General features: G+C 38.7%; 1 protein-coding gene and 2 pseudogenes across 5 annotated transcripts; 2 read left to right on the top strand and 1 right to left on the bottom strand.

Annotated features, from left to right (window-relative positions):
* Positions 1-19401: 19401 nt before the first annotated feature.
* On the top strand, positions 19402-55438 carry LOC122750363 (zinc finger protein 260-like). Of its 5 annotated transcripts, none has more exons than XM_043997080.1 (5): positions 19402-19470; positions 20904-21133; positions 25343-25469; positions 30350-32401; positions 41236-43546. In XM_043997080.1, exons 2-5 carry the CDS (start codon positions 21101-21103, stop codon positions 42072-42074), a joined length of 3051 nt encoding a protein of 1016 aa, XP_043853015.1. In that variant the 5' UTR covers positions 19402-19470; positions 20904-21100; the 3' UTR covers positions 42075-43546. The 5 variants fall into 5 exon arrangements, 4 of the variants coding, with proteins under 4 accessions (XP_043853015.1, XP_043853014.1, XP_043853017.1 ...); XR_006355738.1 differs by lacking the exons at positions 19402-19470; positions 41236-43546 and adding exons at positions 34616-34708; positions 55314-55438 and having other exon boundaries at positions 20662-21133; XM_043997079.1 differs by lacking the exon at positions 19402-19470 and having other exon boundaries at positions 20662-21133.
* LOC122750367 lies at positions 21547-28885 on the bottom strand (annotated as a pseudogene).
* Positions 52511-53106, top strand: LOC122750364 (annotated as a pseudogene).
* Positions 55439-57310: the final 1872 nt, after the last annotated feature.

Below are 57310 nucleotides of genomic sequence, written 5' to 3'. Positions count from 1 at the left end.
ACTGGAGAGAATCTCAAGGCAGTCTGAAAGGCCTAAACTTTGGCAACTCAGAGAATGATTGAGGGGGTGGAAATGCAGGCTACCATGGACTCTTCATTGGTTGGACCCATTTGGCGGTGCGATTGCTGGGTGTTTGCAGTTACACTCGGCCAGCTTCTCTAATCATTTTTTCCTCTCTGGAGTCTGCAGCTGCTTCCTCCATACCTGGGGACTTCTTTCTGCTTCCTTTGCCCCTCTTGGGGAGTCTTAAGCCAGTTTGCAGAGTCTAAGACTAGCCCTTCCTAAGTCATGGCATCTGCCTCCTCTTGTAGCAGCTGATAGGCCTTCCAGGGTCCCTGGATTTTTTCCAAACCCTCTACCTGGCTGGATCCCAAGCTTTGGATTACTGGACATAGAATAAACTAATCACAAAAGGATTCATTTTTGCTAACATAGTCATTTATAGGGAGGAAAAAGCTCAAATTATAAGTATTTTCTGAAGCTCATGAGATATAGAAAAATGCTTTCCCCTGCTTGACAACTTATAAGCCTTGTTCATGAAAGATATTTTGAAAAATCTTTCAATTTACATAAAAGATGAAAATTAAAGGATGGAATATGATCACGGAGCATGAAAAATATTATTACCTTCTTAGGTTGTGTGGTTCATGCTTTAAAAGGTTTTCTACTTTTTGTCACAATAGCAAATACTCTGTGATGCAATAGCATTTAAGGAGCTATCAAGATCACAATAATGGTGCATTTACTCCATCTTGATGTAGTTTGTGTCAGTTTGACATGGCTTAAGGACTGTTTGCTCATGTCATTAGTCTCAGCAAATACAACATTACACACATGATATTCTTTTTTTTCGATAGCTATCTATGACAAACTTTGTATTAAAATCATCAAATAACAGTTCGCTATACTTTTATATTGAGGGCACTACATTGAATCCTAAATAATTTTAGATTGACAGTGTAAAGGCTACCAAAAATAAAACAAAAAACTTTATCGAAAGGTAGATTCCGTTATTGTGCAAATGCTAATTTTTATAAATATTTATTACTATAACTAGGTAAGCAGAAAACCACTACTTTTTATCCATTTTAAATGTGAGATAAGGTTAGATATTTATTATTTGCATTCTGAAAATAGATAATTCTAACACAGTTATGTTCTTTTTTTCATTAAGTATCCCATTCCTTGAGTATTTTTCTAATCAAGAAACAGAATTTCCAGCAATAAATTATTTTCTAATTTAGCACATGCAAAAATTATACACAATTTCATCAAGCTCCCATAGACAAAGAGTTTTTGTTGATTAAATGTTGTATTATGAAGACAAAGACAAGAGGTAAAAAGCAAACGGGGACTCTAAAGAATAACAAGACAACTTGACTTTTTAGTGAGAAATGTCTTTGTCCAATAAAGATATAATTTACTAGTCCATTATTTATTAAAGGTAGGTGATAAGAAAGACAGAATGTTATAGGCAGTAGAGAGCCAGTCTCAAAGTCAGGAAGACGGGGTTCAAGTCCTACTTTAGACACTCAGTGTGTGACCCTGGACAACTCATTTAACTTTTCAATGTCCTTGGCTACTCTTTCAGACTCTTAATGCTGATGAGAATTAGTAAATGCAGTTTTCTCCCTTGGGGTTTCGTACACTACTCCAATGAACTCACAGGTCTGGCCAAAAGAAAAGGTGGGGGTGAGCGGCGGCGATGTTTGTAACAAACATTTCTTCTTTACAATGGAATTTACTGGACAGTGATGTTAGTTTTTTCTGTGAAAATTTCATTTTTGGTGATTGACAAAGACTTTCTAGATAAAGTTTTTCTGTAAAGATTTCTCTTGCTTGTTGGTACTCATTGCTGCTTTTACACTGGGTGTGAGAGTATGAATGAATGCAGGTGCCAAAGCCATTTGTATCCATTGTCTTATGTATATCACCTGTTGTGTTAAAGTTACTTTGTGTCGTGTTGAAGAGTCATGCTTTGCTGAAGTGCTACATTCAGTCATGTGGGAACTTTAGATTGCCACAGAAATTAAATCACTTAACCTTTGGGCAGCATAGAGTCATGTTGGAGGGGGTATAATAGTGATGAGAGCCCAGGTCCTAGTCCTGGCATTTACTGGGTGTATGATTTGGGCCAAGTCACTTTACCTCTCTAGATTCCAGTTTTCTCATCAGGAAAGTGATGGGGTTGGACCTAAGAACCTCTTAAGGTTTTCTCCAGACTGATTATTGTGTCTCAATCCTTTAGAGTATTGCCTCATTCTGGATGAGTGGTGATTCACATAAGTATTTAGGTTTGGGGAATTCAAGAAACAGAAAAGCCCTCACTCTGACTTGATTTAACTATGATGTTTACTGATAGTTTTACAAATCAGCCTAGTACATGTACTCATACTCAAAGACCTATATGCCTTCTGTTTAAATTCTTAGTTTCCTACTTTGTCCAAGTTTGGGGAATGAAGCCCAGATAGGTAGGTGAGTAAACCACAGGTAGAAGGCAGTATCCGGTAGCTATCTCTATACCCCAGTATAAAATCCAGTAAGGTGAGCAAACTTTCTAGGCTGCCTTTGAATACTCCAAACATAAGTAGGTCAAACAAGCTAAAATCCAGGGGTTGAAATAATAATCCCTTTAGAGTCAGGACCTACACTCAGTTATTCATCATTCACTCAAGCTGACTGTAACTGCATGTCCTCCCTTCCCCTTCTGGGTAAAAGAGCTAATCTAATTCTGCACATTCATATAAGTATCACTGATTTCCAAATTAAGCCTTTTGTAAGATTGCATTTAATTTAAAACTGTATCTCAAATGGTTTTACTCAGAGGCTTTACCTTTTCTTCCTATATTCTTATCATTCCTGACTTCTGAAAGGGGAAGAAAAAAGTTAACCAGGATTCTCCATTATTAAAATTATGGAAATTAGGAATATTATGGCTTGATATCAACTTGGTCTTATGATCACAAACAGAAGTATTAGTAAATTCAGGTCTCAGGATCATCTGCACAATTATTTTCTCATGGAAGTCTCTATCTTTTCTAGAGCCATTACTTACTTCCTCTAAAGACATTGTACTTAAATTTCCTTGGTCTGTGAGATTTGTACAAATTATAACAGGAGCCCAGCCTTAATCGGTATTTTCAAGCATAGTTCTCTTTTTAAACTAATAGATTGGGGCAGCTAGGTGGTGCAGTGGATAGAACATCGGCCCTGGAATCAGGAGACCCTCAGTTCAAATCCGGCCTCAGACAATTAACACTTAACTAGCTGTGTGACTCGGGGCAAGTCACTTAACCAACCACTTGCCTCACCAAACAAACAAACAAAAAAACTAATAGATTATTGTCCCTCACAATAAAACTACAAGCATAACTTTAATTTATGAATTTGCAAAATTATTCCATTAGTCAACAAATAGCCCAAGTTAGATCATGTGTAACAGTTCTGACTTTCTTTTGACCTCTTAGAAGAGGAAACACTAATGGGAAGAGCTGGGACATTATAAATAAAATATGCTATAAATGAAAAACAAAGCAGCATAGTGATATAGATAAATTGGATCAGGAGATGTTAACTATTGAAAAACTAAGTTGGAAAAGTAAAGAACAGAGATCAAAGCATAGAGTAAAAGATGTTGAGCTGTGCAGCTCCTGTCTCCATAATCTCTTTGGAATTTCCCTACATCTCAGTTTCAGAAACACTTTTTTTTTTTTTTTTTTTGGTGAGGCAATTGGGGTTAAGTGACTTTCCCAGGGTCACACAGCTGGTAAGTGTTAAGTGTCCAAGGCCGGATTTGAACTCAGGTACTCCTGACTCCAGGGCTGGTGCGCTATCCACTGCGCCACCTAGCTGCCCCCAGAAACACTTTTTAAAGGTGTCTAACATGAAAGTGATGAGTATGCAAAGGTTTTAGTATCATAATTGTTATCTTGTCATAGAACATGTGATCTACTTGGCATATGCCACTGAGCTTTTCCCAAGTCACTGAAAATAAATGTATGAATATGTTTGGTCTCTAGATGAGGCAGTGTAAAAGAAAACCATGCCAAAGAAATGATAGGGAATGCTGTTCCAAACCTCTCTGATAAATGAAATGACAACTAATTCTGATTTTTAAGAGACCCTGCCAAAATTAGCCAGTTTCTGAGCATACAATGTATACTTTACAGATTTTATTATTTTAGATGAGTATTATAAGGATTGATTGTAAACTAATAACCAAAAATTGTTGTCAAGTTCTTAAATAAAAAATGGAAAAATGCCGCTTTATCAAATTTTAAAGAAATTAATCAATTGAGAATTTGTTAATGGTTCTAGGTCAAATCATTTCTCTGAAGTCAATGCTTTTTTCCCTTACATTTCTCCATAGTCAGTGGTTGGATGTGAAGAGAATTTATGTGTGTTCTGTAACTTAAGTTTTTGGAATTTCAATAAAGATAACATCGTTATTTGCTGAGTAATGTACAATTTATTGTCTCATCTTTTGATTAAAGGACATTGCTAAATAACATGCCTGAAAATGACAGTAATATAAGACTCAGTGGACATCTTAGATTTAAAAACTGACTTTATTTAAAAGGGAAGGTAAGGATAGCTAGGTGGCTTAATGGATAGAGTACTGGGCCCTGGAGTCAGGAGGACCTGAGTTCAAATCCAGCCTCAGACACTTGACACTTACTAGCCCTGTGACCCTGGGCAAGTTACTTAACCTCAATTGCCTCATAAAAAGAAAAAAAGAAAGTGAAGGGAACATATATTTAAAACCACTTCCTATTTTGTGTCTGCTGCTTTTTACTGGTGAATGCCTAATGAACATTATCTACACAGGTTTTGGGGCTGCAGAAATGATTTGTTCAAATGGCCCCCTTTTTCCCACAAATGTTTCCACTTTGCTTTAGAATAGGGTCAGCTGTTGTTGGTCCTTAAGGAATTTTTAAAAATACAGAAACTTGTTTTGAACATGATTTAATTGGACAAGGCAAGTCACCTGACTAGTTAAGACTTTCTTAATTCTACCCCAGAAATTTTTGCTTTGCTTCTGCTATATTTTGAAACCAGAAATATTCTAAGGGTCCTCAAGAGCAAATGATGATTTCTCAACTTCTACAAAGGGGAACTTGCTTCAGAAGGTACAGGAGAAAAAGGAAACCAGGACTGGGAAAGAGGAACTTGTGGTTGGTGGTTGAAAAACTAGCGGTCAACCCCCATCCTCCCAGCTGTCAGAAGGGGAAACTGCAACTTTGGGAGATCAGATTACTTAATTTATACCTCCTGGAAAGAGGAATTTAACCTTTGTTCAACCGCTCCTTCTGCTAGAAAGGGGAACTTAATAGCAGTCTTCAATTAGAGAGTGTTTCCTCACGAGATATGTTTCCTAGACCAATGAAATTTAGGTCCAGTCCCTGTGCCTATGAAGAATAAGTATTAGAGCAAAACCACAACCTACAAAAGACATTAAAATGGAGATGTGGTTCTTGTGTCAAGTTGCATGGAGCCAAATGCACTTTTTTTTTGGTTTGAGCCCCAAACCAGAGATCTTGAAAAAAATCTTTCCAAAGGGAATTACAATTAATTGTCACCAATTCCCCACTGCCCCCCCCCCCCCCCGCAAATGTATTGGGAGAAAGTTTTAGTAAAAAGAATCTGTTCTTCCTCCCAATATATACTAAAAAATAGGGGCAGCTAGGTGGCGCAGTGAATAAAGCACTGGCCCTGGACTCAGGAGGACATGAGTTCAAATCTGGCCTCAGACACTTGACACTGTGTGACCTTGGGCAAGTCACTTAACCCTCCTTGCCCTGCAAAAATAAAAATAAAAAATAAATAAAAATAAACAAGTACTTAGTATGTGTCAGGCACTATCCTTGGTGCCAGAAATACAAAACTAAAACTAAACTTCCTGTCAAGGAATTTCCATGGGGAGGGAGCAGGGAAAAAGATGACATGGAAATATGTCATTACGATATAAAGTAATAGGTAAAGAAGAAATCCAAGAGTTCTAAGAATATTTGAGGAGAAACAGCATGAATAGTTGGGAAATCAGGAAAGGCTTTCTAGAGGAAGTTATGCATGGGCTGAGCTTTGAACAAGGTAAGGATTCAGATGAGTTGGGGATCAAAAAAGAAATATTTAGAAATGGGGAATGGTTTACTCAACTGCAGAGACACAGTCGTACAATGAATAAGGTGACCTTGATTAACATTTTTTGTCATTTATTACCCTTTTCAGCAGCATCTCTGCTAATCATCATCATCATCTCCGGCCTTCAGATCTCTGCTACACGTTTTGTCTGCTCACTGCTATCATTAATAAGATTCTTCTCTCTGGTGCATTTCTTAGCTGTTATGAGTACCTACAGCTGTTCCTAATAAGAGAAACCTAGGAAAGAGGTGGAACTGAGGTGGCAGATTAGAGGCAGCAACCCAGCTGAACTCCAAATAATTTTAAAACAATGCCTTAAATCAAATTTTGGAGCAGTTGAGCCAAGAAAAGTTCAGAGGGAGATATTTTTCTAACTTAAGAAAACTTAGGAGGTGAGCAGGAGAGGTCTGTGACACTGGTGGAAGCCTGTCTGGAATACAGCACATGGTTTGCCAGCACCAGTGGTGGCATCTGTGGCAGCCCCAGCGGCCTTAGGAGCTTGAAGTCCAGAGAAGTTAAGGGGTTTGGACAACTGATCAGAAAAAGATTACAGGGGGTCTTTTGCATGCATTGGGTACAGCTGGTGCTGGTTGGCAATCCTACTGAGTAGAGTGTTTGTGGGCAGTCACAAGGGAGCAGGGCCCCTGGTCATAGTTCCAAGATAGTCCCTGTTTTGGGAAATAGATTTAGAATATGGGAGTCCTGCCAGTGGAGAACTTTTGGGTGGGGATGAAGATCCACAGCTCTCTATTTTACTCCTCAGAGGCCATATGGACCATAAATTCTTTTACGTAGCTGCTAAACATACTCATCAACATAGCAAAAATTATCTTGACAAAATGGTTATTAATGGCAATACTCAAACCATCATCTGAAGTAAAATGAATATCACCATTAAAGTTATAGGATACAACCTGTCCTGTAGAGCCCAAGGGTCCCTCTGATGCTCCTTTTACCCCTTTCTTGATTTCATATTTCATAAATTTCTCCAAGTGGAAGGTCAGATGCACAACAAATACATTGGGAGTAGGAACATGAAAGTTTCCCATTCAGCTCAGGGATGATCTCAACCTAGTGAAAGCAGGGATAATACTTGGGCCAGCACCATGCCCATCCCACCACAATTTGCCAGAGGGACCATCTGTTTTCTGGGTAACAATAATGGTTTGGACTGTGATTATAAGTCCTTCCATAAAGTCAAAGTTGTCATGGATGACCTTGGCTGGAAGAGGAAGGGACAAGTAGTTGGTAGGCATTACTGGAAATCTTATGGGAATTATATTTTTTCCTGGTTCACTCCCTTAACAAACATAGGGACATAAACAGAAGGGGCAGAGATGATAACACACCTACCTCCACTCTACAAGTGATCTCTAGTTATATAAACTGGTAAAGGTATCAGTGGACATGCAATGTGCTTGGCCCCAGCATCTATTTATTTATTGTCATCAGATGAAGTGGTGTTAATCTCTTTTAGTGAGTCATCAAAATTATATTCTTCAATTAAACAGTAGATATGGACAGATATGTGACTCAGTGGATAGAGTGCCAAGCCTGGAGGCAGGAAGACTCATCTTCCTCTGTTCAAATTGGGTCTTAGACACATTAACTGGATGATCCTGGGAAATTCATTTAACCCTATTTCCCTCAGTTTCCTCATCTGTAAAATGAGCTAAAGAAGGAAATGGCAAACCACTCTAATTAATATCTTTGCCAAGAAAACCCCAAATAGGGTCATTAAAGAATCAGACAAGACTGAAATGACTAAAAACAAAACATGAGATAAAAGCCTAGGGTCTGGAATTTTCCCGGTTTCTCTCTCCCTCCCACTCTCCTTTCTTTCTTTCCCCCCTTCTTTCCACTCCCTTTCCAACCCTGGTCACCACATTTTAGGAAAGATGTTGAAATCCTGGGGAGTGTCCAACAGGATTACAGTAAAGTTGCTGAAGGATCCCTAATTCATGTCATGTGCTCATGGGTTGAAGGAATTATGGTTGCTTAGCTTGGAAAAGACAAGGGAAGAAGATATGATAAATATCTTTATTTCTTATTGTGTAGACCAGAAGTCTGCATGTTGCTTCATTTCCACCATGTGACCTTTGAATTCACATGAAATTGATAGTTTGGTGTATTTTCCTTTAGTAATCAAAGATAAACAGAGTGAAAAAGAATTAACTGTGTCATATGTCCCCCATTGGGAACATTTATATCTTTACATTATTCTGTTTTCTACATAAGAAAAAGTTATTGCATTTATTATTAAACAGAAAACAACTGATTTCTATCCATATAACTCATGAAAAAAGCCTTACATAAGCTGAAATACCAAGCTGGTTTTGAAAATTAAATGTGATCAATCTTAGTGTTGAAACATGCATGGCAACTATTCTGCCACTTGGCCTCTTAGAGAATTTCTTTTGCCTGAGGTCAAGTGGAGGCTGGGGGACAACTACTGAAGTTTAAGTGACTAGCCCATGTTCAGACTGCTAAGCAAAAACAACAACAACAACAACAACAAAGACACTAGAATCCAGATTTTCCTGACTCAAAGATCAGTCTTCTGCCTACTAGACTAATTACTGCCTCTTTGTAGTTAGAATTGTATAAATGTATGAATATTAATTTATTTTGTTCATGAGTTTTAGAAAAACAGGAAGATGGAAATCTTCACTGGAATACTTGTCTCCAAATAAATGAAGAATTGACATGTAGAAAGCAGATTAAACTGATTCTGCTTGACTCCAGAAGGAAGAAATACAACCAACTGATGGAAGCTTCAAGGAGGCAGATTTTGGTCTGCCACGATTAAAATTCCATAAGAATTACAGTTGTCTCCAGATGGAATGGGTTACACATTTAACACAGCAAACACAGTAGCTTGTGAGTTCCTCACCACTGAGGTTGGACAATTGTATATTGTGGATATTATATAGAGGTTAGTCCCACTTTAGGTAGGGGGCTAGATTAAACAACCTTCAAGGTCCCTCCAATATTGTTTATTCTAATCTGTGAGGTTTTTTTAAAACTTTAGGAAGTGTGTGGCGATGGAACCCTGAAACAAAAATTCCTCACATTTAAAGTTTTTTGAGGATGAATTGATATTCAGCATTATAAGAAAGCCATTACTTAAGACACTTTCCTTTTCTGACCCTGTTTCCCCATTTGTAAAAATGAAAGATTTGGACTAGAATGATCTCTGAGACCTTTTTCAGCTCTAACACTCTGTCACTCTGTGACTGTAAGGAAAGTATAATATTAACAAAAGGTACATCCACAATGCCTCAAATGTAGGCAATGTGGTATAGCAGATAGAAGACTGGCCTTGAAGTTAGGAATACCTGGGTTTAAAATCCCACCTTTGATACATGCTGTCACCCTAGACAAGTCACTTGACCTCTAAGTTGCCTCAGGCAACTCTTTAAGACTGAAAAAGATGTGGGAGAAAGCACTAGTAGAGGCAGCTCTCTACACTGGTTAAATCGCAGATTTACACTCCTCCCCCCAGCCCCCATCTTCAAAGCCGCAAGGAATTTTGTAGCTCAAGTCAACACTATTCATCTGAACACTTAGTTTATGAAGGCTCAGAATTCTACCCAGGTGGTGCCTCATACGATTTCTAATCTGTTACTTTATTTTGTTTTTGTAGTATTTCCCCTCCCTTCCTTTTTTTTAAGGTAGCTGTGAGGGAAAAATCCATCCTCTTCTCAATAATTCTCAAGAACTCAGCAGCGAAGTGACAAAGGCTCTTTATTTCATTCTCATGAGAAGGAGGCACCCCAGTGTGCAGCTAATGGGTGCCCAGAAAGGGGGCTCACAGGCCCTGTTTTATACCCTAGTCCCTAACGCGAATGGACCCTCCCCTTTTTCATCACTGGTGGCGTTACAATCTACGTGCAAAAACTAGCTAATCAGAATGCAGTATCCCCACCCCTCTTCCTTGTATGGGCATAACTCAGGAGAGAACCTTATACTTCCTTATATGGACACAACTCTGGAGCAGACCTTATTGACACCAGGGCTCCTTGAACCATGTGACCTTGCTAACCTGAGGGGGAGGAGGGGATCTGAGACCTTTGTCCTAAAAACAGGTCAGGGGGAGTATGTCTGACTGTTATATCCACATTGAGAGGAGACAACTACCCATTTCTCATAGTAGCATTCTCCACAACTGTTAGGAAAAGTATATATTTTAAGTACCTTAAATGGCAGGAACTGTCTATTTAATATTCCTTACATTTGTCATAGTATGGATGCATATTTTCAGGTAGCTTGTCTCCAGATTTGACACGTGAATTTCCACCTTACTTTGTTAGGAATCAGGGCTCTGGATAATTCCCCAGAGACTTCCAAACCTCATTTCCTGAATTCTTGTTCTTATTCATTCATGTTTTTGTTAACTCTTTGTGGGGTTTTTTTGGGAAAGATATTGGAGCGGTTTTCCATTTCCTTCTCCAGCTCATTTTAAAGATAAGGAAAATGAGGCAAATGGGGTTAACTGACTTGCCCTGAGTCATACAGCTAATAAGTGTCTGAGGCTGAATCTGAACTCGCGAAGATATCTTCCTGATTTCAAGCCCAAAGCTCTTTCCACTACATCACCAACTGCCCCAACTTAAGCTATCCTCCTAAGCCCTCTTACACCTTGGGAACCTGGGCTCCCCCCATATCTCTGCTTCTCTCATCACTCCCCTTCCGAATCTTCCAAGCAAGCAGGCTGGAACCATTTCACTTCCTGGCCATTTCCAGATCTGGTTCCTCTTCTCCTTATGGCTCTCCTTTACATTGTCTTCCCCCATTAGAATTTTAGCTACTTGAAGACAAGGATCATATTGCTTGCTTCTATTTGTATCCCCAATACTTAGCTCAATGCCTGGCACATAAACATTTGGCAAATGCTTTGTCATCAACATTATTATTTGTCATGGAGATGAGGCTCTGGCTTACCTACAAAGTGTGGGAAAATAAAACTAAAGTCACTTAAATTTTTTTCAATGATTTTTAATAATAAAATTTCTCTTCCTCTCCCCTTAAAATGATTTTCAAACTGAAAATAGAAATTTGAAATAAAAATGTTGGTAGAGCTTCAGAAACTTGATTATGTTACAGGAATGACTTTTAAAATGAGATAGATGGCCACAGGTTTGAAGTATAGAAAGGTTGAAATATCATTTAATTAGCTCTTATGTTCCTGAACACACTGTACAGAGAACTATTAGTTCCTCTTGGTCTTATTAGAAACTTTGATTTTAGTACTTTTGTTGTTCTTTTGGAAGGGAAATAATAGCATCTGCCTCAATTTAGATTTCCTGTAGCAGTCATAATGAACCAACATTATAAAATAATGATGTACTTAGCACTCATCAGGTCATCTTCAGAGTGTTTTGAAGGATGTAATCTAATTAATAGCCCAGCTTCACAAGTGTTACCCACATTCAGACCTTTCATGAGTATGTACTATGTTAACTCTCAACTTTTAGAGATATTCATTGTGTTTTTGGTCCTCACATCATTTCTCCTCATCTACCTATAAGGAATTCTAACTTTAAACAATCTCATGCAGCAAAAAGTCCATGAAGTTTCATACACACACACACACACACACACACACACACACACACACACACACACACACACACACCTCTCTTGGAGAGACCCAGCCAGACATGATGGGAGCATGCCTGTGATCCATTTTTGTTTTTTTTCCCCTGAGGAGGCTGAAGCTAGTGAATTGCTTGATATCAGGAGTTCTGAGCTAGGGTTAAGCCTATTGAGTGTCACCACTAAGAGTATAATCAATTTGGTGAACCCCTAGATGGAGTACACCAGGAAGCCTATGGAGGGGAGAAGTGGCCTAGGTCCAAAATGGAGCAGGTCAAAGCTTCTGTACTGATTAGTAGTATGATCAGGCCCATGAGTGACTGCCTCACTTACAATCTGGGCAAGATAAGGAAGATAAGGCTTTTAAAAACAAAGTGGATCTGAAAATCCTGAGAATTCACTGAATCTCAGCATTACAGAATTTATGATTTAGGATCTCAATCAGGTGGCACAGTGGCTTGAAGAGTGGATTTGGAACAAGAAGATCTGAATTCTATTTGGATCCTCAGATGCTTAACTAGCTACATGATGCTGGGACAAGTCACCTAACCCTGTTTGCCTCAGTTCCTCATTTGTAAAATGACCAGAGAAAGAAATGGCAAACCACTTTAGAATTTTTGCTAAGAAAGTTCCAGATGCAGTGACAAAGAGTCAGACATGACTGAAATGATGCAACAACAACAAAAAATCCCTCAGTGATTAGTACAAATGGATGATTTACAATGTTTACTTTTTTTTTTGCAGGGCAATGAGGATTAAGTGACTTGCCCAGGGTCACACAGCTAGTAAGTATCAAGTGTCTGAGGCTGGATTTGAACTCAGGACCTCCTGAATCCAGGGCTGGTGCTCTATCCACTGCACCACCTAGCTGATCCAGTAGTTCCTTTTATTGTACAAAAGAGAAACTATATTCATAAGATTGATACATATTCATGATATTAATAATCATTCATAGCATTTCCAGGAATAGGGAAGTAAGTATAACAAGAACAGGGAAGTAGGTGGATTTGCAATATTGAGTTGCTGGGCATGTTGGGGACATAATGGGATTTTTCTATGGTGGGATAATTACTGGATTTAATATTTTATTGGGATAGAGCTCATGTCTATCAATCTGTGAAATTTTTTTTGAGAAGTACTTCCTAGTGGTTTCTTCAGAGGTTGCTACTAAGAAGGGCTTATGAAACTTACTTGGGTGTGGCGTGCTGCTGCTGAAGAGGACTTATCCTCTAGCTGCCAGAAAGGGTAACTTAATCTTTAAAAAAAAAAACATTATAGTATTGAGCTCAATGCAGTGACCATTCCTACACACACACCTTATTGATCTATTACTTCCTTCACCATTTAATAACATCTTCAAGTAACATGGAAATGCAAATAAATGTTTAAAAGCACAAGTTGCAAAAGGCTGCAACCAGGTATATTGGGATCTTTTCCTTCCTTCCTTCCTTCCTTCCTTCCTTCCTTCCTTCCTTCCTTCCTTCCTTCCTTCCTTCCTTCCTTCCTTCCTTCCTTCCTTCCTTCCTTCCTTCCTTCCTGCCTGCCTGCCTGCCTGCCTGCCTGCCTGCCTGCCTTTCTTCCTTCTTCCTTCCTGCCTTTCTTCCCTTCATCCATCTCTCCCTCCCTCCCTCCTTCCTTCCTTTCTGCTTTCATATAAAAGGGTTGTACTAGGTAGCCTTTAAGGATATGATTATTACTTTGCTTTAAATTCCTTTGCATGAGTTGTAATGAACTCTTAACTCATCATCTGAGAGTCAACTTTGATTTAGAACCTATTTAAGCTAGGTCTCAGAAAACAAGCATAGAGGATGTCACAGTGAGTCCTTACTGGTATTCTCCCCCTGCTTGGTATCCTTCATGAGTCTTTTGACATTGTCTTGGATCATTGTGTTGCTTAGAAGAGCTAAGTCTATCACAATTGATCATCACACAATGTTGTTCATACTTTTAACCCTAACCCTCCAAGTTCCCTTCTATCTCTAAATGCATGAGACCTCGTTCCTCCATGTTGCACCCCACACCACAATACTCTATTTTATTTTTTGTTTGTTTGTTTGTTTTTTAGTGAGGCAATTGGGGTTAAGTGACTTGCCCAGGGTCACACAGCTAGTAACTGTTAAGTGTCTGAGTCGGGATTTGAACTCAAGTACTCCTGACTTTAAGGCCAATGCTCTATCCACTGCGCCACCTAGCTGCCCCACAATACTCTATTATTGCCATTTTTATTAATTACCAACATGTGCCTACATGTAAGGGAGAAGAAGATATTTTGGGGGTTTGGAGGCTAGATTTAAAATTTTTTTTAATTATTTGCTTTTTCCCCAAAAAAGCTGGAACAGTTTACTTTTTGTCCTGCACAGTTTTCATTTATGATTTCTTTAAATAAAGCTCTGAACAAATAGGCTTTAAATAAGCCCTTTGCAGAGACCAGGTTTGAAGTGAAGGAGTTGACTGCAAAACTAAAAACGACCTAATGCAATGACTATTCTCCCTCAAACCCAATTGCTTTAAACATCTGGGGCCACCTCCAGTCATCCTGCTACATATCTTGCTACTGGACCTAGATGGCTCTGGAGGAGAGAGTGCGGTTGGAGACCCGGTCTCTGCAAAGGGCTTATTTAAAGCCTATTTGCTCAGAGCTTTATTTAAAGAAATCATAAATGAAAACTGTGCAGGACAAAAAGTAAACTGTTCCAGCTTTTTTGGGGAAAAAAGCAAATAAATCTAGCCTCCAAACCCCCAAATATCTTCTTCTATAATCTTCTGAACAGTTAACAAATTTATTGCTCATTTCCCGCTTTTTGAGATTCCTAAGAATTTATACTGGGGTCTCTTGAGTCACTACTCTTTTTTTCTTCTTCTTTTTTTCTTTTTTTGCAGGGCAATGAGGATGAAGTGACTTGCCCGGGGTCACGCAGCTAGTAAACGTCAAATGTCTGAGGACAGATTTGAACTCAGGTCCTCCTGAATCCAAGGCCAGTGTTTTATCCACTGTTCCACCTAGCTGCACCCCAAAGTCACTATTCTTCATTGTATAGTTATTTATACATAGTATGAGCTCCCTTTATTGGACAGCTGTTAGTCCTTTTATTGATTAACAATAGATTCCAAATTGATTCTCTAATAAATCATTACAAAAAGAAACTATTCCAAATCTCTTTCCTCCCCAATCTTGCCCCATACATCATTCACCACCCTGAAGTGACTTATCCAGGGTCACACATCTAGTAAGTTTCAAGTGCCTGAGGCCACATTTGAACTCAGGTACTCCTGAATCCAGGGCCAGTGTTTTATCCACTGTGCCACATAGCTTCCCCTAGCCTTACCTGATCTTACCCCAAACTCTGCATGACCAGTAGCCAGAAGCTCAGAAGAAATTTTAAATAAATAAACAAACAAACAAATAAATGAGTGAGTGAATAAATAAATAAATGAATGGATGAATGAATAGACAGATAAACAAATAAATAAAGTGGTAATGTTTTACATAATTGCACTGTGTAACCTATACTGATTGCTTGCAACCTTGGGGAGGAGGGAGGGGAGGGAGGGAGGGAATGAGAGAGGGATAGAATTTGGAACTCAAAACTTTAAATAAATAAATAAATAAATCAGAAGCCCAGAAGGGAATATAGATAGAAAGATAGAAAGAAAAATAGAAAAAAGGTAGAAAGAAGGTAAGAATGAAAGAACAAAAGACAGGAAGAAAGAAAGAGAAAGGAAGGAACAAAGAGACATATATATGTATATGTGTGTGTGTGTGTGTGTATGATATCTGTGCAATCGAAGGACACTTGTGTCCATCTTTTATTGATGGTGTGGGTCACACTCAAGTAGATCAAAAAACTGCAGCATACCTGTCTAACTGCATCCTGTGCTGCCTTATTTTGACTTTCACTATCAAGGACCCTGACAATTCTTGCAACAGAATTAAATGAGATAATATTTATAATGTACTTGGCACATAGTCAGTGCATATAACTAGCCCCAACCCTGTTTCCAGTCTCTTTTTATTCAAATTAATATTCATAACAGTGTAGATGAAAGCAGTATATTGCAATGGATAGGGAAGAGTTGGGAAGACTGAGTTCAAATACAACCTCAGGCACCTATTAACTGGATGAGCCTGGGCAATCATTTAACCTCGTTTGCCTCAGTTTCCTCATCTGTAAAATGATCTGGAGAAGGCAATGGCAAAACATTCCAATATCTTTGCCAAAAAATCCGCAACCCAAATGGAGTCATGAAGAATAGGACATGACTGAACAAAGGTGGTAAGAAAATGGCAATCACAAATATTGGAGGGAAGTTATAAACATGTATACTGATAGACAACGTTCCTGCATTGTCCATGTCAAAGAAAAAAGTTATCTGTCTTATCCTGCACTCTGAGTTCTTCTCTATCAAGTTGTAGGTAGCATATTTAATCTTGGGTCTTCTGGAGATATGTTGGATCATTGTATTGATCAGAGTTTTTAAATCTTCCAGACTTATTTTTCAGTATAAGATTGTTTTTATTTGTAGGGTGTTACGGTTCTCACTTCACTTTACATTAGTTCATGCATCTTCCCCACATTTCTTTGAAACCTTCACTGTCATCATTTCTAACAGCATATTTCATCACATTCATGGAAATAACAGCTATTTGGGGGAATGAATTTTCCTTGACTACATATTAGTTTCAAAAGCCTGGGGGAGATAAGGTTAGAGGGTGAGAAAATGAATGTTAATTTAAAAAATTCAATTAAATAAAAAACAAGCTGAAGCATGTATACTGGAATTAACTAATAATTATAAGCCCCTTAATTAATTCACTGTTGGTGAAGGTGTGAAGCCTGAAAAGTGAACAATACTTTGACTCAGTGATGTGTGTGTGTGTGTGTGTGTGTGTGTGTGTATTCTCTTTTAATTTTTCTGTGTGTGAGGCAATTGGGATTAAGTGACTTGCCCAAGGTCACACAGCTAGTAAGTGTCAAGGTCTGAGGCCAGTTTTGAACTCAGGTCCTCCTGACTCCAGGGCCAGTGCTCTATCCACTGCACCATCTAGCTGCCCCTATGTGTGTATTCTCTTAAGTCAAAGACAGAGGAAAAGGACTCAAGTGTACAAAAATATTTATGAGCTCCTTCTGTTATGTCAAAGAATTGGAAACTAAGGTGTGATGTTCTATTGTAAGGCAACAGCTGAACAAAAATTGGTATATGAATGGAATTGAACACAAATATGCCGTCCAAAATAGGTAATTTTACTGAAAACTCAGAAGAGTCCTATGAATAGAGGCAGAGTAAACATAATAGGTTAAGGGAGTAATTGTTGACAATAACCAGATTACTAAAGACCAATAATTTTCAAAGATGTCACAGCTCTAATAATTATAATGACCAATCACTATTACAGAGGACATAAAGATTTAGGCTACCTATCTCATGACCAAAAGGAGAAGGATTCAAGATGTTGAATAAAGAAGACATTTGGGGATGTGAATTGATTTAGTTTGACTGTGTGCTTTTGTTTCAGTTATTTTGGGGGTTTTGTTTGTCGAAATTTTGTGGGAAAATATGGCATGTTGATAGAAACTAGGAAAAGAATTGCCTTCCCGCCACCCTCCACCAAAAAATTAAAAGAAGAAAATAGATGGCTATTTTTAATACTCAGTAGACAGGACAGAAGGAACCAGGGCAGATTTGAAAGTACCATATTGCATTTTTTAATATCTCAAAATGAATATCAAGCAATAAATAATAGAAATTATTTCACGTGCAATCCTCTTTTTTGAAGACCAAGGTGAACCGACTCTGGAATAAAGCAACACACTCCAATGCCGCTAGGGGTTTCTGGGGTCTCACGGGACACTGTGTACTATTAAGGGACGATTGTCCCAAGCAGGCCCAATGTCCTTAGGACTACTGGGTTTCTAAGGGGTCCTTCAGAGGCTCTGGGACTCTGAAGCTTGCAGTGCCATGTCTTTAATCCCTGAATGACATCTATAAAGGCCTAAACTTCTTGGGGACTACAGCCTGAGACTACCCCGTTAGGGATGCTCTCCAATACAGGGTGCCTTGTGCTAACTGATACTGATGCCTCAGTCCTCTGTCTCCAGTCAGGCGACTATTGCCTATTGTCAGGCTCACTTGGGACTCATTGAACCCCAGGTCAGCATTTCCTCCATTATTAGTCCACTTAACCTCCTCCTTGTCTGCTATCCCCATTCCCTTGGGTGGCAAATACCTGAGGCTCAGGCTCATTTTAGTGTCTTTCCACAAGGTCCAGGCTGTCCAACAGGGACTACAGAATCTCAGGGCCTGCCGTCATGGGAAGGAGGATGGCATCGAGGTTCTTTGGGGCTCCTCTCAGGAACACAGCCGGTTTTCTTATCTAGGTGGCCACCCTTTAGTCTCTTCCTGTCCTCCTCCAAGGAAGGTATATTGGTAAACCTAAAATATAGCGTTCGTGGACTGGGCTAGAGATACTCAGGAGGAGGGGTGGGGCTAGAGACACTAAGAAGGGGGTGTGGCTAGAGACACCCAGCAGGAGGAGAGGTGGAGTTAAAGACCCAGCAGAAGGGCGTGGCTAGAGATTCCCTACCTACAATGCACGGTGGGACTTCTACCTGTGGCTCTTTTACCTACAGCAATAAGAAACCTGCATTGGCACACTACCTGGGCTATAAAAAGTGGTGATCTTAGGAAAAAAAATGAAAAGACTTACGGGAAATAATGAAGAGCAAAATGAGCAGAACAAAGAGGACATTGTATACAATAACAGCACTATTGTTTTAAGAATAACTTTGAGCAACTAAGTAATTTTGACTATTATAAATACCCAGATTAACTACAAAGGACCTAAGGAAGATAATATCTGCACCCAGAGAAAGAACTTATAAATATTAGTATTGATAGAATGGTTTTACGTAGATTTACATACACACACATATACATATTTTTGTTTAATGGTAGCCATGTCTAAGACTGGGATGGAAAAATTTACATGATAATTTTATATTGAAAAGGAATAACAAGCTGTACATAATAAATTTGCAGCTTCATGTGCAAGCTTATGGAAACATTTGTTTTGTTTTTAAGTTCAGAATAAAAAAACCCCAAAAATTCAAACAACAACAAAACGGGATACTGCCCCCTTGCTTTCGACATCCCTGGGCACCTGGCCACGCCCAGCTTGTTACTTTTCCTACACCCTTTGGGAGTGAGGGGTAGAAGAAAATATTTTCCGTCCCCAAAACTTGTTTTATAGTGAATAAAAATCTGGAACCCGGGACACAGGAGCCCCCCAGCTCCTTTATTTTCATCCAGAAACCCTGGAGACTTTAAGAGCCCCGTTTCTCCCTAAACTTCATAGACGCGGCCCCCCCGCTTTGACCCACAATTTCTCCCTAAGCTGGCGGGGTGCGGGGGAAAGCGCTGCAGGAGCCACTAGGAGGGGGCGGGGCAGGTCAGCAGTGTTGGGGTTGGGGGAGGGTTGGGAGGGACCAAGATAGGGCTCAGGCTGGGGAGGTGGAAGGGGAGGGTCAGCCCCAGTTTCGGGGGAGGTTGGAACAGCAGCGGGGAAGGGCTGGAGCGCCCCAGCCTCGGGACAGCAGGCGGCCCAGAGACCTCTGGGAAATAGGAAGTCGAGAGGGCAACGGTGTCTACACCTCTCTACTGCATGTTCAAAAAGTTTGATCCGCTTGTGTCATTAGCTGGACCAGGCTGTTAACCGTGGAGCATCCTGCTCAAGTGAATGGATAAGTAATTTATGAAATGATGTTGGGGTGCGGGGGGAAGGGTGTCAGGCGCTCCTGGTTTTTTGGGTACTCAGCGGGAAAGACCATGATTAGCAGCTGGGAAACGGCAATAAAGTTTCAATAGATCGGGAGACAAGTAAAGAAAGTGGGGAGGGGTACAGAGGCAGAGGGCGTGGCTCGAGCAGGGGGGATGGGATGGTGACCGGAGAGAAAGCGAGGGGGAGAGGCAGAAAGCATTGCTCCTGTCACAACGGATTAGAGCTGGGAGCACTAGGTAGCCGTGACCCTATGGTGGGGGCAGGGGGTAGGTTGAGGTCTCCTTTTTATTGGGTTTTTTGGGGATAGACCAGCTTCTCTCTGTGCCAACTTGGGTCTAGTTCATGGACATACCCAAATCATCCCAAAGTTATGAGCCCCTCTTTGATGTTCTTTCTGCTGCTCTGGAGCTGGGAAGGTCTGGATAGGGTCTGGAATTGACATATCAAAGGATAAGAAACTGGAAAAGCTTTGCCTAGTTGGCTTTTGCTAATTGGGCACATATTGTTAGAATGTGAATTTTGGTTAATATGTGATACAGTGTACTCCGTTGGTCTTTGGGGCAGTTTGGGAGCCACTGCCTGGTTCCCCTTTTTAAAGCTCATTTCCTGCTAAAACGTCCTGACTAGAAGAGGAGGAAGTGGTCAGGGGAACTAGATCAAGATGCAATTTGAACTTATCCTGTAAGGATTCAGGAGTACTGCCTCCCTGCCTTTAAGACCCACACTGCATCCCTGCCCCAACTTCTTTCACCTCCCTCAGGCCCCTTGCCTGGGGGCTGAATCCCAGACTAGAGTTTATCTCCCTATCTCAGACTTCCACTGCTCATTTCTTAGTGGCTCCATCCCAGAGCCTTACTCATCCCCAATCGTCCCTAGCTACCCTCCCTCCTAGATCAAGCAGTCAGTCTGTAGTCCAGATTATCTGTGGGTGGTGGGTGAGTGGGGAGAGGGAGGGGGGGAGAAAAAGCGAGAGAGAGAGAGAGAGAGAGAGAGAGAGAGAGAGAGAGAGAGAGAGAGAGAGAGAGAGAGAGAGAGAGAAGAAGAAGAAGAAGAAGAAGAAGAAGAAGAAGAAGAAGAAGAAGAAGAAGAAGGAGGAGGAGGAGGAGGAGGAGGAGGAGGAGAGGAGATGGGAGGGAGAGGGAGAATGTTAGGGAAAGGGAATGCAGGGAAGGCAGAGTACCAATTGGAGGGAGAGCTCTGAGTGAGTCAGGGGCCATTGAGGCTCTGACTGGTCTCATGCCATCTGGGATCCCAAGCCCCTTCTCCCCCTTGGGTCTCTGTAGGAGGATGGGGGCATGGAGTGGGGCAGAAGTGAAGGAGTAAGAGAGGGTTGGTGCCATTTTCATTTCCAAGCCTGACCCTTTCTGCTGCCTCTCTCCTTCTGTAGGTTGGAGTCTCTCCCCCTGAGGGCAGGGTCAGGGACTTTGTAACTCCTGAAGGACCTTAACCTCCATAAATCCCTGTTGGCCAGCCTCCTGCCTAGGAAAAGAAAGGAAAGAAATCTACCCCTCTGGGATCCTTCTCACTTCCCAACTCCCTCTGCAGAGTACCAAGGCCTGACCTGAATAGGGAGCCTAGAGCCAGATGGCCCCTGGGAGCCACAGACCCCCACCCCAAGTAAGTGTAGTCCATCCACAAACTTGACCAACATCAGCCAAGGAGGCTATTTCTATAGACCTAGAGGGCTGTCTTTGAAGCTGGCAGTCTCTCTTACCTATGAAATTGAACACAGTAATATCAACAATACCCTGCCCTCTTTGTCAGTTTATTTACTTTTGTTCTTGGCACTTTGGCATCTGGAGCTCCTCTCCCCACCCTCCAAATTTCTGCCCTCTAATGTTTTTTAAATTCTCTCTCATTACAACTGACTGACAAGGAAAACCACTTCACTCTACTCTCTATTCAGCATGGATCTTGTCCTTGCTTTCTTTATGCATGCCTAGCACCCCCCCTCACCCCTCCATGGAGTTCCTCCCCCTTCTCTTTCTTTTTTTTTCTTTAGTTGACTCTTTTTATTAACACATATACTTTTACTTGTCTTCTGGCTTGCTGAAGCAGTAGGTTAGCCAACACTTGCCACAATAATGTCTGTCAAAATGGCTGGTCATAAAGACTCCAGCACCACATTCATCAGAAGGGCACTCTCGTCGAAGGCAGCTGATCTTGCCATTCTCATCAACCTTATAGTACTTCAGAACAGCAAGCTTAACCTTCTTTCTCTTATGTTTGTTCTTTTTTGGGAGTGGTGTTAGACTTCTTCTTTCTCTTCTTGGCACCACCCCTAAGTCTCAGAACAAGATGAAGCGTAGACTTCTTCTGAATGTTGTAGTCAGACAAAGTTTGTCCATCTTCCAGTTGCTTGTCCGCAAAAATCAACCTTTGCTGATAAGGGGGAATACCTTCCTTATCTTATATCTTTGCCTTGACATTTTCAATAGTATCGGACAGTTCTACCTCAAGGGTGATGGTCTTCCTGTCACGGTCTTCACGAAAATCTGCATTGTGCCGCTGGGTTGAAAGAGAGACCGCCCGCGAACTCACGGGGTTTCCTCCTTCTCTTTGTTTCTTTTGGCCAAGCTCTCTCTTTTAGCAACTGAAGGTCAAGGAAAGCCCTTCACACCTGAGTCCAGGCCTGCCCCAGAGTCCTGAAGGCTTCTCCAGCTCTTGTCCAGACAGTGTTGTGATCAGAACAGAGATTGTCCTCTTGGTGCTGCTTATTTCCTTCATCCTCAGTTCACACGAGTCTTCCCAGGTCTCCCTGAATCTCTCCCCTTTGCCATTTTTAGGTCTAGTCGATAAGCATTTAGAAAGGGTGGGGGCTCTGTGCTAACCTACTAGGAATACAAAGGAAAAACTAGTCCCTGCCCTCAAGAAATTCAGTCTAATGGGGTAGAAAACATGTCCAAATAGACTCTATACAACATAAAAGGGAGGTACTCTCAGAGAGAAGGTTCTAACAGTTCCAGGGACAAGGAAAAGGTTTTTTCAGAAGGTGAAATTTTAACTGAGACTTAAAGGAAGCCAGGAGGTCCAGATGTAAGGATAGAGAACATTCCAAGCATGAGAAACAGTCATTGGAAAGCACAGAATCAGGATATGGAGAATAGTGGTCAAGGATCAGCCAGGAGGCCAGTGTCCCTGAGTGAGGGAGGAAAAGGAAGAAGAAGAGGGGAAGAGGGTGTGAGAAGACTGGAAACAGGGTTGGGGCTAGTTATATGCACTGACTATGTGCCAAGTACATTATAAATATTATCTAATTTAATTCTGTTGCAAGAATTGTCAGGGTCCTCGATAGTGAAAGTCAAAATAAGGCAGCACAGGATGCAGTTAGACAGGTATGCTGCAGTTTTTTGATCTACTTGAGTGTGACCCACACCATCAATAAAAGATGGACACAAGTGTCCTTCGATTGCACAGATATCATACACACACACACATATACATACATATGTCTCTTTGTTCCTTCCTTCCTTCCTTTCTCTTTCTTTCTTCCTGTCTTTTGTTCTTTCGTTCTTACCTTCTTTCTACCTTTTTTCTATTTTTCTTTCTATCTTTCTATCTATATTCCCTTCTGGGCTTCTGATTTATTTATTTATTTAAAGTTTTGAGTTCCAAATTCTATCCCTCTCTCATTCCCTCCTTCCCTCCCCTCCCTCCTCCCCAAGGTTGCAAGCAATCAGTATAGGTTACACAGTGCAATTATGTAAAACATTACCACTTTATTTATTTGTTTATCTGTCTATTCATTCATCCATTCATTTATTTATTTATTCACTCACTCATTTATTTGTTTGTTTGTTTATTTATTTAAAATTTCTTCTGAGCTTCTGGCTACTGGTCATGCAGAGTTTGGGGTAAGATCAGGTAAGGCTAGGGGAAGCTATGTGGCACAGTGGATAAAACACTGGCCCTGGATTCAGGAGTACCTGAGTTCAAATGTGGCCTCAGGCACTTGAAACTTACTAGATGTGTGACCCTGGATAAGTCACTTCAGGGTGGTGAATGATGTATGGGGCAAGATTGGGGAGGAAAGAGATTTGGAATAGTTTCTTTTTGTAATGATTTATTAGAGAATCAATTTGGAATCTATTGTTAATCAATAAAAGGACTAACAGCTGTCCAATAGAGGGAGCTCATACTATGTATAAATAACTATGCAATGAAGAATAGTGACTTTGGGGTGCAGCTAGGTGGAGCAGTGGATAAAACACTGGCCTTGGATTCAGGAGGACCTGAGTTCAAATCTGTCCTCAGACACTTGACGTTTACTAGCTGCATGACCCCGGGCAAGTCACTTCATCCTCATTGCCCTGCAAAAAAAGAAAAAAAGAAGAAGAAAAAAAGAGTAGTGACTCAAGAGACCCCAGTATAAATTCTTAGGAATCTCAAAAAGTGGGAAATGAGCAATAAATTTGTTAACTGTTCAGAAGATTATAGAAGAAGATATTTGGGGGTTTGGAGGCTAGATTTATTTGCTTTTTTCCCCAAAAAAGCTGGAACAGTTTACTTTTTGTCCTGCACAGTTTTCATTTATGATTTCTTTAAATAAAGCTCTGAGCAAATAGGCTTTAAATAAGCCCTTTGCAGAGACCGGGTCTCCAACCGCACTCTCTCCTCCAGAGCCATCTAGGTCCAGTAGCAAGATATGTAGCAGGATGACTGGAGGTGGCCCCAGATGTTTAAAGCAATTGGGTTTGAGGGAGAATGGTCATTGCATTAGGTCTTTTTTAGTTTTGCAGTCAACTCCTTCACTTCAAACCTGGTCTCTGCAAAGAGATTGTCTTGGATCATTGTATTGCTGAGAATAGTTAAGTCATTCACAGTTAATCATCAAACAATATTGCTGCCACTGTTCATAACATTCTCCTGGTTCTTCTCACTTCACTGTACATCAGCTCATACAAGTCTTTCTAGGCCTTTCTGAAATCATCCTGCTTGTCATTTTTTATAGCACAATAATATTCTATCACAATCATATACCATACCTTGTTTAGCCATTCCTCAATTGATGGGTATTCCTTTGATTTCCAATTCTTAGCCAAAGAGCTGATAAGCCTCCTTCTTTACTTATTCCCTTGATTCTTGTTCTTCTTTAAATTATCTTTTTCTCATAAAGAACCTGGCAATGTCTTTCTCAAGAATTAACTCCAATCCCAACCTCACTTAATAAAATATTATATAAGATGTTTTGTCTCTGATGTATCATACCCAAAGCCATTTTAAGCTCTCAGTAGAATGATAGATATCTCTTCTTCACTTGGATGGAAAGTCTCATATACCACTCAGTTCAGTCCAGATTGTGATTGATATCTCTTAATAATACTCTTTATATGAGATGTTATTTCTGACTTTTAGGAAATTAACTAGATTAGTCCTTTGTCCTCTCTCCAGTGATGGTAGGAAATGTTTTAGCCCCATAAAACACAGTACTTTTTGCTTCTTGCAAACTTTTCATGGAATATATCACTTATGACAGTTCTGATGAGAAGGAAATTTCATATAGCCTTCTTTTTCTCCTCCAAAGATTCTCATACCTCAGTGATTAAAAATATACCTTCTCTGATACCATAGGGAATAACATTTCATAGTTATATGTTTTTAAACTTTATTCCAACTGAAAATATAAAATGATTTTCTAAATATTCCATTGGGCTTTTCATGACTTTGGTTTCAAGTGTTGGCTCTGATAATCATAAAGGGTATGTATGACCTTTGGGTCAATCCCTTCTCTGTGCTTCAGTTTTCTTTTGTAAATTGATGAGCATTGGACTAGATCAATTCTGAAGGATGTTTAAACTCTGAATCCTATGGGTTTTGATGTTTTAGGAGTTGGTGACATTCAAGGATGTGGCTGTGGACTTCACACTAGAGGAGTGGGGTTTGTTGAACCCAACTCAGAAAGAGCTGCACAAGGATGTCACGCTGGAGAATGCTCAGAACTTGCTCTCCCTGGGTAAGGACCATTTCCTGTGGCCACTCTGTATCTGCCATCAAAAGGGGTGTCTTCATTCCTTTCATAGTGTGCAGAGTTTCAGGCATTTATCAATTCTTTTTTTTTTGTGGGGCAGTGAAGGTTAAGTGACTTGCCCAGGGTCACACAACTAGTAAGTGTCAAGTGTCTGAGGCCAGATTCAAACTCAGGTACTCCTGAATCCAGGGCTGGTGCTTTATCCACTGCCCCACCTAGCTGCCCCCTTATCAATTCTTACAAAGGCCAAAGTGCTGGTCTCCTTTGTCTAAGAGACAAGGTACTCCTGCTGCCTGGTTTTCCTATGAAAGATCTTAGCACTGTGGAATAGGAGCTGGGAGTTTTCTTTGTTGTTCCTGAAGCTATCTTTTCCTAGTTCTAGGCAGTTTCATGTCAAGGATCAAGCCTGTGGTGCTGTATCTCAGACTTGTAATGAACCTCAGGCATTATGTGGTGTTAAGGGCTAAAATTCTAGGTAGTCTGTCTAAAATATCTAATGAGTGGTCGCCAATCAATTACAAGCTTTAGCAAGAGTTAGACTTTTAAGCATTTATTAAGGAGAATAAGAATTTGGTAAAGAGAGAGAGAAAAAGGCCTAGATTCCTATCTATTAAAGGGAGAGCACATTTCTAGCTCCCTTCTCCGCCAGAGTCCAGAGGAAAGAGCGCGAGACTGAGCGCCAGTCTCTTCCTTCCTCCTCCCACCAGCCCGCGTCACTTCCTGACACCAAAGAAAAGACTCCTGGTCTTGCCCTCAAAGACCTTCGCTTCATGGGTGAAACTCTTCTACAGTAAGTCTCCAGCAGGTGGCGTCATTCCAATCGTTACAGTCCCCCCTGTTGTTCCTCAAGAAACAAAATGTTTCCTTGACGGAACAGTAAAACAATATAATAACTATTGCTAACTAATAATATGTGAACAACAATATAGAAAAGGAAGAGAGGAAAGTTTTGTCCAGAGGGGCGATTTTTTTTTTGTCCTCATGAACCGACGCTTTGACATTAGTCTTGCAAAGGGAGGGCCTCTGCAGAGAATACATATTACAGAGGGCTAAAATTCTAGCTAGTCTGTCTAAAATATCTAATGAGTGGTCGCCAATCAATTACAAGCTTTAGCAAGAGTTAGACTTTTAAGCATTTATTAAGGAGAATAAGAATTTGGTAAAGAGAGAGAGAAAAAGGCCTAGATTCCTATCTATTAAAGGGAGAGCACATTTCTAGCTCCCTTCTCCGCCAGAGTCCAGAGGAAAGAGCGCGAGACTGAGCGCCAGTCTCTTCCTTCCTCCTCCCACCAGCCCGCATCACTTCCTGACACCAAAGAAAAGACTCCTGGTCTTGCCCTCAAAGACCTTCGCTTCATGGGTGAAACTCTTCTACAGTAAGTCTCCAGCAGGTGGCGTCATTCCAATCGTTACAGTGGTTTAACTTCTACCTGGATGTGAACTTGGTCTAAAAAAATCTCTAAAAACTGTAGCTTTTCCTTGAAAATGGGCAATGCAGGAAACCCCCTTCCTCCCAAGGCCAACCTTCTTCTTTGGGAAGGGTTTTGTCTTTGGAATGTTCTTCTTGTTAATAAGGATAAATTTGTAGGTCACTGCTCATGGTGTTACTCTTAGAGCACTATTATAGCAAGTGTGTCCTTGTTCTTCCTTCTTATCCCCCCAATTCTAGTATAGATACAGGGAAATAAAGGGAATAAGTATTTTTATATGTAACTACTATGAGCCAGACACTGTACTAAGGGCTTTCTTTATGCATATTATCTCATTTGATCCTCACAACAACTTTTTGGTTTTGGTGTTATTCTTATACCCATTTTATAGTTGAGAAAACTGAGGCAAACAGAGATTAAGTTACTTGCCCTTGGGTACATACAGAGCTAATAAGTGTCTGAGGCCACATTTGAACTTAGTTCTTCTTGACTTCAGGCCCAGTAGCACTATCAGCTACTTTTAATTTCTAAAAAATGGAAGCCATGGAATGTGGCAATCCTTTTATGAAGGAGGTAGACAAAGTTGGAATTTTCTGACTCCAGAATGGTTGCATGAATCTTCCTGAACCACCCCCCTCCCCAAGCTCCTAACAATATCCACCCAGGAAACAATCTTTGAATAGTACTTGGAACCACTTTGTGATCCTTGCTTTCATTTCCCTTTTCTCTAATGAAGATTAAAGTACAAGTTTCTCTCCTTCCTTATCCCTAATTTATTCCCCATACCCAGGACTTCCAGTTCCCAGAGAATATTTGATCTCCCATTTTGTTCAAGAAGGCCTGGAACTCCTGTCCAGGTGGGTGAGGTGAAAATTGGTGTATGTGGGCTGTTATCACAAGAAGCTTCTTCATGTTGCAGCAAAGGGTGTGCTAGACTTTGGGACAGGAATACTTAACTTGGAATTCTTTTTCAGATACTTTTAGCAGTGAGATCCTGGTCAGGTCACTATGTAGGTTTTAGGGAGTGAGGAACAGGATAGGAAGATGGGGCAAAAGTTGATTGGTCAAGGTCCCTGTTTCTGGGGCTGGAGGATGATCTGGTGCAATAACCCTTGTACCTAGTTTCAGGAAACTTGGAAAATCAGCCTCATAGAAGAATAGCGATATAAGAGGAAGATATGGTCAAATAAAAAATAGCCTTACCACTTCAACAAGAGGTAATATATTTACTATCTACACAGAATGTTTGTGATGGTCCATGGTTTTTTAGAGATGGCTTGTAATGTGTATGCCTACCGATCATGGATCATGATCAAGGAGTCTGCCATCTGTCCTGTAGGAACAAAAACATTTGTAACATCTTGATCTGGTGATTATATCACTGATGAAATGTGCTTACAAGATGACTGGTAAGAAGAGAAGTACTCTGGTGTAGTGATGAAAAGCAAATGAGGGTCTTTGCATGCCTGTGACCATCAATTGGGAGCTACTTTACACATGAATGTCCAAACTGTCTGAGGGTTTGGAAACAATTTGATGACAGGTTGAGAAACTGAAGAAATATGTTGCACGTCATCAGAAGCAGTCAGTCAGAGTTTGGTGCATCCACTGCATGAACAACAAAAGCCTTGTATGCCTGATCATGATTTTTGGGAATCACTGCAGGAAGGGACTGATTATATTTAAAATATTCACATATTTGTTTTCCCAAAAGAAAAAATTATTTATGATAAAATTGGGCAATTATTTACTGCTTAAGATACCATGAAAGAGGGGGGCAGCTAGGTGGTGCAGTGGATAAAGCACCAGCCCTGGAGTCAGGAAGACCTGAATTCAAATCCAGCCTCAGACACTTGACACTTACTAGCTGTGTGACCTTGGGCAAATCACTTAACCCTCACTGCCCCAAAACAAAGAAGAATTAAAAAAAAGATACCATGAAAGAATTTTAAACTCCAACCCCCCAAGGGATTCTTGATCTCCTAAATGGGAAATGTTGCTGAAAGACTAATAGTGAAGCACACTATCTACTTCCTGACAGAAGGATGGTGGTTTCAAGGTCCAGTATGAGAAATAATATTTTTATGGGAAATGCATAGTTTTTTAATTGTATTACAATGATTTTTAGTTGTGGTTTATTTTGTTATTAAGGAAACAGTGGCATTCAAAGATAAAAATTTTTAAATAAAGAGATAATGGCTATTTTAAAAAATGATGGGCCAGGATGGAATTTAATATGACTCAGGTGACTATGAAAAACAGGGTAAGTACTCATGATGGAATCTTCAGCGATCGCAATAACAAAAATTGAAAAGGGATCACCAGGGCAATTACATTATGTTGAAATATATGATAGAAAGTGAAATAATATGAATATTTAGTATATGTGCAACAAATAGAATATTGTCTATAGATTTGATTAAAATATAAGAAAAATAGAACTGGAAATTACTACAGGACATCTATTTCTCAGGTTATCATGAAATTTACAGAAAAAGTGACCATGTGATATTGCATCAAAACTGGTCAGTAGAATAAAATTGTAATTGTAATTAACAAAATGTATTTAAAGAAAGGATGGAAAGTGAAATGGAGACAGTCTGTCTTATTCAGTGGACAGAGCACACTCAGTCACTGGGTTTGAGTTCTAGTCTCAGATGCTAGGAATTGGGTCAGGTCATTCTGCTGTTCAGAGCTCATTGCCTGAATTGTAAAGTATAATGAGGATACTGGCTCTGTCTAGGTCTCATGTGTGTTGCGAGGATCCAATATGATTGGGTTGTTTATGGAACTCTTTGTTTGTTTTTTTCTTTGTTTGTTTGTTTTGTTTTGTTTTGCAGGGCAATGGGGGTTTAGTGACTTGCCCAGGGTCACACAGCTAGTAAGTATCAAGTGCCTAAGGCCGGATTTGAACTCAGGTACTCCTGAATCCAGGGCCGGTGCTTTATCCACTGCGCCACTTAGCTGCCCCTGGAACTCTTTGTTAATTAAATCATCCTATAGGTACCATCTAATGGCATTTTTCACATCATTGAATCTGCCCATTTAAGTCTGAAAGCTCTTCTTTTTGACTGGAGTAACACCAAGTCATTCAGTGTTTGTTGTTGTTTTGAGTCATTTCAGACTTGCTGTGCCCTATTTGAGGTTTTCATGGCAAAGATACTGGAGTAGTTTGCCATTTCCTTCAGCTCACTTTCTAGATGAAGAACTGAGCAAAGAAGATTAAGTGACTTGCCCAGGGTCACACAGCTAGTAAATGTCTAAAGCCAGATTTGAACTCAGGTTCTCCTGACTCCTGGACCAGCACTCTATCCACTATGCCACCTAGCTGCCCATAATTCAGTTTATTTTCTGCAAACAGAAGGAAGAGGATATATTTATAAGATGTGTGTATATGTATATATATATATATGTATGTATGTTTGCTTTCTTCAGATTCAGAGACTAGGTTTGATGTGAAGAAGTCAACTGCAAAACTGAAAATGACTTCATGGAATGACTGTTCTCAGTTTAGTCAATGTAAGACTGGTCATGCTAACCATCAGAGAATACACACTGGAGAGAAACCTTATGAATTTAATCTTTGTGGAAAGACTTTCAGAAGGAGATTGCATCTTAATGCACATCAGAGATTCCATACTGGAGAGAAACCTTATGAATATAATCAATGTGGAAAGGCTTTCTCACAGCTCTCTGGTCTTTGTTCACATCAGCGAATCCACACTGGAGAGAAACCTTATGACTGTAATCAGTGTGGAAAGACTTTCACACAGCACTCCAGTGTTGCTGTACATGAGAAAATCCACACTGGAGAGAAACCTTTTGAATGTAATCAATGTGGAAAGACTTTCACACAGCGCTCCAGTCTTCTCGTACATCAAAGAATCCACACTGGAAAGAAACCTTATGAATGTAATCAGTGTGGAAAAGCTTTCAACTACACATCACATCTTTTTAGACATCAGAGAACCCACAGTGTAGTGAAACGTTATGAATGTAATCAATGTGGAAAGGTTTTCAGATGTCTCTCTACTCTTTGCAAACATCAGATTATCCACAGTGGAGGGAAACCTTATGAATGTAATCAATGTGGAAAGGCTTTCACAAGTAGATCCAGTGTTACTTCTCATCAAAGAATCCACACTGGAGAGAAACCTTATGAATGTAATCAGTGTGGAAAGGTTTTCAGAACTAGTTGTAATCTTGTTGTACATCAGAGAATCCACACTGGAGAGAAACCTTATGAATGTATTCAGTGTGGAAAGACATTCTCACAGCTTTCTGGTCTTTGTTCACATGAGAGAATCCACACTGGAGAGAAACCTTATGAATGTAATCAGTGTGGAAAGGCTTTCACACAGCGCTTCAGTTTTGCTGCACATCAGAGAATCCACACTGGTGAGAAACCTTATAAATGTATTCAATGTGGAAAGGCTTTTAACTGTACATCACATCTTTTTATACATCAGAGAATCCATACTGGAGAGACTTCTTATAAATGTAATCAGTGTGGAAAGACTTTCACAAGGAGTTCTAGCCTTGCTCGACATCAGAGAATCCACACTGGAGAAAAACTTTATGAATGTAATCAATGTGGAAAGACTTTCACAAGGAACTCCAATCTTGTTGGACATCAGAGAATCCACACTGGAGAGAAACCTTATGAATGTAATCAATGTGGAAAGCCTTTTACAAAGAGCTTTAATCTGGTGGAACATCAGAGAATCCACACTGGTGAGAAACCTTATGAATGTGATCAATGTGGAAAGGCTTTCTCACAGCTCTCTAGTCTTTGTTTACATCAGAGAATCCATACTGGAGAGAAACCTTATGAATGTAATAAATGTGGAAAGGCTTTCAGATGCCGTTCCACTCTTCGTAGACATCAGAGAATACACACTGGAGAGAAATCTTATGAATGTAATCAATGTGGTAAGACTGTCAGTTGCATGTCACATCTTTTTAGACGTCAGAGAAATGACAGTGTAGTGAAACCTTATGAATGTAATCAGTGTGGAAAGACTTTCGCACATAGCTCTAGTCTTGCTGAACATCAGAGAATCCACACTGGAGAGAAACCTTATCAATGTAATCAATGTGGGAAGACTTTCAGAAGGAGCTCCCATCTTGTTGTACATCAGAGAATCCATACTGGAGAGAAACCTTATGACTGTCATCAATGTGGAAAGACTTTCAGATGCCTCTCCACTCTTTATACACATCAGCTAATCCACAATGGAATGAAACCTTATGAATGTAATCAATGTGGAAAGACTTTCAGCTGCACATCAAATCTTTTTAAACATCAGATAACCCACACTCAAGAGAAACCTTATGAATGTAATCAATGTGGAAAGACTTTCACAAGTAGTTTCAATCTTGCTGTACATCAGAGAATCCACACTGGAGAGAAACCTTATAAATGTAATCAATGTGAGAAGACTTTCAGAAGAAGTTCCCATCTTGTACATCAGAGAATTCACACTGGTGAGAAACCTTATGAATGTAATAAGTGTGGTAAGACTTTCACAAGGAGCTCAAGTTTTACTTATCATCAGAGAATCCACACTAGAGAGAAACCTTATGAGTGTCTAGAATGTAGTAAAGCTTTTAATGTACACTCTCACTTTACTAAACAATAGAGAATACATACTAGAGGAAATACCTCATTAATATAATTAATGTGGAAAATCACTAACACTAGAGTTATCCCTTATTTCACATCAGAGAATTCACATAACTAGAGTTCCCACATCTCCTCCAACATTTAGCATTTTCCTTTTCTGTTATATGGAGCAATCTGATAGATGTGAAATGGTATTTCAGAGTTGTTTTGGTTTGTATTTCTCTATTCAATGGTGATTTAGAGCATTTTTTTCTTGTATATATAGCTTTAATTTCTTCATCTGAAAGCTCCCTGTTCAAATCCTTTGACCCATTGATAAAGTGGGGAATGACTTGTCAGATTATAAATTTTACTTAATTATATATATATATATATATTTTTTTTTGAGAAATGAGGCCTTTATCAGAGACATTTGCTATTAAATAATTTTTCCAGCTTTCTTCTTTCCTTGTCATCTTGTCTGCATTGGTTTTGTTTGTGTAAACCCTTTTAAATTTAATATATTCACATTTATCTATTTCACAACTTCTAATGCTCTCTATCTCTTGCTTGGCGATAAATTCTTCCCTTAATGTATCTGACAGGTATTTCATTCTCCCCTAATTTGCTTATGATGTCACTATTTATGTCTAAATTAAGTATTCATTTGGTCTATACCTTGCTTCTGCCAAACTGCTTTCCACTTTTCCCAGATTTTTTTTGTCATATAGTCCCCAAATCTTGGATCCTTGGGTTTATCAAACACTGAATTACTGTGGTCATTTACTACTGTGATTTGTGTACTTAATCCATTCTACTATTCTACCACTCTGTTTCTCTGCATAAAACCAGCTTCCAGTTTTATTTATTAGTTCAATGGTTTTATTTCAATTTTATTAATCTCATCTTTGATTTTCAGGATTTCAAATCTGATGTTTAATTGGAAATTTTTAATTCATTCATTTTCTAGGTTTTTTAAAAAAAATTTAATGCCCAATTCATTTATTTCTCTATTTTCTTGATGTAAGTTTTTAGAGATATAAATTTTTCCCTAAGTACTGAGAATTCTGGATGTGGCTGTGACTGATTCAGTTACCTCTAAGGCCTGAGCTGGCTTGCTAGGACAAGGTCTGCTACTAGTTTACCTGGGCTCTGCCTATTCTGGACTGCACTTCACTCTCACCCCAATGATACGTGTTTTCCCTGTCAACTTTCTAGGTTGTCTTGGGCTAGAAAATTGCTTCACCCCATCTTTTGTTGGTTCTGCTGCTTTAGAATTCATTTTAAGGCATTATTTCAAAGTTGTTTGGAGGGGAATTTGGGAGAGCTTAGGCAAGTTCTTGCTTCTACTCTGCCTTCTTGACCATGCCTCTGGCATATCTGGACATTTATTTTTGTAATTATTTCTTTAGGCTGCTGGGGGGCACAATGGATAGAAGGCTGTCCCTGAATCCCAAGACTTGAGTTCAAATTCAGTCTCTTATACTTACTAGTTGTGTGACTCTTGGCAAATCATTTAACCTATTCCTGTCTGAGTTTCCCCATATGTATAATGGGATAGAAATAGTACCTACCTCCAAGGGCTCATGAGAAGATCAAATGAGACTATTTATAAAGTCCTTTGCAAGCATTGAATCACTATGTTTTTCACAAATTATTATAGACCTCTTAATTAATTCACTGTTGGTGAAGGTGTGAAGCCCCAAAACTGACTGGTAGTCCTTGGCTCAATGATATCACTAGCGTGTGTGTGTGTGTGTGTGTGTGTGTGTGTGTGTGTGTGTGTGTTTATTCTTTTAAGTCAAAGACAGAGGAAAAGGACCCATATGTACAAAAACATTTATACGAGCTCCTTCTGTTATGGCAAAGAATTGGAAACTAAGGTGTGATGTTCTACTGTAGGCCAACAGCTGGACAAACGTTGGTATATGCATGGAATTGAATACAAATATGCCATCTAAGATAGGCAATTTCATTTAAAACAGAAAAGTTGTATGAACTGAGGCAAAGTGAACTGAAGGACTTTAAGTCTAAAGACTAAGAACTTAGGAAGATGTCACAGCTCTGATAATTATAATGACCAACCACTTTTCCAGAGGACTTGTAAAGATCTGTGCTACCTGTTTCCTGACCAAAAGATGATGTATTGAAGATGTTGACTAAAAAGTACATTTGGGGATGTGGATAAGGTAGGAATTAATTTAGCTTGACTATGCACTTTCATTTCAAATATTTTTGTCAGTTTTTTGTTGTTCCAGTTGGCATTTTGATGGAAACTAAAAATAGGAATAGGGAGCCCATACACACACAAAAAGAAGGAAATAGTTGGATATTTTTAATACTAACCCAACGGAACAGGAAGAAGGCCAGAAGGAATCAGGGCATATTTGGAAGTGCCATAATGAATTTTTTAATATCTCAAAATGAAAAATCAAACAATAAACAATAGAAAAATTTCCTGTGTAATCCTCTTTTTCTGTTTTATTATATATATTTATGTGTATATATAAATATATGCACACACATGTGTATACACACATATAGAGATCATTTTTGATCATAGTTCTGAATTTTAAAATTAAAAAATCAAATATTGATCATCTAAATTATTTCATTCAAATCTTTAAAATCTTATGTGTTTAGAATTTTTAAAAATATATCTTACATTAAGAATTTTCTTAGCCATAGTTGTGAGTTACCTCAAAGTGTTTTCTTATTGTTTTAAATGAATTATTATTTTTTTGATCTGCAGAAATTCCCCTTCCCCTCTTGCCTGCTTCTAATTCAGAAAGGAAACCAAATTTCTGTGTTACAAATGTGAATTATGATTGACAACATTCTTGCTTTGTCCTTGTCCAAAAACACATATGTCTCATTCAACACTCTGAGTCCTTCGTCTATATTAGGAGGAGGTAGCATATTTCGTTATTGGTCCTCAGGAGTACCTTCTTACTCTAGTTCAGATGAGTCAGCTTCTTCCTCAATTAGGTCCTCTTCTGTTATATAGACTTCTACTTGCACATCTCAGTTATGTGAGGTCATATTCCCCAGGCCAGTGTATTCCAATAACCTTCCCTTTCTGTGCTTTTAAAAACATGAAAACATAGAAAAGTACTCCAAGACTTTCTGTCTCATTACTCTTATCTCCCCTGATTACGGTTGCAAGGAAACTTTTCTCTTCATATTGGACCGTAAGCAGTTCATTGTTGTTTTGTCTGTAATGGTAATTAGTACACGTAGATACATGTACATGGTTCTGTACTTTTTTATACTTTGCTTGCCAAAATGCCCCAAGGTCCATTTTTCACTAACCTTGAACTTCTGAGGGTGAAAGGGCTCCTCCTTGTCCATATGGCAGCTAGGTGGCACAGTGGATAAAGCACTGGCCCTGGATTCAGGAGGACCTGAGTTCAAATCTGACCTCGGACACTTGACACTTACTAGCTGTGTGACCCTGGGCAAGTCACTTAACCCTCATTGCCCCACAAAAAAACAAAACAAAACAGAACAAAAATGATAAGCCAGTAGTCATAGTGGTCATGAGAGAATCTTCACTATTACCCTATGCCAGTGAGCTGATAAAAATTTCTCCAAAGACCTAGGCCCAAATTCTCTGCACAAAATAGGAATGCCTTAAAGTTAAATAAGCCTGGCCTCTGACCCCCCGAGGTATGAATATTGGAGGTAAGGAAAACTAAGATTATCATAACACTTATGAGGATGTGAAATTTATTCTTGACCATAGACGGCCAAAACTCTTTACCTATGGGATCTAATAAATCAAATAAAGGCATAAATAAAAAGCTCATCGGATATGTAATTGACACAAATCTGGGAGAGATAGTTACTAAGTGACAAGAGATAAAATCCAAAAGGTTCTAGGAGGCTAGTGCATTGGACCGAACCCAACCAGATGATTCGTTTGACTCACTGGGTTAGGATCTTGTGTTCCATCTGGGCATGTTTTAAGGAGAATATTATTAAATTGGCTTATGTCCGAAACAGAGGAACCAGGACGGTGAAATAAATGGAGAAAAGAATATGCTGTAAAAGAAGACATGCTGGGGGGGCATGATGGAGGGGAACGGTGGACATGTTAGTTATCTTCAGGTACTGGGCGGTTGAGCTTGTGGACAAAGGGTTATCAATGTCCTACTTGGCTTCAGAGGGAAAAAGGAAGAGACAAAGATGGCAGTCAGAAAGATATACCTTTTGATTTGACTTTGAGAAGTATTTCCTAACAATGTTACCCTGCTTTTGAGTGAACTGCTTTAGAAAGTAGTGAGTTCTATCCCATTGGAGATCTTAAAATGAAAGTCAGATAACTACTTTTCTATATTCTAGAGGAGACTTTTTTAGGAATAACTACTGGCATGATTCTGTGTAAGTAGCTTCAGTAAACCACCTTCACTAAATATAAGTTGGAGGAAGCATGGGTAGATAGCAAGACCGGAAACCATTTGAGGCTCTTGGTAGAACAAAAGTTCAAAATGAATGAACAACCTAACATGGCTGTCCCCAAAGCTCTATATGAGCTTAGGCTTCAGTGAGAAGCACAGGGTCCAGGACTGGAGAAGTGAGAGTTCCAATGTAATCTGCCCTGCTTAGACTGAATCTCTTGAGCAATATCTTCCCTTTGGAAAGGATGTTGATAAGCTACAGAGCATCTAGAAAGAGGTGATCAGAATGCTGAAGGGGCCTCAATATATCCCCACATGAGAAGAGAAGGCAGAGGGGATCATAGGTGTCATCATGTACTTGAAGGGATTACATATGTCTAGGGAGAGCAAATTAGACTTGTTCTTCTTTAATCCAGAGAGCAGAACAGAAATAGGTAGAAATTGAAAGCAGAAACATTGAGAATAGGTGTTAAGGAGAGTTTTGTGATTAGTCAGTCATGTCTGACTCTTCATGACTCCATTTGGAGTTTTCTTGGCAAAGATACTGGAGTGGTTTGCCATTTCCTTCTCCAGCTCATTTTACAGATGAGGAAACTGATTCAAACAGGGTTAAATAATTTATATTACATCTTTCCAATTTTATTCCTCCCCAGGGGGGTTTACAGTAATATTAAATTTTTTTAAAAAGTTTAAATTTTTGTCTTTATTATATCTGTTTCATATGGAACAACTGGACAATACATAATTCTAAAATCTCTAAAAAGATTCTGAATCTCCTTAGACACATGTTTTTGAGAACATTCATTGTTTGATTTGGTTATTGGCAAAGCTGTTTAAAGTTGTATTAAGATCAATTTTGTAGGAAACTTTCCAGCTTATCATCAGTATCCGAAACACCTTAGAGACTTCTCTAAAACCACATCCAAAACTCTCCAGCTGAGACTTGCTATCTGATAATCAGCATCCACATCTGAAAGACTTTAACTCTATAACTATACCCTGATGACTTCCAAAGAATCACCTGAGAAAAGACTTCCAAAGACTTAAATGGACATTTTCCTGTTTTCCTTTTCCCATTGCATACACTATTTGTAATATTCACCTCCTAAAGGGTACTGCCCCCTTTAGTTTCTTTTATTTGTAATATCCACCTACCAAAGGGGACTGCCCTCTTTAGTTTTTGTCAATGCATCTCTCAATTTCTTTTCTCTTTTTTTCATTTCCTTTACATTGTTAGTCTTAAGTATCTGTAATGTTATTGCTTCATTTAAGGAAACTATGTTTCTTAACAAAGCACAGGGGGGTTCCATAAGAAAATAATGGGCTTTGCCAACTCCCAAAGACCCCAGCTTGATTGGATTGATTGGATTGACCGAGATAAACTGACCTGGCTGATTAATGTACTTAAAGTTAATTCACTTAAAGTTAATGCAATTGAAATCACACTTGCCTGACTCTGAAGAGGGTGTGTTCTCAGAGACTTTGGACTCTGCCACCAATACGGGACCACCCTCAAGTCTAATGAACCAATGGATTTGGGTGATGCTAGCCAATTAGCTTGAAGCCAGGTGGAAGGACCGCTTCTCCTTGGGAGGAGAGGAAGTTTGTTCTCTCAATTTGTGGCTTGAACAGGCTGCTGGTGGTAGAACTTGAGAACGCTAGATTAGATAGGCCTTTTCTTGACTTTCTGACCCAAGTGTTCTTTTTTTCACTAATAAATGCTTAATTCCAAAACTTGGTTCTAAAGCTTCTAATTTATTAATAAACCCTAGCTAGTTTTCCCTACACATGGGACAGGAATAAGGCGACCACACATTAGATTTTAAACACCATGCAGAGTTAAGTGATGTTCCCATGGAAACTACTGAGGGACTGATTGGGTAGCCAACTAGTTCCTTCAAAAATCAGCCTCATAGTAGAATAGTAATATTAGTGGAAGATAAGGTCAAATAAAAAATAACCTTAATATTTCAAAAATAGACTGTCTACTATATTCATAGAATGTTTGTAATAATCCATGATTTTTCCAAGGTGGCTTATAATAATACAGATACCTAATGATTGTGGATCATGATCAAGGAGCCTGCCATCTGTCCTACAGGAACAAAAACATTAGTAATATTTTGTTCTGGTGACTACATCACTAATGAGATATGATTACAAGATAAGTGGGGAAGGAAGGAAGTAGTCTAGTATAGTGTCAAAAATGTAAATGAGAGTCTTTGCATGCCTGTGACAATCCATTGGGAATTAATTGACACATGAATGTCCAAATTGTGTGAAGGTTTGTAAACAATTTGATGACAGGTTGAGGAATGAAGGAATATGGTGCAGAGTTTGATGCATTCACTGCATGAATACCAAAACCCTTGTATGCCTGATCATAATGTTTGGGAATAACTGTATGAAGGGACTGATTATGCTTCAAATATTTATTTATTTTTCCCCAGAGGAAAAGTATATTTATAACAAAATTGGGCAACTATTTGCTGCTTAAGATACTGTGAAAAAATTGTAAACTCAAACCTTTTGGACCATCATCACCAACTCCCAAGGCATTCTTGATCCCCTAAATGAGAATTATTGCTGGAGGACTAATAGTGAAGCATGTTATCCCTTTTCTTTCAGGAAGATGGTGGTTTCAAGGTCCAATATGAGAAAAATTATTTTTGAACATGGGAAGTGCATAGTTTATGGGGGTTTTTGGTTTATGTGTATGAGTTTATTATAAGGATTTTTGTTGTTGTTTTAATTTAGGGCACAGAGGCTTTCAAAGACAATTTAAAAAAATAACGATATAATGGCTATCCTAAAAGTGATAGGCCAGAATAGAATATAATATGTCTCAGATGAATACAAAGAGTAGGGTTGGTACTCATGAGTTATCTACAGCAACAAAAACAAAAAAAATCATTTCAAAAGGGATCAACCAGAAAAGTTACATTATGCTTAAAGATATAGTGAAGTAATATCAATGTTTAATATATGTGCAATAAATGGCACAATATCTATAGATCTGAATAGATTATTTTGAAAAGGTAGATATAACTCTGGAAATAACTACAGGACAACTGAAAAGAGTCAATCTGCTTCTTGGGTCAGCATGAAATTTACAAAAAAAATAACCATGTAATATTGCATCAAAATTGGTCAATACATATATTTTTCTCACCAATGCAATGGTACAGAAGGGTTCCAGGGAATTCATGATGGAGGAGGATTTCCAAATCCAGGGGAAAAAAAAAGAACTGTGGAGTATGGATGCTCAATGAACCATACTATTTCTTTTGGTTTTGGTGCTGTTGTATTTCTATTTTGAAGTTTTTCCTCATTGCTCTGATTTTTCTCTTATAACATGACTAATGCAGAAATATGTTTAATTTTATTATATATATGTGTATATATATATATAAAGCCTATATCAGATTATTTGCTGTCTAGGGGAGGGGGAGGGAGGGGAGGGAGGGAGAAAAATCTGAAATTAGAAAGCTTGTATAAACAAAAGTTGAGAACTACCTTTACATGTAATGGGAAAAAATAAATAAAATACTCTAATAAAGACAAGGAAAAAATTGGTCAATACAGAACAGTAGGAAAATTATCTGAATGCAACAGAATAAAATCGTAATCAACAAAATGCTTTTGAAGAAAAGACTGAAAGTGAAATGAAGACAATCTATCCAATGTGGTGGGCAGAGTGCACTCAATCACTGGGTTTGAATCTAGTCTGGATTGATGGGATTTGTATCTAGTCAATCGGCCATTCAGATATCATGGGCTGAATCATAAAATATAATGAGAATTTTCACTCTGTCTGTCTCAGGTTTGTTGTTAGGATTCAATGTGATTATAGGTGGAACTCTTTGTTAATTAATTCTTCACATTGGTGTGAGCAAATAGTGTTTTCAAATGATTGATTCTGTCCATTTCAGTTTGAAACTCTTCTTTTTGATTGGAGAAACTGAATGTTAGTTTAATTTCTCCCAATAGAAGGAAATGGGGACACTCTGTGCACTTCCTACTGTGCTGTATTGACCAATTTCTATGCAATATCACATGGAAAGTACGGTGGATAGAGCACTAGACCTGGAGTCAGAGATCTGAGTTCAAATTCAGCTTCAGACTGCAACACTGAGCAAGTCACTTAACCCTGTTTGCCTCGGTTTCCTGTAAAATGAGCTGCAGAAGAAAATGTAAAAGCCCTCTGGTATTTTTACCAAGAAGATCCAAAAAAAGAGTCTGACATGAAAAATGATAATAATAAATGGAAGGAAGAGCACTTATTTATCCATCTGTGTGTGTTTTGTTTCCTTCAGATGCAGAGACTAGGTTTGATGTGAAAGAGACCACTGTAAAGCTGAGAATGACTTCATGGAATGACTGTTCTAAATATGGTGAATCCAGGGCTGTTCTTGTTAAATATCAGAGGATCCACACTGCAGAGAAACATGAATGCAATCAACATGTAAAAGCTTTAAGACTTGGGTCTAGTCTTATTCTACATTGGAAAATCCATACTGGAGAGAAACTTTATGAAAGTAATCAATGTAGAAAGACTTTCACAAATAGGTCTAATCTTGCTGCACACTTGAGAAGCCACACTGGAGAGAAACCTTATGAATGTAATCAGTGTGGAAAGACTTTTGCACAGAGGCCCAATCTTGCTGTACATGAGAGAATCCACACTGTAGAGAAACCTTATGAATGCAGTCAATGTAGAAAGGCTTTCAGATGCCTCTCCATTCTTTGTAAACGTCAGATAATCCACAGTGAAGAGAAACCTTATGAATGTAATCAATATGGAAAGACTTTTAGAATGAGCTTCCATCTTGCTACACATCAGAGAATCCACACTGGAGAAAAACCTTATGAATGTAGTCAATGTGGAAAGGCTTTTGCACAGAGGATCAGTCTTGCTGTACATGAGAGAATCCACACTGGAGAGAAACATTATAAATGTCACGAATGTGGTAAAGCCTTTACCCATCACTCTTCCTGTTATGCACATCAGATAATCCACTCGAGAGAATCTTATGAGTGTCTAGAATGTGGTAAAGCTTTTAATATATTCTCTTCCCTTACTGAACATCAGAGAATCCATACTAGAGGAAAAAACCTCATTAATATAACCAAGGTGAAAAAGCATTCAGATTAAAGTCATCCCTTATTTTCATTGCCATGGCTACCTGTTCCATTGCTTCTTCTTTTTTTTTCCAGGGCAATGAGGGTTAAGTGACTTGCCTAGGGTCACACAGCTAGTTAAGTGTCAAGTGTCTGAGACTGAATTTGAACTCAGGTCCTCCTGAACCCAAGGCCAGTGCTTTATCTACTGTGCCACCTAGCTGCCCCCTTATTTTCCATCAGAATATTCACATGCTATAAATATCATATCCCTATAACGAATGTGCAGAGGCATTCAGATGGAATACAGAGCTTGTTAGACATCAGAAAATTCATCTTGCGAACAAGCCTTATATAGACTGAATGTGGGAAGGCTTTCAGCCAGAGTTCATCTCTGACTTTATATCAGAGGATTAACAGTGCAGAGAAGATGTGAATGTATTCAATGAGGACCTGCCTTTTTCTGTAAGATGTAGGTCACTAGACATATTTGCACTGGAAAGAAACTATAATAGCAAGAATTGTGGAAAGGCCTTTACCTGGAGCTTATATTTATACGTGTATATTGGAAAACTCTTCCTAGAGATAAAACTTATGGATCTGATTAAGGTGGGAAAACATTTTCCTGAAGCACAGATCTCATTAAACACTGTATATTTCATACTGTGCATAAATTCCTAAAAACTTTTTTTCTGAAATACTAAGGTTTCTCCTTACTCCTTCATAATATTTCATGGAATTCGTACAATAGAAATGCAAGATAGGCGCATTCCTAAAGACCTACTCTAAGGCGAGTTAGCCCCAGGCCAAAGACCTGCTGGACACTCCCAGTTTAGCTATAGAGATGTATGCAAGTGAGACTTGAGGTCTCTGAGAATAGAGGGAACCGATGGAATTCAGTACTCCGGAGCAGCTTGTGCACAGCTGAGATGGGCCTCCAAGCTCTGGAGGAAGAAAAACAATTGTGCAGAGGGTTATTGATATAATTTTATTTATAGAGTCCCAAACCCAATGTTTAGAACTTATTAAAACATGCTAAAGGACTGTGTATCCAATTAGAATAATTTACATTTGGGGCAGCTAGATGGCACAGTGGATAAAGCACCAGCCTTGGATTCAGGAGGACCTGAGTTCAAATTCGGCCTCAGACATTTGACACTTACTAGCTGTGTGACCCTGGGCAAGTCACTTAACCCTCATTGTCCTGAAAAAAAAAATCATTTACATTTGATATATATAATCATCTGATATTGTTGCTTTCTCAAAATTTTCCTCTCCAGCTAATTCTCCCCTTAGATGGATGATCTAATCATGTTTTTTAAATTTCTTTTTTATTTTATTTTTGATATATAATTATATTTTATACGTATATCAAACATAGACATAATATACAATAATAAACATTTGTATTTATAGTCTTGAGTTCCAAATTTTATCCTCCTTCCCTCCCCCCTCCCTGAGGCAGTAAGCAATTAGATGTGAGTTATACATGTGCAATTATGTAAAACACTACCATATTGGTCATTTTGTATAAGAAAACTTGAATAAAAGAAAAAAAATGAAACAGTGAAAAATAGCATGCTTGTCTGTGTTCAATATCAGTTTTTTCTTTGGAGGTGGATAGTATGCTTCACCGTTAATCTTTTGGGATTGTATTGTATCATTTTATTGTTGAGAATAGTCGTCATTCATGGTTCTTCATCAAACATAATTGCTGTCTCTGTGCACAACATTTCTCTTGGTTCTGCTCACTTCACTATACATCAGTTTATACAAGTCTTTTCAGGCCTTTCTGAAATAATCCTGCTTATAACACAAAAATATTCCATCACCATCATATAACACAGCTCATTTAGCCATTCCCCAATTGATGGGCATTCCTTTGATCTCCAATTCTTAGCTACCACAAAAAGAGCTGCTATAAATATTTTTTTATACAGGGGATCTAATCCTGAACACGGATACATAGCTATCAAAACTCTCTGTAGAGAGATGACTCTTATCCCTTGGTTCATTGGCTTCACAAATGAACTCCCATAAAAGATACTTATTTAACTTCAATTGTAGCAGACAACAAAAGACTTGGGATTGGATATGTACATATACTAAGTGCTTTGTCTCAAATTATATACATAGACCAGTGTATATCTCAAATGATCAGACTGCCTTTAGTAATAGTGGCTAGAAAACCAGAAAACTAGAACCACCCCAAACAAGATCACCCCAGTTTGGACTAGAAGAGACCACCTTTAGAGCTAGATGGGTTCATGTAGATTCTAACAACTTTAAAAATCAATGTAGCATAAAATTAATTACAATATAAAATCAGTACAGTAGAAGTCAGAGGAAATTATTACTTCAGGGCATACTTTATACACAGATGTTAATCCCAAATTAATAATAAACCCAAATAAAATTGGATTTCCCTTTGAGGTAACACAAGATAGTTCATAAGTTACTTTCCTCCAAGATAACTTATTACATAGGAATTATTTTCCTTATAACCAAACAAAAAATTATTTATGATTTTAACCTTACTAATTAATAGATTTATATCTTTGTCCCACAAATTTCTTCATCTATGTCTTATTATTCCCATATCATTCTGAGATATTTCAAAGACCTTGCATCCTATTATATAGTGGTGTAGAGTGCTGGAGTATTGCAACAACAAAATTCATTATGCTAAATTTAGAGCTTTATGTGTCCTGCTTATAAAAATTTTACATGAAAGGAAGAAGCAGGGACATAGTTATGATGACATCAAAACTGGTACTTCTGACATAAGCCTAAGGGCACAGAATAGATAAAACATCCTTAATTCTGTCTGATTTCAGATAAGAATTGTATTTACCATTTGAAACAGTCAATTATGAAGCTAAATTCCATATCATTCAGAGTATCATAGCCAGGCTCAAGATTACCCAGGTAGGAAACATTCCTGTTTGGAAAGGAAAAGGCACAATGGGGAAACTGAATCAAGAGGATCCTATCTTAGTCCATGCCAATATCATCCCCTCCATGTTTCCCAGATATAGATATTCACCTCTAGTAGTCCTCAGGCTAGACTCCCTTCAGCAGCTAGTGGCATTTCCCTTGAATAGTGGACTACTGACTGATCATTCAGACAATTATACCTGAATTCAAAACTCAGAACAATGTCAGATTAAAGTCCCATGAGATTATACCTCAAATAGAAAAGTTTCATTAATCATACCTTAGTGCTATATACAGTTCTTACTACTTTCGTGTTGTAGTAATAAGTTTTGCTGTTGTGTGTTATTCTTCATGATTCTTTTTTTGGATTTTCTTGGCAAAGATAAGTACTGGAATGGTTTGCTATTTCCTTCTCCAGTGCAGTAAGTTAGCAATAAGAGTTTAACAGACCTTTCAAAAAAATTCACTCAACATCCTTTTCTTTTCTTTCTTCCTTTCCAGTTTAAAGTCATCTGGTGTTAAATCAATCATTAGAAATCAAGAAGATAATTATGCAACTCCACATAGTGAATATATATGATAATACCCTTTAAAATTAGCCAGATAAACATAGGCTAATTACTATAAATCTTTAGACTCACAGATATCCATCTCTTAAGGTATTGCATATTATCCCAAAAGCAAAATTAAATCTTTAAGACTGGAGTCTGTTAAGATTAATTTGGCTCAAGATATAACTTCAGTATATACTATTTTAGGTATAACTTCATAATTTTCATAATCACAAATTGTCACATAAATCACTGCTATCCTATAAACAGACCTGTAATTCCTCCCCCCCCCCTTTGTCAAGGAGGGTTTGTGATAGAAGAGGGGATCTTAGTAAACTAAATTACAAGTTATTTTATAGCGTTAAGGTTTTATGACCTTGCCCAAGTAGATGGTCAGAAGAAACTTGCCAATTTACCATTAAGCAGATTTGAAAATGTCTCTCTTATTTTCTTTTTTTTCTTATCTATCTTTTCCATAAATTAATTATTTTTCTGGAAAAATGAAAAAGACCATTTTAATTGAGATCTGAAAGGAGAGGTGGGGTCAGGGTATTTGGTTGGCCTTACAATTAACTGGGGCTGTAGAAAATGGGTTGGCCTTCAGGTGAGGTTGATCAAACACCTTTCTTACAATTAAGGAATGTTAGTTGCTTTATGGGTCTTAACTGCCTTTAGTAATAGTGGCTAGAAAACGAGAAAATTAGAACCACCCCAAACAAGATTACCCCAGTTTGGACTAGAAGAGACCACCTTTAGAGCTAGGTGGGTTCATGTAGATTCTGACAATTCTAAAAATCAATGTAGCATAAAATTAATTACAATATAAAATCAGTACAGTAGAAGTCAGAGGAAATATTAATTTTTAGCTCTAACAGTACATTTTTAGCAAATTGTAGTTTCCTTGATAATCTCTTAATTGGATTTATTTTGCTATTGCTCTGTTTGAGATCATGATTGCTAACCCTGACTTTTTATATATTAAGTCAGTTAATGCAGTGGATAGAACACTGGGCCTAGGGTCCTGAAGATTCATCTTCCTAAATTCACATCTATGCTCAAACACTTAATAGCTGTGTGACCCTGGGCAAGTCACTTGACCCTGTTTGCTTTAGCTTCCTCATCTGTAAAATGAAATGGAGAAGCAAATGGCAAGCCACTCCAGTATCTTTGCCCAGAAAACCCCAAATTCAGTTACAAAGAGTCATGCATAACTGATATGACTAAATAACAACAAAAAGAAGCATAATAGATTCTATTCCAACCCCTTATTTTAACTCTGTGTGTGTCTTTCTACTGTTGTTCATAAACAACATATTGTTGGATTCTGCTTTCTAATACATCCTGCTATATGCTTCCATTTTATGAGTGAGTTCATCTCATTCACATTCAGGGATAATCAAGGAAACTCCCCTGTAGCTGCAAGCACTAGGGCTCCTCTTTGCCGTGGAAATGTGACCAGATCCCCTACTCTCCTATGGCCACAGTTATTTGTTTTTCTTTCCACCTTGGAACTGCCAGAACTGCATATAAGCAAACAAGTTGCCAATTAGTGCCAGACATACCCAGTGGCAGCAAAGGGTCCCCTGTACTCTCTTTCTGATCAGCTGTTCAACTCTCTTATCCTCCCTGGGCTGAGATCTCCTAAAGCTGCAATTGCCATTGTCATGGCACCTCCAAGGCCTGTTGCTTATTTGCCACCATGTGCACTCCAGGTTAATCCCTATCCCTGTGTCACAGACTTCTCCTGCCAATCTCCTAAACTATCTCAGGCTCGAAAAATGTCTCACCCTGACCTTCTGTTGCCTCTGCTGCTCTAAAATTGGATTTGAGGCATTACTTTAAGGTTGTTTGTAGGGCATGTTGGTAGGATTTGACTGGGTTGCTGCCTCTAATCTGCCCTCTTGGCTCCCTTGAGTAGTACCCTGTTGAGTGATTCTGTGAGGCAGAAGCAAGGAGGGGTGGAATGCAGTCCAGGCATGTAGGTAAAACAGGGAAAAGACATGGGGAGAGGAGGTGTTGTGTCCTATGGAAGGAACAGAGAAAAGGCAAGTTTGGCTGGATCAGAGGACACAAGGAGAGTTATGTGCAGTGAGCCTGGGGGATAGGAAAGAAGACAAAAGGAAAGGGTAGAGAAATTGAAGCATGGCTCTCTTAGCTTCTCTTTCCCAAAAGTAATGCAAAAAGACCACAATGAAGTTGATTTCAGCTCATATACCATCCTCTGTTGGTGGTGCGGGGTACAGGGGGTGCGGAACGTGATAATAGAGAGGGGAAAAGATATTAAGTATAATCTCTTTGGAATTAGGGCTGATCAGGGTACATACCAGTAAGCTGCTTCTGCCCAGTTCACCCAAACCAGTTAGAAGTGACAATGGTTTAATGGAAAGAGGGGACATTAACCATAATAACTGCCTTGACATTTGTCATAAAGGTCTACAGTGGTTAGCATAGTGCCTGGCACATAGTCGGTGCTACATAAATTACTGCAATTATTATTTATCAGTTTCCTCTCAATTCTCTTGTCTGTGGACAGCATCAGTCAGAAACTTGAGCACTGGCTGAGAATTGGCAGGGTGGTATGAAAGAACAAACACAGCAGGAGCAGTGGTAAAGCAACAAGAGAGGAAGAAGAACTTTAGAGGGGAAAATGGGAGGTGGGGCAGTGCTGGAAAACTGTTCACTTTGCACCGTGGCAGTAAGAAGCAGTCATCTGAGAGAAGACTTCAGTTGAGAGATTCATTATTTTTCCAAAAGATAAATTATTTCATTAGCCAACAGCTATTGCCTTCTAGCGCCACCTGGAGTTAGAGAAAGGTGAAGCTTTTTATAAGTGCTTCATGCCCTCTGCTGACACCTCTGTTTTAAGAAGGAAAAGCAGAGGGAGCTTTGCAACTGGTGAAACCCTGGGGAGCAGCCATAAAGAGTCAACCTGAGTCATGTTGATGTAAATTCCTTCTGATAAAACAGAGCAGTGTCCAAGTGACTGAATAACTGCCTGGACTGGTCTGTAACAGCCAGAGAGGATCAATTTGAATTTTACAACTCTTTGGATTAAAGGGAAATATTCACATTAAGAGCCCATACTTCTTTAATGCCCTTTGAAGGTGATAGTTAATTGGAAGAGCTTGCAAAAGCTATGTCCAAGTAGAGAAGATTTCCCTAGATGAAGAATGGGGAGGATCAATGGTCAAGCAGCTAGCAGAGAAGCAATTTCATGTGTGGTCAATTTATACTATATCTATTAAATACATTAGTAGAAGAACATGATCTTGGTTTGTCTGAATATTGTGATGAATTTTCTACTTATGTATTTACTTTACTATATTAGTATCTATAATATTGCTTTCACCTTATTGTCATATAAATGGTTAGGTTTGAGATCTAAAATTATCTTTTATGAATGCTTATATAGACATTAAAACTCGTTGGATAGGGACTCAAAAGTGGTGAGTAGTGGAGTGTATTTCTCATCGATAGAGTTACCCTGGGCTTCTGAGCAAGTTTGAATATAACTGGGATGTTGGTCTATCTCTAGGAACTTAAACATCCTTTGTTCTCACTAAATTTGGCTCACTCTTCCAACCTGCTCCCACATAAGCAGGTCTGGCTTGTACACCAAGATGAAGCTCCTATGGTGTGGGTTTTGATTAGACTGTACCTGTAGATAAAGGTATTACACTAACGGTATTACATTTGGGGACTTGGTGTATATGGAAAACTCCTTGCTACCTCAGGAAGCAGTGAACAAGTTAAATTATTCAGTAAAACTCCACTGTTTGATTAATGTTTTCAATCTAGTTTGGAGGCCTTTTAAAAATACTCTTGTGAATTTTAGCTGGCTTTCAACCTTTTCTTTGATACTTCTATTTCATGTATTTTTTGAGGGATATATAAGAAGTTTGGCCCTTTTCACCTTGTTCTACCATTTTCAATGGAAAGTGCTAAATATTTTTTCAACATACAGAGAATATGAAAGTACTATGTTTAAAAGAGACAGGCTTAAAACAGTTGCCATCAGCAACAAACAGCTAAAATTGACCTTCGAGGTGATTCAGTTTGCAAAAGGGTTGGGAAACAAGTTACATCATAGACAAAAGAATCTTTAAAACAGTACAAAGGCCCAAATGGAGGAAGAAGAGCAAATTGTGAAGTAGTTGCAAGCATGTCAGAAGTAGGTTTTCTAAACTTTGAAAATAAACCATACTCGGGGCAGCTAGGTGGTAGGGGCAGTTAGGTGGCACAGCGGATAGAGCACCGGCCCTGGAATCAGGAGGACCTGAGTTCAAATCTGGCCTCAGACACTTAACACTTACTAGCTGTGTGACCATGGGCAAGTCACTTAACCCCATTGCCTAACTAAAAAATAAAAAAAAATAAATAAACCATACATAGGAAAGATACAACTCAATTTGGGGGTAAAATATCAGCCTAACTTATCAAACACTGGTATATTGACAACCCTAGTAACAAGTTAAACATGTACCCACAAGGCCATAAAACACTTTCAGTATCAGGTCATTTTCTCCCAAATAGGGGCAAAATACTGTCATAGAATAGAGGCCATTTGGGGGGAAAGAGCTTTGTATTCTAGATTTAGGTTTGGAAGAAATTTTAGAGGTCATCTAGTCTAATTCCCTCATTTGATAGATGAAAAAAAGAAACAAAAAACAAAACAAGACTCATGGAAGTTAAATAACCTGCCTAAATTCTCTTAACCTAGCAGGCTTCAAATACAAACCCCTGCGATGGTCAAGAACATGGTTAAACAACACACTAGGCTGAGGTAATGTGCAAAATACTTCTCACTTGGGTAGAGTTCTAAACTAGGGTATCTAAGATGTCCCCAAAGTTTTAGTGCAGTTTTGAGCTTTAATAACCTCAGAAGTACAAATGCTACACAACATTTGCAAAAAAAATATTGAAAGGTTAATGATTTAAAATTTTAAATATTGATTTTGGGGGGGTTAAAATTTAACTTAACCACCTTGCATTCTACATTGCTGTAGCTGACTTTCAAACTTTGCAAAAGGTTTGATCAGTTCCTGCATAGTACCTGAAAGAAATGCATTTGTAATCCTGGCCTTAAGAGGAAGCGAACACCCAAAGAATAAAATTAAAAATTATTCTTCAAAATTCACAAAACTAAAGTGTAAAAGTATTAAAATAATTAAATTTTCAAGTGATCTTTTTTGTAAAGTTTGCTGGATTTAAAGCTTAAAACTAGGGGCAGCTAGGTGGCGCAGTGGATAGAGCACAGGCCTTGGAGTCGGGAGTACCTGAGTTCAAATCCAGCCTCAGACACTTAACACTTACTAGCTGTGTGACCCTGGGCAAGTCACTTAACCCCAATTGCCTCACTAAAAAAAAAAAAAAATTAAAGCTTAAAACTGAACTAAGATTTTTGGGACAACTTATACATTAAAATTCTGAGGTAATAAGGAATTTGTTTAGGTACTCTCTAGATTGAAAATTGACTCAATGAGCCTCCATTTCCATTTTTATTTTCACTGTCGTTCCAAATAACATTTTTTTATATTCTACATCTCCTAAGAAGTAGTCCCATTAGAAGTTTTGTTAAAGAATATTTTGGCATGAAATTATCAGAAAATGGATGTTGATATGATTTTATTTTTTGCTGGGCAATGAGGGTTAAGTGACTTGCCCAGGGTCACACAGCTAGTAAGTGACAAGTGTCTGAGGCCAGATTTGAACTCAGGTCCTCCTGAATCCAGGGTCGGTACCACCTAGCTGCTTCTGATGTGATTCTTGAATCCCTAGGTCATACTACAGGGTAGACCAAAAATCATGAAGGGGTCTGATGATTTAATAACTTTTTGAAATTTACTTTTTTATTTTTTGCCATTTATGAGGTTTGATCTTTCACATATAGTGTAAATTAATTTCCTATATATGTTGCATATGATGCTATGGTATTGTAAATTAAAAACCAAAAACCAAAAATAAAGGGATTATTAAATGTTCATGACTTTTGGCCCACCCCATAGTATGACTGTGGTGTGGGTTTTTGTTAGACCTTACCTGTAGTATCACACTAAAGGTATTACATTTGGGGGTTTCGTGTATGTAGAAAACCCCTTGCTACCTCAGGAAGTGGTAGACAAAGGTAAATTAATCAGTAAAACTCCACTGTTTTAACTGATTAATATTTTCAATTTAATTTGGAGGCCTTTAAAAATACTCTTGAAAAGTTTAGCTGTCACCCTTTTCTTTAGTACTTCTATTTAATGGAATTTTTGAGGAATATGTAAGAAGTTTGGCCCTTTTCACCTTGCTCTACCATTTTCAATGAAAAGTGCTAAATATTTTTTCAGCATTCAGAGAATATGAATGTCTTCCCTTTATGCCCTCTGGCAATCTATTCCTGAACAGAAGCTGGAAGAAGCTCAAACTTACAATTTAGGTATTTGGTATAAGGCTATATCTAATCTATCTTGTTTTTTCTTTTTCTTTCTTTCTTTCTTTCTTCCTTTCTTTCTTTTTGCGGGGCAATAAGGGTTAATTGACTTGCCCAGGGTCACACAGCTAGTAAGTGTCAAGTGTCTGAGGTGGGATTTGAACTCAGGTTCTCCTGAATCCAGGGCCAGTGCTTTATCCAGTGCACCACCTAGCTGCCCCCCATCTTTTTTTTTATCATAGCTCGTACCACACTAGTAGATATTGCACAGAAGTTTAGACAGTGTGAATGGGCTCCTCTTCTCTTCCATGCCTGTCTCCCTTTTCCTCTCCCTCATGCCAAATTTCCCCATATAGTCTTTTAGACCAAGTCCAGTTCATAGCTAAGGCTCTGATTTCAGCACTTTCCCCTGACTCTCTGTCTCCCCAGTCCCACATAAAACCTTCAAATCCACTTTCACATAGAATTTTCCAGGAAACCACACTATATTCTCTCTGGTATCACATACCTTGAGTTAGAAAAGACCTTAGACTCTTTCCTTTCCTTTTCCACTCTGCGGCTGAAGCCATGAGTATACTCAGACTTCAGAAGAGGCTTGCCTCTAGTGTCCTTCGATGTGGAAAAAAGAAGGTATGTATGACTTGACCCCAATGAGACCAATGAAACTGCTAATGCTGATTCCCATCAGCAGATCCCAGAAGCTGATTAAAGATGGGCTGATCATCCAGAAGCCTGTTACTGTGCACTCCTGTGCCAGATGCCGGAAAAATACTCTGGCTCGACAGAAGGGCAGGCACATGGGCATTGGTAAGAGAAAGGATACTGCCAATGGTCGGATGCCTGAGAAGGTGACCTGGATGAGGCAAATGAGGATTCTATGGTGTCTACTCCGAAGCTATTGTGAATCCAAAAAGACTGACTACCATATGTACCACAGCCTGTACTTGAAGGTGAAGGGCAATGTGTTCAAGAATAAGTGGATCCTCATGGAGCACACTCATAAACTGAAGGCAGACAAGGCCCGGAAGAAGCTCTTGCCTGACCAGGCTGAAGCTCACAGGTCCAAGACTAAGGAAGCATGGAAGTGTTGGGAAGAGCATCTACAGGCTAAGGAAGAAGAGATCATCAAGACTTTGTCTAAGGAGGAGGAGACCAAGAAATGATTCTTCCCTATCTTCTCTGTACATAGTACCCTTCTATTTGGCTCATACAATAACCCTTGACAGACTGTCAAAAAAAAAAAAAGACTTTAGAGAACATCTAATACATTTTAAAAGGAAAGGAAGAAAGCAAGCATTTATTATGCAACTACCATGTTCTAGGAATAGTGCAAAGCATTTTACAAATATCTCATTTGATCCTTACAATAATCCTGAGAGGTAGGTGCTATTGTTATTCCCATTTTGTAATTGAGGACAATTTTAGGCAAACAGATCAAGAGATTTGCCCAGATCCCACAGCTACTAAGTATTTGAGACTGAATTTGAACTTAGGTCTTCCTAACTCCAGGAAAAGCCCTTTATCTACTGTCCACCTAGCTCCCACCAAGACCCTAACTCCAAAAGCAATCTGTTTCACTTTTGAATAGTCCTAATTATTAGGAAGTTTGCCCTTATCAAGACTAAACTTTCCTCTTTGCTACTTCCACCCATTGTCCCTAATTCTGCCATCTGGCCAAACAGAAGTCTAGCCTACTTCCCCCTTACCTGTGTTAAAAGGAAGTGTTCTATGTTGAAAGTAGTGGTGGGCAGTGGTAATATTTCAGGATGTGACTATAATATAAAAAAGTCATAAATAAAACAAAAAAAATTCTTTATAAAAACCCCCAGGATCCTTGACTTTCTCCAGATCAGTGGTATCAGACACAAATAGAAAAGGGGCTATAAGCTATATATAAAGATCCCTGTAGACCATCAACTGACCTAGAAAACCATATATTAACATTATGTTCAGTCTTTTTCAGTCCTGTCCCACTTTTCTTGAGACCAATTTTTTTTTTTGGCAAAGATAGTAGATGGTTTGCCATTTCCTTCTCCAAATCACATTATAGACGAGGAACTGAGGCAAACAGGTTTTGCCTAGGGTTATACAGCTAGTAAGTGTTTAAGGACAGATTTCAACTCAGGAAGCTGAGTCTTCCTGACATCAGGGCCAGGACTCTATCCACTGCACCACCTAGCTGCCCCATATTAAAATTACCTATGTTCTATTATATTTTACTTTATTTTATTAAATATTTCCCAAATACATTTTAATATGGCTCAGCCTAGAGTGTTTGACACTTTTGCTCTAGACCTTCCACACACCTTTGAAAGACTGCTGAAGTAGAGATTCCTGATTATGTTTCTTGGTGATTCCATCTACTGGTTCTTCTAGTATTTCTGGATGCCATTTATCTGAATCTAGTGCCTTGAATTCATCAAGGGTCACTGTGCTCTTTTACAATCTTTCTATGGATTTCAACTCCCTAGTATCCATCTCCATAGTATTCTTTTCCATTCTAAGATTGTCCTCCTTGGCAGAGAAAATGAGAACAAAATATGAGAGTTGAGTAAGTCTACCTTGTCTAACATCATCAATATCACATCCATCAATATGGCAAAAAGACCAAAACAATAAAGCAAAACCACCTCTTAATTTTTAAAAGGTCTTTATAGAAGGTGGAAGAAACAGAAGAAGAATACAAAAGTATTAAATACTCCTGCAAGAATGCCATCAGAACACTAAAGTTCATGAGAAGTTTCTATTTGTGTCATTAAACCTAATTCTTGAGAACTTCCCCTAATTCTGGGCTAACTTTTCCAATAAAATTTTAGACTATTGAGATTTGCCAATTCTTTCTCTGGACCCTTAGAATTTTTGATAGAGAAAAGGAAAGCCAAACAATATATGACCCTACAATTTAGGAAAGCAGATTTAAAAGATGGAGTGGTCCCTATTCCTTTGCTCTTCCCCCTCCCACAAGAATCATAAAGTTTCTACTTCAGCAGCAAGTTCTTCTTTGTTGGTGAGAATCAGATAGAGAATAAGTCAATAAAAGCTAGCTCCTGTACCATATATCATGTCCATAACAAAACACCTGGCTTTCGTAGAAGTAGCACCAGGAAAATTGTTCAATAATGGGTGGTTGGCAGCTCTAGTTATAAACTATCCATGTTCCAAAACACTTGACAACCATTGCTTCAGTTTTAGCCAAACTTCTCCCCAGTGAAAGCAAAAAAAGACCATCACAGAATGGAAGCCACATAGGGGAACAGCTTCTACTTAAGTCTTTCAGAATATCTTTTAAATATATGATACAATTTTGATTTCTGTTCATACTTGCTTTTGCCTTTTGAATGACATATTCCTTTCCCTATTTGTATTCCAGTTCCAGGTTACACCTGTGTATATCCCATCATCTGGCCTCACAGAATCCAATGAAGCCAATTAAGTCAAATTTTCTTCCTTGATGAAGGTACTCAAGTTCATCTTTCTGTTCTTGTTACTTTCTACACTTGTGTATAGACATATGAGGCCATGGGCTGTCTCTGTTGTTGGCTCCTTTCTTGGATATAACTCTTTGTGAATTTCTAGATACTTCTGTTGCTATTCATCTTTTAAAATTATAGATTTTCCTTGTGTTATCTAGATTGGTGGATGAAATAATATAATAAATATAATGTGATATACATACCTTAGTAGTAGTAGCAGGCCTCCACCAGTCGAGGACAACCATGGATCAGTGCCTTGAAGAGCCACAGGCCACAGTGTGGCTGTGCAGTCTGATACGGGAGCCACAGCTCCTGAGTGACTTATAACAGGTAACTGCTGCATCCCATGTTGTATCTACCCCATGAGGAATAGCTGGAGTGTCCTCTCCAGGGTGCTGGCCTGGGCAGATCAATATGGAAAACAAGCTGTTGCTCATGCAGCAGATTTTCCCTCTCCGCGACATTGGTGGATCCAAAGGAGAGGCAGAGCCAATACAGTTTGGCACCAGTGCCAACGTACTGTGTCTGTATATATAAATATATATAAAAGTGGGCTATTATGTACATAGACAATTTTCTTTCTCACTCCTTTCTTTTTTAGCTTAGAGTCCTTTTTACAAGGTCTGAAAAAAACTAGGCAAATACATACATATATATAAATGTACATATATTATATATACATATATGTAAATATATGACTTTTATTTTCACTATCCACTATTCCTACATTGTAAGCTTTGGTTCAGAAATCCAAAATTTGTTCTCAAGCACCGTCTTCTTAATCAGTTCTTGTTCACTTCCCAAAGTTGCCTTTTACTTCTAATGCCTTAGATCATTAGCACTGATGAAAATGCTACCTGTGCCCTTGAGATCTTTAGGTTTTTGCCCATGGGCTTCATTGTTCTTAGTGATCCTCAGACAGTACTCTACACAATGCACTTTCAGCACAATCCTTAGTGCTCATCAATACTTCCTTGTTCAGTACTGCAAGATTAGTATCTCATTTCCAAAGCCAATACCAGCCCTGAGGTTACTTCCCTCATCCTCTTAAATCTCTTCAGAGATGTGCAGATACTTGAGTCCCTTCAGCTTGCTGAGTATGAACACACGTCTCTTCCTTTTCCTGGTTCAGCCCAATATTGTCCCAAGGTTCTGATAACTGTATTAAGAGTAAAATCTCTGAAATCCCAGTAATATGTACTCAGAGAAGTTACTCATGATGTAGATGCTATCAGTTATGAGAACAGTACCATCTAGTGGTTGCTCAGAATTATATGCAAATAGTTCCTAAAAGAGGTATCTGGGAGATTAAAGGGTAAGCCACATATATCCAAACCAGATATACAAGACCCTATCAAGAATTTTGGTAATGGGGCAGCTCGGTGGTGCAATGGATAGAGCACCAGCCCTGGATTCAGGAGGACCTGAGTTCAAATCTGGCCTCAGACACTTGACACTTACTAGCTGTGTGACCCTGGGCAAGTCACTTAATCCCAACTGCCTCACCAAAAAAAGGGGAAAAAAAAGAATTATGGTGACAATTATAATGTTCTGGGTTCTTATATTTTAAATTATCCATGACCCATTTTATTCTATATCTATTGTTTTTAAAAATCTTGGACAAGCTCCTCTATTTCCCACCTGTTATATATATTTATAGAATGAAAGCTATTTTCATTAATATTTCCAGATTTATCAAAATACTGCTATTTGATTCCTGATACAGATATCCCAAATGTATCCCTATAGCTGCTATAATTATGAGATTCTAGTGATACTTTTCCCACTTAGAAATTTTTACTGTGTCTAAAAACTGAGATGATAATGAAGAATATACCACTTCTTGTATCATCACTTCTGTTCTCTAGTTTTTACCACTGTTGTTGACAAGCCT

The sequence above is a fragment of the Dromiciops gliroides genome, chromosome 3 (genome assembly GCF_019393635.1).
Source record: "Dromiciops gliroides isolate mDroGli1 chromosome 3, mDroGli1.pri, whole genome shotgun sequence".
NCBI lineage: Eukaryota > Metazoa > Chordata > Mammalia > Microbiotheria > Microbiotheriidae > Dromiciops > Dromiciops gliroides.
This window is presented reverse-complemented; position numbering and strand designations above follow the sequence as displayed.

Bases quoted from the DNA above. Each gene is read 5' to 3' on its own strand.
- LOC122750363 (XM_043997080.1), top strand. From the start codon at position 21,101: ATGGCCCCTGGGAGCCACAGACCCCCACCCCAA. The intron at 21,134-25,342 runs GTAAGTGTAGTC...TTGATGTTTTAG, and splicing joins GCCACAGACCCCCACCCCAA to GAGTTGGTGACATTCAAGGA. The intron at 32,402-41,235 runs GTGAGAAACCTT...TGTTTCCTTCAG, and splicing joins ACATCAGAGAATTCACACTG to ATGCAGAGACTAGGTTTGAT.